This window comes from Ceratotherium simum, chromosome 39 (genome assembly GCF_057802395.1).
Source record: "Ceratotherium simum simum isolate JZ-2026a chromosome 39, ASM5780239v1, whole genome shotgun sequence".
NCBI classification, from domain to species: domain Eukaryota; kingdom Metazoa; phylum Chordata; class Mammalia; order Perissodactyla; family Rhinocerotidae; genus Ceratotherium; species Ceratotherium simum.
The window spans coordinates 4829337-4892429 of record NC_141938.1 but is presented as its reverse complement, the minus strand read 5'-3'; the positions used below and the strand labels follow the sequence as shown (position 1 = coordinate 4892429).

General features: G+C 41.3%; 1 protein-coding gene across 2 annotated transcripts; it reads right to left on the bottom strand.

The window, feature by feature from the left end:
• Nucleotides 1–25377: 25377 nt before the first annotated feature.
• On the bottom strand, nt 25378–61576 carry LOC101402583 (uncharacterized). Of its 2 annotated transcripts, none has more exons than XM_087425402.1 (5): nt 61453–61576; nt 31690–31920; nt 28516–28642; nt 28250–28310; nt 25378–27857 (listed from the first exon to the last, which is right to left on the bottom strand). In XM_087425402.1, exons 2-5 carry the CDS (start codon nt 31849–31851, stop codon nt 26249–26251), a joined length of 1959 nt encoding a protein of 652 aa, XP_087281528.1. In that variant the 5' UTR covers nt 31852–31920; nt 61453–61576; the 3' UTR covers nt 25378–26248. The 2 variants fall into 2 exon arrangements, with proteins under 2 accessions (XP_087281528.1, XP_087281529.1); XM_087425403.1 differs by lacking the exon at nt 61453–61576 and adding an exon at nt 30365–30497 and having other exon boundaries at nt 31690–31832.
• Between the last annotated feature and the right edge of the window lie 1517 nt (nt 61577–63093).

Below are 63093 nucleotides of genomic sequence, written 5' to 3'. Positions count from 1 at the left end.
CTAAACAATTGGCTCAATCGGTGAAGAGATGGCCCCGTGCCTCTGGGCAGTCGCAGCCACATGTGACATTCTTCAAGAGGCTGAGTTAACTCTAGGCCAACCCAGCATGGTATATGTACCCCACCACGTCCTCACATTACTGGAACAGAAAGGCGGATACTGGCTCCCCTCAGGAAGGATGGGTGGATACCATGTCATCCTTCTGGACAATCCACATGTCAGGTTACAAGTCACTTCAACTCTAAAACCGGTCACCTTGCTTCCCAATGAAGCCTCACAAGCTTTGGAGCATGACTGCTTACAGGTTATAGAAACGGTTTATTCCAGCCGGCCAGACCTGAAGGACCAGCCATTAGAAGATCCCGAACTGGAACGTTTCACACACGGTAGTAGCTTCATGGGCCAAGGTAAGAGGCATGCTGGGTATGCAGTTGTAACCTTACAGAAAGCCCTGGAAGCTAAGGCATTACCCCCAGGGACTTCATCCCAGAGGCTGAAATCATTGCCCTCTCCAGAGCACTACTTTTATCAAGAGGAAAAAGGGTGAATATCTATATGGATTCCCAATATGCATTTTCGGTACTCCAGGCCCATGGAGCAATCTGGAAAGAAAGGGGGCTTCTAGCCACCGACAAAAAAGAATTAAACACGTTCCTGAGACATTACAATTATTAGAGGCAATCTATGAACTTTCTCAGGTGGCTGTAATGCACTGCGCTGGCCACCAAAAGGATGAAGCCTCCACGGTGAAGGGAAATTGACTGGCTGACCAAGCAATGAAAAGGGCAGCAAAAACTGGAGCCCCAGATGTGATGGGCTCTTTGCTCCCTCAGGTAGATTTATCAGGGTATCAGCCAATGTACTCAGAGAAGGACCTGAGTCAGGCAAAAGAATGGGGCTTCATCTCTGAACATTCCACAGGCTGGAAGAGTAATGCCCATGGAATAATTTTAATTCCTGAGACCCTTCTGTACCCAATTTTAAAACATACATGAGAGCACTCATTATGGGAGAGACACTACCTTACAATGGGTCCAGAGGTGCATCATGGGACCTAATTTGCAGAAAACGGTACAAGTGACTAAAAATTGCATGACTTGTGCAAAAAGCAACCCTAAGGCAACTCCAGGAGCCCCTCACATGAGAACTCAACATAAAGGGGACTGGCCTACTGCAGGTTGGCAGGTAGACTTCACACAAATGCCGCGAATAGGCGGAAACTTCCGATACTTACTGGTGTTTGTGGACACCTTCTCTGGGTGGGTAGAGGCCTTTCCCACCAGGACTGAAAGAGCATCAGAGGTAGTCAGGATTTTCTCAAAAGAGATTATTCCTAGATTTGGCCTGTCTAAGACTCTACAAAGCAACAATGGACCTGCCTTTATTTCTCAAATCACACAACAGGTATCTAAGGTGCTGGGCATCAAATGGAAGCTGCATTCGACATGGAGACCCCAATCAACCAGAAAACCGGAGAAGATGAACCATACCTTAAAAAAGAACATTGCAACAATATGTCAAGAAACACAGTTAACCTGGGATAAGGCTTTACCCATTGCCCTCTGTTATGAGAGGTTCGGGGGATTCTACCAGAGACGTACGAGAAACTTTCCACTCCAAACAAATGGACCTAAGGTATATTTTATTATATAGAGGAGAGTAAAGGCAATAGTCTGCAAACAGATCCGAAGAGGTCAAATAATAAGAGGGAAAAACACCAGCTTGATCGGAAAGGGAAACACCAGATTGGCTGAGATAGCAGCAGATTCGAATATATCATATAATGAGAGGGAAAAACATCAGATCGACTGGAAAGGGAAAACATCCACATTGACTGAAGGGAAATGACACAAATCAACTGGAAAGAGAAACACCAAGTCGACAGAAAAGAGAACACATCAGATCGGTTACTCACAACATCCACGCCCCCCTGCCGGGAGAGTCCCCTCAATTGACACGGCTGGGTGGGAATCACACGTCCTGGGCAAGGTGTCCCTTCCACAGGTGGAACTCTCACCAGGCCTCAGTTTCCAGCAGTGTATATAAGCAGTTACAGAGTTTACAGAGCAAGCATTCAATGTTCCCATGCACAAATGGTTATCAGTGGCATAGGTGCACTGAGCCTCCTGGCTATCCTCCCAGCCCGGCAGTTGTGTACGTGCATTGTTTTCCCTGGTTATCATCCCAGCCCGGCACAGATGGCCAGTCTGCCCCGGGCCATGACGCCCAAAGGACCTTGAAATTTTTACAGATTGCAACTATCTCCGTGGGAGAAAGGCCAGTTCCTGGGAAAAAGGCCAGGTCCCACCACGCAGAAAGCAACTTTATATTTCTTTGTGTGCTGGTGGCTGTAGGTCAATGGAACGGCCAAACATGGCTGCACTCATGTCAAGACACCCTCTTACAGATTAGGGTGGCTCCCCAAAGAGGCTTAAGTTAAGTCCCTTTGAAATTTTATACAGCAGGCCATTTCAGGCTGTATATTTCACAGGGAAATCTCTTAAGACTCTAGAAGATATCACTATTACTACTTGTGTTAAATCCTTATGTTCTATGCTAACTTCTACTCATGAGTTTGCTTCCAGCAGGTCAGCCTACCCACCCGATGTGCCCTTGCACCCTTTCCATCCTGGTGACCAAGTTCTTCTAAAGACCTGAAGAGAACAAGGACCAGAAAATCAGATGACCACCAAGTGGACGGGTCCCTTTGATGTACTACTGACCACCCACTCGTCTGAAAAACTCATGGGAGTCAAGCCATGGATACATCATACCTGAATAATGCAAACCCCTCCAGCAGAAGCACCAAAGCCGCCTGAAACCTCTACATGGATGTGCAAGCCTATAAAGGATTTAAGATATGTATTTCATAAGTCTGTTTAATCTTCACATCTTTGTACCCATCACCAGGGGTAGGAAGATAACTCCTTGATACGAATTTCCCAAGCTATAGCTTCTTCCACCAAAGCAACTGACTGCTGGATTTGTCATCCAAAGCCCTACTCAGTAGGTGATCATGGTGACCCTGTGGTAACACCAGTAGTCAATTTTTCAGCTATCCCTGATTTTACTATGACGTATGATATAGCACCTATAGGGTCAGATGTCGACAGGGGATCTCCTATCCCCTGTTTCTTTATGACACCCCCACAAAACAGCCTCTAATGCCTTCTGGAAAAAGATGTAAAGATGAGCGGTCCTATAACCATAAAAACTTAACAGATGCTGATGGACAAACTGAACTTACCTGTTTAATTGATGGCATTGACCCCTCACTTCCTGTCTCTTACCCTCTGGTCAATGAAAGATATGCAAAAACGTCTTCAAAGGATAGATCCACCCAATAATGTCAAGATTTTAATGAAAAATATCGTGTACCTTCAAGGATCGCCTACTCCCCTGCCAACTTGCAGGGGAGTTGAATCTTTCCTCGGGGACACTGCCTCACTCTGACCCCTGGCTTGACCAGATCCTAGATAAAATTCCCAAAAACAAAGGCCTAAAGTTTGACAATATGACTGGCATTCTATGTGCCCCGTTAGGGTATGTCTTTGTCTGCGGATCCGATCATAAACCCTGGGCCTATATTTGCCTCAATAGCTGGTGTATAGGAGGTACTCGTCCATTAGGATGTTTAGTTTCTCCTTTCTCTGTACATAACTCAAACAAAACCAAACTTTGGACAAGTTCCCTTAAATTGTTTTTCCAGGTAAGCTGGGACCTTCCAGGAGGAATACCTGGTGGAGATGCCTATTTCTTTGGTTATAGCCTTCTCCCACGGTGGGGAGTGGCAGCCCATCAGCATGTATTATGAAATTTATCCCAGACTCATGATTTTAGCTAATGAGACCGCCAAACCCCTCACGAATTTACAGAGGTCCCTTGACTCCTTAGCTAAGATAGTGCTAGACAATGGAATTGCCCTAGATTATATACTAGCAGAGCAAGGGGGAGTCCGTGTAGCGGCCACTTCCTCCTGCTGTTCTTACATTAATACCTCTTCACAAATAGAAACTACTATTAGCAAAATCAGGTAACAGGCTACATGGCTCCAGCAAACCGTAGAACATTCTAGCTCCCCTTTCAGCCTGGACACGGATTGGTTTTCCGGTCTGTTTTCTTGGATACCCTCAGGCATCCGTTCTGTGCTGGGTGGCATTATTAATATGGGTTTAACCATACTCACACTCATCTTAGGGATTTATATAATTGTGAAACTAACTTTCTCTTGTATACACCAAAGGTGCTCGGGATTTAAAAGGGCAACAAAGAGACAGTTGCTGGTACTCAAACTTCCACTGCAAAAAGGCGCTAAGGGTTACTTTCATGATCAAGTCAAGCTATTCCATTCCATAACACCCCTCCGATGCCCCAATTCAGCAGGAAGTAGCCAGGTTTGAGATGATGCCCCTGATCCCACAAGACTGTGAATGGACATTTGATAGTGGGGAAGTGATAGCAGCTCAACACAAGCTTGGCTTAAGAGAAGCCATTTTTGTAGAAAGGGAGCCATATTGCAACTATAGATAAGCTCTAAGTAATTAACCCAGCTGGACATACTCTGGCTTACACACGGGCTAGATAATAAATAACTGAAATATAAAGAAAACTGCATGCATTATGACTTATGACCCCTGCTTAGCTTTATACCTCCCAGCTGTGATAAGATAGTAACTTTGTTCTTTTGAGTTCCTTAGAAATGCAGTGACCCCTAGTCTATGGTGCCAAATCGGCAACCTTCTTGACCCTCTCCTCCAATGGCCCCTAGAGAGATGCTATATTGGCAAACATCATCAATGACAGCTGAAAGGTCTGATGTGGTGTCCCCACAGTGTACAGCACAAGATGGTGTGGTGATCCTCAGTCTGCAGCACGAGATGGTCAACACTCTGGACCCCCTGCTCTATAGCCCACTAGCCCTATATAACTGCTTCAAGATTGTGTATTCCACTTAAGATGGTTCTTTAGGATGGTGGACTACCATCTTCTGATTTGCTAGCTCTTTGCTTAATGAAAGTTCCTTCTCTACCACCATCTTGCCTCTTGGTGGATTGGCTTTTGTATTGCCGTGAGCAGATTGTGCCCTTTCCACAGTAACAGCCCGACCACAAGTTAGAAACATTTGCTCAGGTGCTATGAGCTCTTCAAGAGACTGCTGGCCCCACCCCAAGGATGGATGCTGTCACCCATCAGAATGCCTCAGCCCTGACAGCAGGATCTAGGAACCCATATCCTGATCCCTGAGAGTGGCAGTCACCAAGGCCCCTGCCCTAGGATCCCAGCAGTTCCCCAGAGCTTGTCCCTCCCCTGGGGCACAGTTGCCCATATACTTCCCTAATTATCTATTGGGACACACATAATAGCATTTTACTGCTCTCATTGACCCTGGAGCCCCAGTTATAGTGCTTCCTGGGAACCCCTCCAAACATAAGTGGGGGGAACCCTTTAAATTACAAGATGTAACAGGTGGGATAGGAGAAGGTGTTCAACTTCCATTGGATGTTGCTCTTGGAACAATCTGTATTAAACATCTTTTCGTGGTGGGGACCCGTCTGGCCCAACCTTTCCTGTTATAGGCATGGATGCCTTGAGGCGCCACCACACCATCTGGAACAAACTCACATTCCTGGCCTTCCTGGTGGGAGCTGCACGCTGGGAGCCAGTAAAACTGCCACTCCTGATTAAGACAGTAAATACCCTCCAATATCGTTTGTAACAGGGGCCTGAGGAATTGCAGCCCATAATTTAAGATTTATTAAACATTTCTCCTTTCAAGTCTCCCATTTGGTGGGTACTGAAGCCCCATCTGCAGAGTGGCAACTCACAGTTGACTACCAAAATTTAAATACTCAGGAGTCCCCTATTAAAGCTCTTATTACCAACATTGTCCAATTAATTGAAGACATCCAAAGGGCACCAGGGGACTACTTTGCCTTGATCGATCTAGCTAATATGTTCTATTCAGTATCGATCACCAGCCAGATCATTTGCATATTCAAAAGCACCCAATATACCTTTACCTGGCTGCCTATGGGCTATCTTAACAGCCATTGCTCAGAATCTTTGCTGGCAAGACCTGGATGCCCTTATAGTGTCCCCTTGCACCATCTGATGCTGTATCGATGACATTCTAATTCAGGGCCCCTCAGAGGATGTGGTGTGTGAGGCCCTGACATGGCTGGTGACACACCTACAATAGAAGTTGGGCTATTGCTCCACGTAAAATTCAAAGACAAGCCACAACTGTTAAATTTCTGAGTATTAATTGGTCCTCTAAAGGCTGAGGATTCGATTTGCAATTAAAAATCAGCTGTTAACTATTCAGCCTCCCATCGAGCTATGACAAGCCCAACTCATCTTAGGTCTCTTCACATTTTGGAGGCAACACATACCACACTTATCCATCATTCTCAGAACGGATCCTCCACAATTCACTGGGGAGAAGCTCAACAGCAAGGCTTATAGCTGGCACAAAGGTCAATTCATCAAGCTGTCTCATTGCATCCTCCTGGCTCCTCCTTCAGGTTGAGGCACTGTCCACCTTGAACTATGCATCCTGGACCCTTGGATAAAACATGGCTCTTCCGGGTTGCCTATGGGCTTCTGGACCACACGGCTGCCCTCCACAGCTGCTTGCTATACCCGCTTAGATATCAAATTCTGGTTACTTTTAGGGCTGTGTTGGAAACAGAAGCCTTCACAGGAGAAGCCTGGTCTCCTGCAAGCCCACATTCCTGTTACATCATGGATAAGGGATGCCTCCCAACAGCGGCTCAGCATAGCCACAAATGCCTCTTTGCTAAAATGGAAATGGTACCTTCAGGAAAGACCTAAACCTGATGTGGCAAGTTTTTCTAAATTACAGGAGGATATGAGTTCCCTGGTCCTCAGGTCCCTGCCCATGGACCTTGAGGAACTGGTACCACCTTGCCTAAGACTCTGGTGACCTGGGGAAGCCCTGGGAAGAGCTGATGGAGTAACAAAGTGAGCCTGTGTACTTCACAGACAGCAATGCCACCACTGTACTTGGTGGAGCCTGATGGGAGTGTACTGTACCATCCCGCCAGTGATGCCACTCTTATCAAAGATGGCAAGTCAGGTTTGGCTCATCTTGCTGAAATGGTGGCAGTACAAATGGCTGTGCAGAGCGCCATTGCCCATGACAAGTCTCTTGTCCACATTTTTACTGACCCCTTGGCAGTTGCTAATAGTCTAGTGATTTCATCAGGCCAATGGCAGTGGGACAATTTTCACATTCAAGGCTGTCCCATTTAGAGTACCTCAATTTGTAGGGATATTCCCCAGGCACCCGTCACAATTAAGGTTACTCACATTTCAGAACATACAAATGCTACCACACCACAGGCTGTCTTTAACTGAATGGCAGGACTTGCCAGAATAAGTTACCACTTGTTTGGGGCTCTCAACCACTGACTCTTTACCAAAAAATGTGGACTCCACCCACCACCACAAAACTGCAGCTTCCCCCATCAATCTATCATCAGCTCCCCTATTCTGGCTTTTCTTAGTCACCACTCTGGCCCATTAGTCACCACTTCCATCCTCCTTATTCCCTCGCCGGATGGTCCTATATCTCTTTGGGTCATGGGGGAGCTGCTGCCACACTGGCCTGGGCCCGCAGCAGGAGTGTTTCCTTTCTGGCAGCCCTTGCAAAATGCATTGTTTTGAATTGCACACTATGCACCCAAACCAAACCAAACATGAGAAACTCCTTTCATGCTTCGATTCTGAGACAGCACTGTCATTTTAGCTGCTGGCAGGATGATTTTGTAAGGCCACTTCCTCCGTCTGTGGACACTACCTGCTTTGCCATTACAAATGTGGATACCTTTAGTGACCTACTGCTGGCTCCACCCACCAGGAACACCTCTGTGGAGCAGGTAATCTCTTTTTTTCTAAGTATATCCTGCCCCCATTCGGACCTCCTGACATCACTGACTCAGATCAAGGACGTCATTTTACTACCCACATAACCCAACAGTGGGCTCTCCAACAGGGCATCCAATGAAAACTTCATCTCCCATACCAGCCACAGGCTCTGGCATTACTGACCGCCACAACGGTCTTGTCAAATCCTGGCTCCTTAAGTTTCCAGAAGGTAAATGGATGCCGAGGTGGACTCCCTTGCTGCCAGGGGCACTTGCAACTTTAAACTCTAAGCCATATGGCCGTCATTCTCCTCACACCAACTGGGCTCCTCCAGCCATGCTTCAGATGATTATCATGGGGGAATCTGATGCCTTCATCTTATGGGACAGTATTATGTACATTTTCCCAAGAATTTTTAGTCTCCTCACATATTTAAAATGTGGATCATCTTGCCTTCCAATATTCATTGGTAACCTAATCAGGGGCAGGTGGTTAGCTATGAGCCCCTGGTCACATATAGTCCTGGCCCATTAGAAGAACACAGACCCACTAGGCTGCTGCTGGACCACTCTTCCCTACATGATATGCAAACACCAGCTGAAATTCCAGTGTATAGTGGCTTTAGTGGATGGCTCATTTCTCCTAACCATACCTCCCAACAGGAAGTGGAAATAATTGTACCCAGACCCACTGAAGGAACCATGTGGATCTTTAAAAGGGTGAAGAGGCACTCAGGTTGGTTGACACCAGCAACACTAGAAGATAACAGCATGGCAATATGGTCACAACACGTGGCCCTACCCCACTTTGGAGGAGGCCACCAAGGAGCTGCTGGCCTACAGCGGCCCCGTGACACATCTTCACATGGGGCAGTCAGTGGGCAGAGGCAAAACCATAAACTGTGGATGCTCGCTGCTGCTGGCCTTACTCTGTCTTTTGTGCCATCGGGTCATGGGGCCTCTTCTCAACCCCAGACAGGCGACACTGGAAAGTTGCTGGAACCACATAGCACTCACCCATAATTGCAATGCAAGCTGAGGGGATGGTGTGCGTTGGAAGTCAGCCCTAGAGGGGCTGGACCCAAAATGCCAGCAGGTGTGGACACTAACCCTCTATCAATTCAATTCAAGCCCTCTATCTTAAATAGGACCAATGACACAAGTGCTTAAAGGCTGTCAACACTGCCCTGTCACTGACAGCCTGACCTGGAGACACTGGCCATCGTACTGCCCTGATTACAACCCCAATTGGCTGACAGGCTTATACAGTTCAACCAGCATACACCATCTCTGGAAACAAAGTGAAACTTTAAACTGTCAGGAGCATATAACTAAAATGTCTTTATTTTTGTTTTTTTAAAACAAATTTTATTTTATTTTATTTTATTTGTGTGTGAGGAAGATCAGCCCTGAGCTAACATCCATGCCAATCCTCCTCTTTTTTCTGAGGAAGACTGGCCCTGGGCTAACATCCGTGCCCATCTTCCTCCACTTTATGTGGGACGCCGCCACAGCATGGCCTGACAAGCGGTGCATCGCTGCATGCCTGGGATCCGAACCCAGGCTGCCAACAGCGGAACATGCACACTTAACCACTACGTCACGGTGCCGGCCCCTAAAATGTCTTTAAACCAAGGCTACCTATGAGCCTCCAACCTTTACTCTTTATGGATGGAGACCTCCTATGCCTCAGAGGAGAGCACCACCTAGTGGTTTGCAACGTGTCCCCCCGAGGACCCCCAAAACTTGGAGATTTTTGATACCAGTAGATTCTTCCAATGGTGCAAACAAATCTTAATCAGGGCATCCCAAATTTATATGACCCTGTTAGGTCCCTTGGCCCCTCAGTTTCCTTCCTGGGTGGCTACCTAGAAAAGGTGCCCTACTATGGAATGGCTCCTTTCACTTGTGACAATACTGGAGATAATACTGCCCCAGCCCACAATTGCATGGGACATGATCCCAGAGATGACAACATCTATGACATGGAACATGAGGATTTGAAAGATGACAAGGCCCCAGCCCATGACGTTGTGGGACACAAATTCATCCCGAATGCTGCCTCTGCAACATTCCTCTATAGCAGAGATGACACAAGGAAGACATGGCGGCTGATGATGGCGAGCTCTCCCTGGGAAGCGCTTGCTGAACTGAATGCTTGTTTATCTAAATTAGCTACTGACAACCCCTTTGAGTGGCTTTTTGCAGAATTAACTGTATGTTTACCCCAGGCCCCCTTGCTTACTACAATGCTTGCTGCTCGAGGGTGAGGTGATACTCTACCTGCGAGACTGCCCTCCTCTGCACCTTTGAACTTGGGAAGGCCAAAGTATGTGTCTAGTCTCACAACCTTACAGGGGCCCCTTTTAACGCTTCACTCAGTTGCTTGCCTTCACCACACCCGTTAGATTGGTCCACATTATGAGTTCTACTGGGAGTTAGTGAACTTAATTTCTGTTGGGAGAACTCCTCCCCAGGTTCAGATGCTGCCACCACCACAGCATCCCCCCTACACCCTCCAGGACCAGAGTCGCAGAGTCACCTCCCTACACTACCCTGAAGGGACCCTTCCACAGGATCACCACTCAGGGCTCCACAGTCTTCTTGATCAACCCTTCCAATAGTCTTAATATTTTTTTACAGCGGACAGGAATTGGAGCTCCTTTTTGGTGCCACAAAAAGGTATGTTAACAGACTCAACAAAGTTTTTTTCCTGAGTTAGCGGCCTACCCAGCTAATTTACCCAGCCCTCTTTGACCAACAGAAGGCAACCCACACATCCCTGTGGCTTGCCCAGCTGCTTGACTCCTGCCAGGCAGGTCACTTTGCAATTCACTATGTGGCACCTGGCAGGAGCCCCCAACATGCCCTTCATAGTACCCCATTACTGCCCAGGACCAACATCACATGGATGAATATGACCTACACCTCATCCCAGGACCACAATCCCCACAGTCTTGGGCCTCGAGGCCCAGCTATCTGGGAGGGAACTCCAAGGTACTTTGGATTCCCCAATCAAGCAGTTGGTGTCCACTGTGGGTCCAGCACCCTGGGGCCATCACACATACGTGGTTCTCCATATGTGCACTTTTCCTTCCCTCAACATACAATGTGTTTGCATCCTTGCCAGCCCCTGGAGAGTCTTGTCTGTTCCTACCAATTTACTTTAGTCTCTCTGGGACTGCCCTGACAAATCACTGAACAGGACCTTCAATCCATTTCTCTTTGTGCCCCCTCACATCAAAAGCGTGCAGTATTTATCCCCATTATGTTGGGAGAAGGTCTGTTACTATCCCTCACCTGATGGGGCTAGGTGCAGCCACACTTGGCATGCAACAACACGTTATCAAGGCAAACACCAACCTGTTGGCCAATCTGGCTGAACGCATTGGGCTATTACACCAAAGCCAGGCTTTAATGCAATAGCAACAGGATTTTTTAGTGCAGATGGTTTTGCATAACCGTTTAGCTGTAGATTACTTATTGGCAAAGGAAGGAGGTGTGTGTGCTGTAAAGGCACCACCTGCTGCATGTATATTAATAATTCTGGACAAATTTAGACAAATTTACAAAAGACGGCCCAACAGGTACAAGGATTCCATAATCTCACCCAAATTTTTAATCAAATACTTACCTTAACCTTATCCAAGGGCTTTGATTTATTTTCTTGGCTGGACTCCAACAACTGGGGGGAGGGTTATAGACAGGATTTGAAACTAACATTCATCTAGTGATATCATTATTGGCATTTTTGCTTTGCTCAAATATTCCATGCAGTGGGAGACCAAAATGCTGCCCGTGGATTTTAATATCTCCACCGTCCAGACAGTGCCCATGATTTTCCCTAAAGACTAATGCCTAGCCATCATGGGGTTAACTTTGATGAGAGAAACAACTATTTTGAGTTGCTGCCTCAGCATGTTAGAGTTTGATAACCCTGCTCACACCCCGAGTGTGGACATTTAGAAAAGGACCTGAGCTTAGGATTCCTGCCATAAGTCCTCACTTTGCTTTTCTCAAGAGACCTTTTTTTTTTAAAGATTTTATTTATTTATTTTTCCCCCCAAAGCCCCAGTAGATAGTTGTATGTCATAGCTGCACATCCTTCTAGTTGCTGTATGTGGGACTCGGCCTCAGGATGGACGGAGAAGTGGTGCCTCGGTGCGCGCCCGGGATCCGAAGCCGGGCCACCAGCATCGGAGCGCGCGCACTTAACCACCAAGCCACGGGGCCGGCCTCAAGAGACCTTTTAAAATAACCACTTAGAGTTGAACCTGCAAAAAATTAGCGAACTTGGTCCCAACCCCCTTATAATTAACAGCTGCTTGCTCCTCTGCTCTATCTCCTGCTCACTCCTGACCTGGGACAGAGGAGTGACCTTCCCCTGATTTATTGCAACCCCACCTGTTTCTGGATCTATAAGTTATAAATCTTGTGATTCTACTTCCTTTGTGTGGGTGCACTGAAACTGTGCCATCAGTCATAATGACTCCAAGGGTTCATCTGCCCAAAGCGGGTGCTTGGATGCTGAGGGAGCTCCCTACCAACCCCACATGGGTGGCTCCCTCCCCCTTCAGCAGGTCATAATCTGCCTACATTGAATTTAATGCACCAGCTCTGGCTTCTCAACACCACATATTATACAGTGCACCCCGTTAAAGTGTACAATTCAATGGTTCAGTATATTCGAAGATATGTGCAATCATCCCCACAGTCAATTTTTGAACATTTTCATCACCTCAAAAAGAAACTCATCTATACTTCAGCTACCACTCCCAATATTCCCATCTTCCTCCTCCAATCCCCAGTCTTAGGAACCTCTAACTACTTTCTGTCGCTATAGATTTCCCTACTTGTGCTCTCAAATGAATGGAATTATATAATATATGATCTTTGTGATGACTTCATTCACTCAGCGTAAATTTCTCAAAGAACAACCATGTTGTAGCATGTTTCAATGCTTCATTCACTTTTATGGCCAAATAACACTCTGTTGTATGGATAAAACACATTGTGTTTATCTATTCATCCATTCATGGGCATTTGGTTTATTTCCACACTTTGGCTACTATAACATTGCTATAAAATTCATGTACAAATTTTTGTTTGAACATATGTTGTCAATTTCTTGGACATATACCTAGCAGAGGAACTGATGGGTCATATGATAATTCTAGGTTTAATAAATGAGGAACTGCCAGACAGTTTTCCAAAGTGGCTGCACCATTGTACATTTGTGCCACCAGCATAAGAGGACTCAAATTTCTCCACATATCTTTAAAAATTTGTTATTATTTCACTTTTTGATTCTAGAAGTCCTAGTGGTTGTGAAGTGGTATCTCACTGAACTTTTCATTTGCATTTTCTTAATAAGTAGTGATGTCCACCATCTTTTCATGTGTTCTTGGACATTCGCCGATCTTCCTTGGAAAACTGTGTATTGAGATCCTTTGCAATTTTTAAATTGGGTTGACTATTTATAATTAACTTTGAGGTCATTAGATATTTTCTATACAAGTCCCTTATCAAACATGATTTGCATAATTCTCTTCTATCTGTGGATTGTGTTTCCACTCTCTTGTTTAAAACAATTACTTTTAATTGTGGTAATGTACACATACAATAAATTGTACACTTTAGCCATTTTTAAGTGTATCATTCAGTAGTGTAAAGTACTTTCACATTGTGAAACCAATCTCCAGAATTATTTTCAACTTGCAAAACTGAAACTCAGTACTCATTGGACAACAACTCCTCATTCTCCCCTCACCAGATCTCCTGGCAAAAACCATTCTACTTTTTGTCTCTATGTATTTGACTACTCTAGGTCTCATACAAGTGGGATCACACAGTGTTTGACCTTTTTTGACAGGCAGATTTCACTATGCTTAGTGTCCTTAAGGTTCATCCATGTTGTACATTGTGTCAGAATGAAAAGCTGAAATACTCCATTTTATGTATGTACCAAATGTTTTTGATCTATTCATCCAGTGATGAGCACTTGGGTTACTTCCACCGTTTTTACCACTTCTTTGGTAAATAATGCTAATATGAACATGACTATACATACATCTGTTTGAGTCCCTGCTTTTAATCTTTTTGGGTACTTACCCAGAAGTAGAATTGCTAGATCAGACGGTAACTCCCGTCCTAAGTTTTTGAGGAACTCTCATGTTTTTTCCTACCTGCAACATGATTTTTTTTGTGTGTGTGTGAGGAAGATCAGCCCTGAGCTAACATCCATGCTAATCCTCCTCTTTTTGCTGAGGAAGACCGGCTCTTCAGCTAACATCTATTGCCAATCCTCCTCCTTTCCCCCCCCCCAAAGCCCCAGCAGATAGTTGTACGTCATAGCTGCACATCCTTCCAGTTGTTGTATGTGGGATGTGGCCTCAGCATGGCCGGAGAAGCGGTGCGTCAGTGTGCGCCAGGGATGCGAACCCAGGCCGCCAGTAGCGGAGTGCGAGTACCTAACTGCTAAGCCACGGGGCCGGCCCTGCAACATGATTTTATATCTCCAGCATAGTGCACAAGGTTTCCAAAGGGTGTTTTCACCTTCCTGATGGTATCCTTTGAAGCACAAAAGCCATTAATTTAATGAAGTCCAAATTATTTTTTTATACCATTTTTGTTCTTCATGTCATATCTAACATTTCTTTGCCAAACCTAAGGTTGAAAATTTTTGCCTATATTTTATCTAAGGGTGTTATAGTTTTACTCCTATGTTTAGGTCTTTTATTCTTCTTGGTAAATTACTGTATGTGGTGTGACATAAGTGTACAACCTCTTTCTTTTCATATGGCTATCCACTTGGCCCAGCATCAATTTATGAAAAGAATATACTTTCCTCATTCTTAGCACCTTTTAAAAAGTCAGTTGACCATAGATGTGTGGGTTTCTTTCTCAAATCTCAATCTATTCCACAGATCTGTATGTCTATGCTGGTGTCAGTACAGTACTATTTTAATAACCATTGGTTAGTACAAAGTTTTGAAATCAGGAAATGTTAGTCCAACTAATTTGTTTTTTTTTTCAAGTGTGGTTTGGCTATTCTGACTCTCTGCAATTCTATATAAATTTATGAACCAATTGGACAATTTCTATAAAAAATCAGCTGGGATTATGAGAAGTATTGTAGTGTCTCTTCAGACCATTTTGGGGAGCAATGCTATGTCAACAATTGTAAGTCCTCTGATCCATGAAATTGGGACATTTTCCAACTTACTGATACCTTTATTCATTTCTGTCAATGACGATTGTAGTTTTCATAGGATTTGTTTTGTACATTTTTGTTAAATTTATTCCTAAGTATCTTATTCCTTTTGGTGCTATTTTAAATGCATTTGTTTTTTTAACTTCCTTATCACATTGTTCATTGCAAGTGTATAGAAATACAATTGTTTTTTGTATTTTTATCTTGTGTCCTACAACTTTGCAGAACTCACTTAGCAGTTCCAGTAGTTTTTTTGTGGACTCTAGTGTTTTCTATATGCAAGCATAGGGATGAAAAAATTTTACATCTTCCCCTCTAGGTTCTTTGGCTAGTCTAATAATTAAACTGACATAAGACAGATTAATAGGAAAAAAAAAAAACAAATTTAATTTCCCACATATGGGCGACATAAAAAAATGAAACTCAAAGAAGTGATCAGAGCAGGAAGCTTTTATACCTTTTAGACATAAAAACAATATATCTGGGAAGAACTGACAAGGCAGAGAGGTTGTAGCTAGTTACAGTAAATGGTGAAGAAATAACAAGGTTTGTTTATACAGCCTTCTCAGCCCTAAATCCCCTGTCTCTGCTGATAAGGTTGCCTTCCACCCTCCTGGTTCAAAGAGGGTACCTTTCACATAGAAAATTCATCTGCTGCTTTCAGGGGGAACAAAGGAGGGTCAGAGTGTGTGTCTTGTGATGCCTGTGTCTCAAGTACCTTAAATTCAAAATAATCAATAGGCCAATGTGCCATACCTTGGGGTGACATATTCTGAACATCTGCACAAGACACCTCATCTGGAAGTAGAGAGAGTTTTACATCTTCCCAACCAATCTGCATGCATTTATTTCCTTTTATTGCCTAACGGTTCTGGATAAAATCTCCAGGTCATTCTAGAAGTGGCAAGAGCACACATCCTTCTTTGGTTCCTTATCTTCAGGGGAAAGCATCCAGTCTTTCACCATTAAATACAATATTAGCTGTGGGTTTTCCATAGATGCTCATTATGAAGTAAGGAAATTTCCTTCTGTTCCTGGTATGCTGAGTGTTTTAATCATGAAAGGGTACTGATTTTTTCAGTCATTTTTCCTGAGTCTATTGAAATGATCTTGCCATTTTGGCTTTTTACTCTATTGATCCTTTATTACATAATGGATTTTGAGATGTTAACCCAACCTTTCACTCCTGGAATAAACCCACTTGGTCTTGGTATATAATTCTTTTCTATATGTTGCTGGATTGGGCTTGTTAGTATTTGTTGAGGTTTTTTGCATCCATATTCACAAAAGAAATAAGGGTGTAGTTTTTTCTGCAATACACTTGTTGGTTTTGGTATCAGAGGAGTACTGGCTTCACAAAATGAGTGTGAAGTGTTGTCTCCATTCTATTTTTTAAGTTTGTAAAGAATCCATAATAAACCTTCTTTGAGTGTTTGGAGAATTCTGAGTTGAAGCCATCCGGGCCTAGGCTTACATAAAGAGTGATTTTTTTTGTTCGCTAATTCAACCACTTCACTTAGAGTTCTAGTCAGATTTCCATTTATTCTTGAGTTAGTTACAGTAGTTTTTGTCTTTCAAGGAATTTATCCATTTCATTAGTTGCCATAAAATTTTTCATTGAATTCCTTTAAAATCCTTTTTATTTCTTCAATGTCAGTAGTAATATCCCTTTTTCTTCCTGATTGTATTAATTTGAACCTTCCCCCCTTTCCTCTAAATCAGTCTAGCTCAAGATTTGTCAATTTGTTAATATTTTCATAGAATCTACTTTTGGTATCATTGATTTTCTCTGTGGCTTTTCTATTTCTCATTTCATTAATCTCTGCTCTAATTTTTATTATTTCCTTTTCTCCTTGCTTTGGGTTTGGTACTTTGTCTTTTCAAGTCTGCTTAGGTGAAAGCTTAGGTTATTGATTTGAGATCTCTCTTCTTTGCTAGTAGAGGCACTGATGGCTATAAGTCTTTTTCTAGGTTCTGTTTGAGATGCAGCCCATAAACTTTGACTTTCAGCATGATATAACGTCCCTCAATATCTCTGTGATGTCTTTTGTTTTCAAGTCTATTTGGCGGGATATTTGTATCATCTCTCCAACTATCTTGTGGGGGCTGTTTACAGATGTATCTTTTCTGTGCTTTTACTTTCAATCTATTTATATCTTTGACTCTAAACTGTGTTTTTTGTACATAGCGTCTGTTTAGATCACGATTTATGTTTTTAATCTGAGGTGACAATCTTTTCCTCCTGTTTTGATAATGTAATCCATTCACATCTAGTACTATTGACATAGTTACGATTACACCTGCCGTTTTACTTTTTATTTTCTACAATTCTCACATTATTTTTAGTTTCTCTATTCTTCCTTTATAGCTCTCTATTGCATTAACAGGGTATTTTCTAATGTAGCATTTTCATTTTTGATGACTTTTTCACTATTTTTTTTTTTTAGGGGTTGCTCTGTTTAACATCTACTTAATTTATAAGAATGAGCTTCATATTTGTACTAGCTCAATTCCAATCATACATGGAAACATTACTCATATATAGCTCTATTCTCTCTTGCCATTTTTGTGGTATTGTTATGCAGATTATATCTATTAATAATTTAACCAATAATATCTTGTTACACTAATTTCTTTACCATTTGTAGTCATTTCCTTAGCCCCATACAGCTTTGCTCCATGATTTTTGTTCCTTTAATGGCAAACACATTACACACATATTACATTTCTATATATTATAGTCCTAACAGCACTTTACAGACATGGTATTTTATACAATTCTTTTGATATCAGTTAAGAGAAGAAAGGAGAAAATGTGTATTATTTCTGTCTTTCATAATTACATAATTACACTGGTGTTTTGTTTCTTTATATTGATATGAGTTACCACTTGGGGTCACTTGCTTTCAGCCTGAAGATCTCCTCCAGCCATTCCTGCCTGCCAGTTGACTGTCAATATATGCTCTCAGTTTATCTGGGAAAGTCTTTATTTCACCTTCTAGTTTTACAACATAGTTTTGGTGAATATAGGATTGTTGGTTGAGAGTTTTTTTCTTTGTGCATTTTGAATATGTTATCCCTCTGCCTTCTGACCTTTCTTTTTCCTGCTGAGATGTCACCTGTTAATTTTACTGGGGTTTCCTGTAAGAGTTGGGTCATTTATTCAATTGCTGTTTTATCCCAGCATACGGTTCCTACTCTCCTGTATCTTTGCATGTCTCATCATTTTTTTCACAAACTGGACATTTTAGGTAATATATTGTAGTAACTTTCAGTATTGGTCCCCTTTCTTCAGGGGGTTTTATGTAATTTGTTATTTCTTTGTTCAGTGAATTCCTGGATTATTTTAGTGTGGTTTATTTCCCACATTCAGAGTGAAACCACTAATATAGCACCTAAGGTGGGGGCACCGTTTTAATTGGGGAAAAGGGGTCGGATTGGTCAAAGAATAGCATCTTTTGTCCAAAGGACCATTTAGAGTAAATATTTAATAAGTAAGCAATGATTGTTTATTAATAGAGATATATAAAATTAGGTTGAAACAGCTACAGTGAAAGAAAATCAGTAAAATATGAGAATACAAGAATGGGAAAATGAAAGTAACACCAAACCGGGTACTCACAACATCCATGCCTTTAGCCAGGGAAGTCCCAACAGCACGGCCAGGCAGGGAGTGCCGGTTGAGAGAAAGGATCCTGGGCAAGGCGTCCCCTCCGCAGGTGAGACTCCCGCCCAGGTAATGCTAAGTTAGGGTTTTTATTTAGGATTTCATCGAGGGCCCATATGGGAACATCTGGTGTTTCTTTTCTTTAGATGTTAGGTGTTATCTAGTGTGTATGTGCACTGTGACTCCTGGTAAGCGTCCGGAGGACACAGATGGCCAGTCTGTGACTGCTCCCGACGTTCCTAGAGTCTTGAGACATAAACAATTGCAGTTTGTATTGTGGGAGAAGGGCCAGTTCCCATCACAAGCAACTGCTTTGTATTTTTTCAGTGCAGATGGTTTCTGAGGGTCACGGAGCGGCCATCATGGCTTCACTTATGTCAATTCACCATGTGAAAAGCACAAGAAATTATAATTAGGATCTCAAAGCCTCCAAAAATATCTGAATTCAGTTATTCCAGGATTCAAGGTGTTGGACAGATCCAGGAAACCATCAGTATGGTTCCAGAACTCTGTTCAAATATTTAAGTAATGCAACTGTTTAATTTTTTGTGTTATTTCTTGTGTCATTGGTGTCACTTGGCCAGTGAAACTTGCCAACATGCAGCAAGCAGCCCTTTTAGGGAAACAGAGCTCTCTCTGGCTGGTTAATATAGTCTAAACCCAAGTACTCATCAGCTACCATGGCTGCCAGGGAGTTTTCCTTCATGGAAAACATCTCAAACATTAGCTGTCTGCTACAGGTATTTTGAGTGTTTTGGACATTTCTTGATTGGCATTAAGGATGTTCTTGTTGAATGACATCATGTGTGCCCAGGTCAGGACCAGTGACTCCCACAACAATGAGCACATGAGTGCAAATGATAGGAAAACAGCACATTTGTGTTGGATGGACTTGAGGGGGTCTGACGAGGGTGCTCAAAATGAAATATTGACATGCAGGGCATACAGACTACAGGTGATGTTAGAAGGAAGACCCAGGAGTGGGATATAAGAGTGGTGGCTAAAGGGCACTATTACAATAAACCAAAGACCTGTAGGATTGACTGTTCTGACAGAAAAGTGTAGTATAGAAAGGTTCTACTTATAAGGTGCCAGCAAGCCTGATGATCAGAACAAAATAGTAAGCCCCAAAGACCGGGGGAATGTAACTCAAACAGCAGGAACATCTATTTAGAAGAATGCGAGTTTTGTCTAAGTAAGCCATTAGGCCATCCTAAGAGGGTTGCAGCCTGGGTCATAAGAGAGGTACAAGATGCAGTGAATATCTTTTTCAAGAGCCCTATGTTTTATATTTTGAGACATTAGATGATAATATCAAAAATTTCTACAGTGTCTTGGTGAGTCCTTGATCCTGGCTTCAGGAGGATCATGTATTATAGGGTGAGTAATTTTTCTTTATTAGGTTCTACCATGGTCCGAGCACAGCATGTAGCCCAGCAGAGGGGGTGAAAAGCCCTAAAAAGTCTACCTGCCATCACCTGTAGGGACTCCTTCCTCCACCTGGACTTAACACACACGGATTATATTACCCGTGACATGATTTTTTCACATCAGGTGTGTTGGTCAGTCACTAAGTTATCCATGGTAGGGGAGGGAAGTCTCTTGAATTTTGCAAAGACCTTTAGGTTAGAGGCCTCTTAATAATTTTGTATTACAGAGGCACATGAGGCAAGATTAACATCATCTGGTCTGAGGAGTCAGTATGTGTCTCAGAAATTTGAGTCAATTTAATACGCTGAGCAATGAAATGAGCCTCTGCAGACTGAGGTTTAATATGTGTAGAGTAAGGAGTGACTTCAATTTGTAGTTGGGTATTGTGAGGGAAGGTATCTCAAGAGTTTTTATGTCAAAGGGGGCGACCTTGGATAAGGAGTTGTTGCTATTGTTGGGATGAGACAGCTAGGTCATTGGCAGTGGGCAAAGGATCTGTAAAAAATGTGCAGATGTGTTTGATCCTTGGCCTGGGAATTCTCTGTTGCTAGCAGCATTACCTGGAGTTGGACTAATCAATCTGATCCAACCTGTGCTCAGGGAAGGCCTGTTTGATCCAGGGAAAGAACACAGCTACTCTGCAGTGGACCCCATCAGGTGTGGTGGTGCACACTGTTCACAAAGTCTATGAGCGCCCTGGTCATTCATGTGCCCCCAAGTCACTCCTGAAGTGGCCAATGTGTCTTAAAAGGAAGTGACCTCCTCCCGAATGTATTACATCAATCAGAGAAGAGGGGAACACACTTCCTCCTGTAGGTGTGATATGCCAGAGGTGCCATTTTTGGCTCCATCCTGTAAGTACCCATATCTCTTCAATGAGGCCTTTGATTAGCAAACCTGAAGGGGTCCTGAATTCATGACCCAAAGCAAAATGTGAAGCTGGCTGTGGAGGACCGTCAACTCAGGCCCTGGGAGGGCCTCCATTTACAAAAAGACTGTCAGTTGCCATCAGTGGCTTCTCTAATTGTGTGCAGCACTAGATGAGGAGAATAATTTCAGTACAAGAATGCCTTGGGTAATTTGTCCACCACAGGAGGTTTGGAGACTTAGATACATAATAGGAGGCTGCTAAAGACGCCATGGAAAGAGGTTTGTGGAGGGAGACACTAATGGATTGACTTATTTTGACAAATTCTAGAGCCATTTATTTCCCTGCTCAAAGTCAATCAGTTGAAGCATTGTTGAATAAGTAGACAAGCAGATCTGATAAATATGCGATGTTTCTGGTCACTGTGGCTGACAGAATATGCCCATGACATGGGTTCTACCACTGCTTCTGTGACCCTTTCAGCTCACAGGCCCCTGGCATTGTCTGGTGGAAATTTTCCAAAGTAGGATCTGCATGGATTTCTAAAGATGTTTCCAAGTAAGCAGACATGAGTAGGCTTGAGCTGGGAAACCAAGAGCTGGAAATGCTCTATGGATAAAATAGATAAAGAAATGCTGCTGATGCACATGGATGAGGATGTCCCCAGACAGACCTCACTTAAGAGGCAACTTTTTGTTTCAGAACCACAGTATTTCTACAGATCTGTCCACAGAACCTGATTTAAACTCAAAGATTCTGAGAGCCCTTTCACTTCACTCCTAGTTAGGAGTATGAGATGAGGGCAGGGAGAACCCTAGAGGGTTTTTTTCAGTTAAGACAGATTTGCAAGAAAGGCCTATTGAGGGCTGAATTCTTCTTTTCAATACTTCTATTCTTCCTAAGAAGGATTCCAGAGTGCTAGAAAGAAGTGTTGAATGCATAAAAATCAAGAATCAGGAGAGCTCAACATTATCCTAACATGTGAAAGTGATTCTGCTATTCATTTTCTATAAATTATATAAATATACAATATTTATGTATACTTCTGAAACTTCACAAATGTATAGTAATCGTGCCATCAAAAAATGGGAAATGTGCCATCATCAAAAAGAACACTCTTGTGGTGCCCATTTGAACAACACTTCTCCACTGTATAAGTTAACATGAAAAAAACAGAAGAGTAATAATTTCTTTTGCTCTTTATTACACCTCATAGCTGTTACTGTTTTTTCTGACTTTTCCACAACATTGCAGGACATCTAAGCATATGGAAACGAAAACTGTGAACAGCAAAGTGGGCTATGGGACTTTGTGGATCATTGAAACTAAAGACTTCCAGCTACTCCTGCTAAAAAAGACAAGGATTTTTTCCCATTTCTCCTTTTATACCCAATTAGGATATTACTCAAAATGATACTTTCTCTCTGCAGCACATCTCAATTATTCCTTGGATGCTTGCCGCTAAACATCCATAGCTATTTTTGTTGTTTCCACTGCGAGATACAGTGGACTTGCATAGATATCACTGTACTCACAGAACACACTCTGGATGAGCTAGAACAGTGCAGAGGAATGCAACTGTTTCTCTAAGTGGGAGGAACATCACGGTTTATGGGGTATATATTGCATATTCAGTCTGTACAGCATCAAAATGAAAATGCTAAAGCCTATAACATTTTAAATATTTAAAGGTAAATAAAAATCCTCTCAAATGATATCAAAAACAAAAAGACACCACAAATAACTGTGGCTTAAATCAACAGGAAGTCTCAAGTCTCAGACAACAATAATAATGGCATCCTCCCTCACTCCTACCGGCACAGAAAAGAGATATACACACCTCAGCCTCCCTACTAGCTCAATGTTATTATTTTCACTTTTCTTCAAAGCCCTTATTTCCATCTTATAAGACAAGGGTTCCCCATTTTTTAATCATCTCTCTTTTCCCACAAACATATAAGCACCAGGACTTCAAGAACTTGTCTGCTTCATACTGCTATATCCAAATCCTACTGGGCCTTATTTCTGCCGAATTGGGTACACTGACTCTAAAGTGCATGGCATGTGAGGGATGTGGAAACATTAGCATCAAGAGCATAGTCTCTGAGAAAGAAAGGCTTGATTGGCACAGTGGTCCTGTCTCTCTCCCTTGCTAAGTGTCTATTGTCTCACAATTTACCTAAACTCAAAGGCCTTAGTTGAGTCATAAAGAAGATATTAAAAATATTATGTAGTATACTAAGAAGTGAATTTTTATACGTTAACTGACATACTTTATGATAAACAGTGTCTAATACACTGTAGGAAATACATCAGTGTTTTGATAATAAGTAGGAAAGACAAAAGCTGTCCCAGAGGACCAGTAGCTGCCTGCAGTCACTGCAAAGCTAAGTTTCATCTTGCTAAAGAGAAAAATGTCCTTCACCTCCCTCATCAACGTTACACAGACAACAAGACAAGACTAAGGGTATTTTGTAACCATAACAGTAAAAGTGGTAAAAGATAAAATCCCAAATCATAAAAATGAGTAATATTCCCTACTCCTTACTAAAATGACTGACTGGAACTACTTACGAATTAACTTTAGCTCCACTACATTGTTTTTGCCTTCTAGAAAACAATGATTAGGTTTACCAAAGATAAAATGTTTACCAAAGATAGAATTGAGTCTGCCTCCACACAGGATTCAATACAGAAAATGACTGATCATTGAATAGGAATCACATCATCTAACATACGGCAAAATCTTGCAAGAAGTCCTTCTGAACACCCTGTTACTGTTATACCTCACAGTCCTTTATGGTCTGTGGTCATTCTTACTAGAATTCATTATACCCCCTTCCTTGACTAGAGGTGCAATCCTGCAGGTCACTGGCAAGTGGGCACTGAAAAAACCATGATTGTAAAGTTTTGGGTTAAGAATGAATGAGAAATTACTTTCATGACAAAGATTGTAACTTTAAAAAACACAGTTTGCCTGAGGAAAAAGTACCTGAATTTGTATGCACATGATAAAATTGACTCATCATATATAATGATTAAATTAATAAAATTGCAAAGTATATCTGAAAATCCACAATTAAAATGGATTTTAATATATTCTCTCTCTGAGGAAATGAAAAGCACAGTAATATTTATTAACATACAGTGGCTCAGAAAACAGTTGAGAGAATATATCAATGAAACAACTGCAGGAGTGCTCACTTCACCAAGAAATGCACATAGTATTAATGACATACAAACAAACATTGAAAACACATTGAGGGAATATGTTCAGCTACAAGTAACAGGAAACACAGTCTTCCTGACATGAGAAAGGTGACTGTTCTCATGTGGAAGAACTGGGTCAAGGCAGCCACTGCACAATGCAGCAGAGAAACAAACTCCCATGTCCTTCTGTTTATGCCCCACTGTACATGTCATGGTGAATCAGGAAAACATGCTCACTAGCACTATTAACAGCATAAGATGTTTCCTATACTCATTAGACCTTATACAGATATCATATAGAGAAGAGGAGAATCAGAGAATACTCCCAACCACAAAAGTCTGAATTAGGTTCCCGGTAGACATAAGAGACCATACAGAAAATTCCTAACTCTAATAGATCTTTGATGTGAAGCATGTGAAAATATCAGTGGAAAATATATCTCTATGGAAATGGAAATCAAACAGTTGGTGGTGGTTTTCAAGATACAGTTGACTTCTAGAAGGGCAAAGAATCCAGAAAATAGGATGGAAGATGGCGTCCTCAAAGCTCCTATGTAACTGTCTCTCTCCCTGTATGGTGGTTCCAAAATCTGACCAATGCCTTGTTTGCTTCTGCCTTCCAAATCTCATGCAAGAGAGGCTACTGGTGAATTCCAACTTGGGAGTACAAAGGGGATGGATTCCTAAAGATCTACTTCTTAATATTACCCCCATTGACATAATACAATACAGGGTGATATGTCTCGCTCTAGATTTTGTTGCCCTATCACAGGCCTGTACTTAATGCAAAGTCTATTCACCAAATACCAGTCAGAAGGAAGGACAAAGAGCAAATGCCCTAATACGAAAATAAGAATTCACAAGAGGGCCGGCCCCGTGGCTTAGCGGTTAAGTGCGTGCGCTCTGCTGCCGGCGGCCCGGGTTCGGATCCCAGGTGCGCACCGAGGCACCACTCCTCCAGCCATGCTGAGGCCGCGTCCCACATACAGCAACTAGAAGGATGTGCAGCTATGACAGACAACTATGTACTGGGGCTTTGGGGGAAAAATAAATAAATAAAATCTTTAAAAAAAAAAAAAAAAAAGAATTCACAAGAAAGTATACTCTTTGATACACTTGCCATACATCAAAATTTATTCCAACTGTTTAATAGTATGGAAAACAAACAAAGGCTCCTATACCCACCACCCCAGAAAAGGAGCTGTCTCTAAGAAAGGCACAATATATACAATGGATTAGGCATATCTGGGAACTGCAATAAAAGGACAGTAAGAAAATCCCAACAAATACAAACTGTCATTTCCAATTGCCCCTAAATACAGAAAAATGAATACATTATTAAAAAATTCAAGAGAAAATATTATCAGTTGATTTAAGGGAAAACCACTACTTAGTAATCTTATGTACTATTGATGAAGGTTGACTTGCAGAATTATCTCACCTCAATCTTCATTTCTGAAAGTACTTAATAGAAATCTAGAATCCAATGTCACACTTTAAGAAAGATTCTTGGTAAACACAATATATTTACAAATTTCATAACAACTCTTTCATGTTACAAGTTTTCTAGAACAGCCTACACATTAATTTCCATCAAGCTTTCTCCTATGACTTATAATTATATATCTTTTTAGTGGGAATTTCACATACAATGGTGTAAGCCATGTGACGTCTTTTCCGTGTTGCTCACATCCAAGATGTTCGAATCAAGGGACTCTTTTTATGCCTTCATTAAGATCTGGGATGACAAAAGTCTTTCCATGTTCATTACATTTACTTGGTTTTTCCTCTAGTGTGCATTCTCCCATATCCTCAAAACTTTGGATGACAAATAAAGGCTTTCCCACTTTCCTGTTATTCACAGGGTTTCTCTCAGTATGAGTTCTTTCAAGTCTTGAGAGAGAACTGGGAAAACAAATGCTTTACTACATTTTGTACATTCATAGGGTTTCTATCCAGTATGATCTCTTTTATATATTTGGAAAATTTGATGACAACTGAAGACCTTCCCCATTTTCTTTACATTCATATGTTTTCACTCCAGCATGACTTCTTTCATGTCTTCGGAGTAATCTGGGATACATGAATGCTTTCTCACATTCCTTACATTTGTAAGGTCTATCACCAGTGTGAATCATCATGTGTGATCGAAGGCTTGAGGGATCTCTAAAGGCTTTCCCACATTCCTTACATTCACAGGGTTTCTCTCCAGTATGAATTCTTTCATGTACTCTAAGAGAACCGGAAGTAGTGAATGATTTACTGCATTTTTTACATTCATAGGGTTTCTCTCCTGTATGAATCCTTTCATGTACTCGAATATAACTGGAAGAAGTGAATGCTCTACTGCATTCTTTACATGCAAAAGGTTTCTCTCCTGTATGAATTCTTTCATGTACTCGAAGAGAACCAGAAGTAGTAAATGATTTACTGCATTTTTTACATTCATAGGGTTTCTCTCCAGTGTGACTCCTTTCATGTACTCGAAAGGCACTGGGAGAAATAAATGCTCTCTTACATTCCTTACATTTATAAGGTCCATCTCCAGTGTGAGTGATCATGTGCACTCGAAGGTTTGCACGAGTAACATAGTCTTTCCCACATTCCTTACATTCATAGGGTTTCTTTCCATTGTGACATCTTTCATGCATTTGAAGAGTTCTGGGATAAGTGAATGCTTTACTACAATTTTTACATTCATAGAGTTTCTCTCCAGTGTGACTCCTTTCATGTTTTTGAAATGCACTAGGAGAAACAAATACTTTCTCACATTCCTTACATTTATAAGGTCCATCTCCAGTGTGACAGACCATGTGTGCTCGAAGGCTTGAGGGACATATAAAGGCTTTCCCACATTCCTTACATTCATAGGGTTTCTCCCCAGTATGAGTTCTTTCGTGTACTTGAAGAGACTTGGAATAAATGAATGCTTTACTGCATTTTTTACATTTATGTGGTTTCTCTCCAGTATGAGTTCTTTCATGCATTTGAAGAGACCTGGAAGAAGTGAATGCTTTACTGCATTTTTTACATTTATATGGTTTCTCTCCAGTATGAGTTCTTTCATGCATTTGAAGAGACCTGGAAGAAGTGAATGCTTTACTGCATTTTTTACATTTATATGGTTTCTCTCCAGTATGAATTCTTTCATGTATTTTAAGAGACCTGGAAGAAGTGAATGCTTTAGTGCATTTTTTACATTTATATGGTTTCTCTCCAGTATGAATTCTTTCATGTATTTTAAGAGACCTGGAAGAAGTCAATGCTTTACTGCATTTTTTACATTTATATGGTTTCTCTCCAGTATGAGTTCTTTCATGTTTTTGAAGACCACTGGGAAAAATGAAGGCTTTCCCACATTCCTTACATTTATATGGCTTCTCTGCAAATTTTTCATAGTCATATGCTTTGTGTTCAGGGTGACATCTGATGTGCCTATTACGGGATGAATGATGCATGAAGACTTCTCCAAATGTACTATATTTACATGGTTTTGCTGCAACATTGGGAATAAGGCTGAGGTTTTCTCCACATTGACTACCCTCTTCACTTTCACAGAGTCTCAATACCATATGACTTCTGTAAAACATGAGAAGCACATTATTAATAGTTGCTTTATTAATGATTTTATATTTGTTATATTATCATTTATCGAAAACAATAAAGTTTTCCACCTTGTGTGAATTCTCCAAAATTGAATATATTGAATGCTTTATAAGAGGACTTCAGCCTTACTACTATCCAAACAGTGATATTCAAATAGAGGATTTATTAAAACTGTTGCCAAGTGAATTTATTTTGTAAAAGCTGAACCTGTACATCACGTTTCAAAAAGTATATTTGGTGAAAATTTTCTAAGAAGAGCCAAATTAGCAGCAAGGGTTATTCGTTTTGTTTGCATCTTTTTCAAATTTCATAACATACCAGGATTCTCACATGAGACATTACCTTCTATTCTGAGTGTGACTCACCTGTGTTTTCTCCCTTGGTTTTTGTACTGATCTTCAATATCATGACTTTCCCATGTTTTTCCTGAAATGCAGACCCAGAAAGATAATTCCAAAGTATTGGAAATTATAGAAAAAGTTTTAGATTCTAAGACCATGATGAGCTATGAGCACATCTAGTTTATTTACTAACATCCCCTCTTTTCACATTCTATATCTTGGCACAATGTTAATGGGCAAGAAACACTCGTTCTCCCTTTGGTGAAGGGAAGGAATGTCCTCATTCTTACCTATTGAGTCAAGGTTGCTGAAGGTTTCCCACATCACATCTCTATAGAGTTTCTTCTGTGAAGGATCCAGTAAAGCCCACTCCTCTGGGGTGAAGTTCACAGCCACATCCTCAATGGCAACTGAGTCCTAAAACATGACACATATGTGTAGAGTAGGATGCATAAGGATGACAACATGATGGATCTACACTCCATTTCTAGGAAAGTTACACATGATTCTGTCATGTCCAAACATATATTCTATGATGTGATCATGAAAACTCAGTCTTTTTCTGTACACACTCCTCATCAATTTAACAGCATCATGAACACATGGAAATTATTTACACCTTTTTACTGTGATCACATTTCATGATATTTCTGTAACGACATGTTCAAGAGCATGTTGGGAAATGACAGAAATGCCATACAATGAAACAAATATTATAATTATGAAACAAAAAAACCAAAAAAGACAGAGTACAATATACATGAAGCCTACGACATCCCTCTTTAACATAAGGTTTAAAATAGACATGTTGGGAATACCTGAAGGAAAAGAAAGATAGAAAGTAATAGAGGAAACAAGTGAAGTAATAATCACCAAAATATCCCGAAATTAATGATAGCCAGCAAACTGCACATCCAGGAAACTCAGAGAAAAATAAACATGGTAAACTCAAAAGTGCACACCCAAGAATATTATATTCATCTACAGAGAAATCAAAGACAGAGCACATTGAAAAATGACAAAGTAGAATACGCTTCTGAATACATTCTCTGTCAAGCAAAATTATCCATCAAAAAATAAAGGAAAAATTAGGACTTCCTGAGACAAAAATTGAGGAAATTTTTCGTGAGTGCACCTAGTTTGAATGAAATGTTCAAAAATTTATCAGAAAGAATGTAAATGAAAAAGGTAGAGGATTAGAAAAAGAAAAAATGAAGGTAAAATATCGTTTATATATTTATAATTAATATAACAGATGACACTTTGTTTAAAATAAAAATGTATTTGGTAATGAGAAGCTTAACACAAGTGAAATAAATGACCATAATATGACAAAGCACGGGGGGGAAATTGGGAATAGTGTGTTATGAAGTACTTGCACACAGTGAAGTGGTATAGGTTTATTTGACAGAAAATGTGGGTTAGTTATAAATGTGTACTGAAAACTCAACAGCAGCCACTAAAAGAGCTTAATAAAAAATGTGTAATTGATATGCTAAGAGAGGGGAAAGAAAAGAATCAGATAAAATGCTCTATTTCAGCCAGAGAACATGGAAAAATGGTGGAAGACAAAAAGAAACAAACAACAAGAGCAAGATAAAAAAAAGTGAAAGAGGTGCTAAATACTAATCCAGCTGTATCAAAAAACACTTTAATCAACAATGGTCTCAATATGGGCCGGCCCCGTGGCTTAGCGGTTAAGTGCGTGCGCTCCGCTGCTGGGGGCCCGGGTTCGGATCCCGGGTGTGCACCGAGGCACCGCTTCTCCGGCCATGCTGAGGCCAAATCCCACATACAGCAACTAGAAGATGTGCAGCTATGACATACAACTATCTACTGGGGCTTTGGGGGGAAAAAAATAAATAAATAAAATCTTAAAAAAAAAAAAAAAAAACAATGGTCTCAATAAAATTGAAGGATATAGATTCAATATCAGATTTTTCAAAAACAACTGAGTTATATACTGTCTACAAGAAACCCCTTCCAATATAAAGACACAGACTGATGCAGTGTACATGGATGGAGAAAAATATCCCATGCCAGCACAGATCAAAAGAAAGCTGGCATAGGTCTATGAATTATAGACACTGCAGATTTCAAGCCAAGGAAATTTCAGAGATAGAGAGGGACATTACATACTGATAAAGGTGTCTATTCTCCTAGAAGGCACAGCCATCCTTGATGTGTACATGCGTAACAACAGACCGGTAAAATATATAAGGCAAGGAGAAATAGATGAATCCAGTTCAATAGTTGGAGAATTCAACAACCTCTGGGAAAAAAAGGACAATCTTATCAAATTTGAAAGAACAGAAATCATACAAAATATATTCTCACACCACCTAGGCATTCACAGAGAGGTCAATAACAACAAAGCTGGAAAACCCCCAAATATGTGAACATTCAACAATACATTTCTAAATAATACTTAAGATCAAAGAAGTCTCAAAAGAAATGAAAATTTATTTTGAACTAAATGAAATGAAAATACAACGTACAAAAGATTCTTGTATGCAGCAAAAGCAGTGTCTAGAGGGAAATGTATGCCACTGAACAAACACAATGGAAAAAGCAAAGATCTATAATCATTAAAGTAAGCATCTACCTTAGGAAACAATAAAAGGAAGAGCCAAGTAAATCCAAAGTAAGCACAGTAAAAGAACTAGTAAAAATTAGAAAAGAAATCTATGTCATTGTGGGAAATCAATGGAGAAAATGAAAACAAAAAAAGCTGGTACTTAGACAAGACTAATAAAATTGATAAACAGTCAAGAAAACAAAGAAAACAGGGAAGACAGATATTACTAATATAAAAAAGGAAAGCAAGAGGAAATGAAATAAAAGAGGATTTGATAAAATCCAACATTCATTTATGATAAACTAGTAATAGAGGGGAACTTCCACTTTTTGAGATGGAAGATCTTCATGAATTCTGTAGCTAAATTCATAACATTTCTTCCATATGGCATGATTGTGAGACATCTGAAAGAATTCACAACAACAGAAATAACTCGTACAATTAATAAGAGAGGACAGCAAGGCTGAAGGAGATGTGAGTTAATTGCTTTCCTTATAGACCCACACAAATATACTCAAGCGATCTTTCACAAAGAAACAAAGGCAATGCAAATGAACAAGAAATTTTTTTTAAACCAATAGTGGTGGAAATAATGGATATCCACATGCAAATACACACACACACACATTGAATGTAGACACGGGCCATACACCTTTCACAAAAATTGAGTCAAAACACGTCACAGATCTCAATGTAATTAAATGCCAAAGGAATAAGCTCCTAGAAGATAAGAGAGAAAAATCTAGACGACTTTAGGTTTGGAGATGAATTTTTAGATAGAAAACCAAAAACCAAGGTCCATCAAAAAAAACACAAAAACTTTACTTCGGTAAAATGAAAAACTCCTGCTCTGAGAAAGTGTTAAGATAATAAAAACATAACTTACAGAATAAAAGAAAATCTTTGTAAAACGCTTGTCTGGTAAATAAGTGGTATTAGAAATATCCAGGGCCGGCCCCGTGGCTTGGCGGTTAAGTGCGCATGCTCCGCTGCTGGCGGCCCAGGTTCGGATCCCGGGGGCGCACCGACGCACCGCTTCTCCGGACATGCTGAGGCCGCGTCCCACATGCAGCGGCTGGAGGGATGTGCAGCTATGACATACAACTATCTACTGGGGCTGTGGGGGAAAATAAATAAATTTTAAAAATCTTAAAAAAAAAAAAAAGAAATATCCAAAGAACTCTTAAAACTCAACAGTCAGAAGACAAACAACCCAATTAGAAAATGGGCAAAAGATTTGAACAGACAGCTCAGTGATGAAGATATACAGATGTGAAATAAGCTACATGAACACATGCTCCACATCAAATATCATTAGAAAATTGCAAATAAAACAACAATGAGGGATCATTAAACACTTATTAAATGCCTAAAATACAAAACACTCAGAACACCAACTGTTGGTGAAGATGTGAAGCTACAGGTAATCCTCATTCATTGATGGTGGAAATAGAATTTGGTACACCTACAATGGAAGACAGGAAGTTTCTTTCTAAACAAAATACACTGTTGCTAAATAGAGTAAGATCCAGCATTAAGGCTCCCTGGTATTTTCCAAATCAGTTGAAACCTTATGCTCACACAAAACCTACACATGAATGTTTACAAGCACTTTATTCATAATTGGCATGACAGAGTTCTAAACACGATGTCCTTCAAGTGTTGAATAATCAACAATCAGTGGTGTATCCATACAATGAAACACTGTTCAGTGATAAAAAGAAATGAGGTATCAAGCCGTGAAAACACACAGACGCACCTTAAAAGGATATTGTTAAGGGAAAGAAGCCAATGTGACAAGGCTATGTAGTGTATGATTCCAAGTATATGACATCTTGGAAAAGACAAAAGCATGAGCCAGTAGGAAGATCTTTGGTTGTGAAGAACTTGGGGGCTGGAGGGAGGGATGAATCAATAGGTGGAGCACAGGGGATTTTTAGGGAAGTGAAACCACACTCTATGATACAGAAATGATGGATCCATGTTATTATACATTTCTCAAAACCCACACATTGTACAACACAGAGTCAATGCTAATGTACACTGAGCACTGTGATGCATCAATATGGGTTAGAAATTGTAAAAAAAATGTACCACAGTAATACAAAAAGTGAAAAATAGTGCAAACAGCAGATACAGAGAGAGAGGTTATATGGAAACTATGTGAATTTTGATCAATTCTTCTGTAAAACTGAAACCATTCTAAAAAAGCTGAGTCTTGCAAAAAATAGATGAAGACAGACTCATTAGAATTCACCCCTGATGACTGAAACAGGACATTTCTCATTCAACTGATTTCCATAAGCCAGTATGGTGCTCTATGAGGCTGAGACCCGTAAGGGAGGTGAAACTTGTTGGAGACCACAGCACAGTATACTCTGAGAGGTGCCAGGGTTACTATGAGCAGTGTCAGAACTCCAAGGTAGATAACGAGCATCCTGGTGAGTCTTTGTATTGTAGACCTAATAACGTACAGACAAGTGTTATGTTGGTTTCTATTCTTATAATCTCTGAGTCAAGAGATTCTCAGAGTTCTTTTACCACAAAGGGTCATCTCTTAGACAATCATCTAAGTCCTTGTGAAAATATGCAGATGAGCCCAATTTTTGGCCAGTAGTAAGATGACCGACTAATGTTTGGATAGCTCTAGTGACACTTGGGTTCGGTTCATCAGGGATGTCCCAATTAAAGGATGAAGAGCAGCAACTCTCCACTGAGCTCCGTCACGTACAAATGTGTATTGTCATTCAAGTCTGCACTCTTCAGAGCTGTGCATTCAGTTAATCCCAAGGAACTCCCCAGGAAACCAAGGTGTCTGGGAGAGGGGTGACTTCCTTCATCACCACAGCATCATTCAATGAAGCGAAGAAAGGTCACGCCCTTCCTGCAGGTGGCATAAGCTACAGGGCCAAGGTTAGGTTCCTTCATATCACTAGTGTCAGTAGGTAGGCTGAGCTGGCAGGGTGCTGTTTCCAGCACTAAGGCATAACAGGTGCCTTGGTAGAGCGTCACATGCTCAGTGTTTCTGAGACTCTATTTTCAAGAGATCTCAGTATGAGATGATAATAGCAGCTCTAACAGCATATAGTGTGGGGACCAGGGCAGGTTCTTGCATCAGAAGCCTATGAAGAACATAAGGCCCTCCTCCAGAGAGCCTCAAATCACTACCAGCAGGGTTAGAGGCCTCCTCCATGAAAAATGGTTGCTTTACAGAGTTTAAGGAACCCGGGCTTAAGTTGGGTTTGAACTAACCCCTTTGCTGGGCCAAACTCAGACTGTGTGTGCTGTCCGCTATAACCCAGAGGGTCAGGATCTTTGTTGCAATAGACACAGGGGCAGCAGCAGCAGTTACTCAGGGGTCCTGGAGAGCCCTCTGGAATCTCCACACCTACTGGCTGCATTTTCCTGTGTTTTTCTTTCTCCCTGAAATAACTGCTCTTCAAGGAGTGGCCATCTAATGGGTTTACCTCATTCACAGAGTATAATCATCCTCATAACCCCAGACATCCCCTAATGTCAAGGCGACCCCAGCCTCAGTCTCACCTTCGCTGTAAACACACAGATTCTGCCCAAGACATAGGCCACAAGACCACAATAAGGATGGCCCCATTCTCATACCCCTGCTTCCAAAGGACAGGTAATTAGCAAAACTGTGAACTTGGAGTCCTCTGTACACAGAGCCAGGCGTGGTGGGTGAACAGTGCACACAGGGCAGCACAGCTCACAGGAGGAGCTGCCCAGCAAGCAGCAGCTCACAGTGCAGGAGCCTCCAGGCTTTCTCATCAGCCCGTCCAGACAAGAAGGCCTAGGGGAAAGGGAGGGGTGAGGCTTAAGTGTTCAGAAGCCAAACACCAAATATGTGGACCCTGCACACTCACTACAAGAACAAACAGGGGTGAGAAAATAGGCATTCACACTGGCTTATTTTTACATAAACACTAACAGGATGATGAAGCAGTGATCAAAACTGGTCATTTGAGGGGGGCTGGAGTGAGAGCAGAGGAGTGGGGCAGGACGTGCAGGCAGGGAGTCTCCTTAAGTTAGTTTCCTTACATAGGAATTTTTTAAACCTTCTCATGCATTATTTATTTAAAATAAGGAGAGAAATTTATATACACTATTTTTTCTTATGCTTGGTCATTATTTTTATTTAACTTCGGCTTTATACAATTAATTTTAACATTTCTACATAGGAAACCACTCCAAGATATAATCCTTTAAACACTAATGGATACAAAACTGCAGACAATACAAAATGTATCAATCCCTTTCTAACAAAAAGGGCAAGGGGCATGATAGTTTGTCCCTCCAGTATATTGCACACTGGGGATATTTTCAGGAAGGAGTAAGGTATTATAAGACATTAGGGGTTTGCAATTAAGCCCTAAATAAACTAGGAATTCCAAAGATCTACATAAGCTTTGACCTGTTTCCTCAAATTCAAGTGCTTTTTCCTCACATCCATTGAAATAGGAATTCATCTGCCTTAGGAATAGTATAGACTTTTAAATGTCAAAGTTTTCTAGGGACACGGACAGAAAAACTGACCTAAAATTGGAAGATACAACTGTGAACTTAAATATACCCATCTCACACCTTAAGGTTCTCTTTAAAGGAACAAAAACTCCTATTTGGTTCAACAATTTTCTTATCTTACATCATATCTCTCAATCAACTTACATCTGAAAACCCCAAGTGCTAATGGAAACTAGAATCAAAGGGCTAGAATCTTTAATTGACAAAGGAATCCAAGGACAGAAACACAAAGATATGAATCAGCTCCGAGAAGCAGCCTGCTTGCCCAGAGTTCAGAAGGAAAACCCACACTCAGAAAGTTGACCATATTCCCAAAATTTAGGGTCTAAACACTGCCGGTTGAGATGTAACCTCTAGAGAGGGTCAGTCCCTGGTGGAGGGGGGTGGGGCACCTGAGCAGCCACAGGAGTGAACTCTGGGGGCTCCACACACCCTCCCCTCTCCTGTGAGCATGGAAGCACTGCCTCCCCCAGGCTTCTATTCTCACAAGTGAGGACACGCTCAGCCTGGTTCAGTTTAAGGTTCTAACCAAAATGAACCCCCAAATTCATAAACTCTTTGTCCAGGAGACAGAACATCTGATCTTCACAGACTTTCTCAATGTGCACAAATTGCACTCTCAGTGCACCTACAGTGTGGATGCAAAATTCAAACAATTTCTAAAATGTCCAGGCCTAAGGAACCACAACCACAACCTCAGAAAGGGCATCACTCCCCACCCCATGTGCACGTGCACCCCCAGCTTTCCAGGGCTCTGCAGCTCCTCTCAGTATAGAGGCTCCTTCCATGGTGGGTGTGAGCAGGCAGGACACCTGCAGGGGGAGGCTCCCCAGGAACAATGAACTGAGCCTTCAAGTCCTTCCCTCTGCAGGCCCAAGGGGGCCTTAGCTTGGGTCTCTGACTGTGGGCCTCTGCTCCCCACTGGAGATGCTTTGGAACATCATTGTTAAATGAGACAAACCTAGTGTTTGAATAATCCTGCAAAATCACTTAAACCCTGCCTTTCCATGGAAAATAGGGAAGAAAATTGTAAGGCACTTTTACTAGTTCAACTACAAAACCCCAAGTATCTGTCCCTTTCAGAAAAAAAAGTCAGTTAATCATTACTGTTACTGAGCAAGGACTCACCACCTGATGCACACAAAAGCTGATACCGTGGGACACTAGTCTTGGAAAGAAACAGTTTTTTGTACAATCAACTGGCAAGGAGACAGAAGGACAGGCGCTCAACTCTGTCTCCCCCATCCAAAGTATGGAGTGAGGTTTAAGGGAGCAGAGAGGGCCAGCTGGTATGCAGAGGCCCTAGAAGGATGAGTTTTGATTGGCAGATCAAAATGTTCTCTTCTGCATATGCTCCTGGTTGGCTCATCTCCCCTGAAAAATAGCTTTAACATCCAGTAGTTAAGCTGGGGTTAGTTATGGGAGGTTACCAGGAAAAGCACAGTAAACAAAGGTAAACTTGTAATACAGATTTAAGTTATTGCCTTCAACTGATAACAGTTTCTAGAGGCTTAGAGTCATCCTTGCTTCCTGGCACAGAGATGGAGGCACGACTACAAATGGACATTTCCTTTATAAATGTAAATTTCTCTTACAAAAGGGTAACTTCTTCTAGGTTTTCAGAGCTTTTCCTGTGTCTGCTGTTTTTTAAATAACCATCAGTTCAAAATCGCCTTTATGCCAAAGATGCATATTTTCGGCTTGCAAATTCTGTTCCTGGTCCTGGGTGACATTATTTCCATGGCAAGAAATCACACCTAAACACTTGTGGTCTGCATGTCTAAGCCCTGGAATTTCACTTGAAAACATCCAAAAGTAAAGAACAGACCTCAGAAACTTACTACACACATTCAGGGGAAGAAGGAGTGAAACAAGTATTCTTAACAAATGGAATGTAATACAGGAATATTATATTTTTTTCTGAAATTCACCTCTTTGTTGCCTGTTTGGAACTATTTTATATCGTCTTCCAAGCTCTATTGATTAAATACATTTACCCTTAAAGAAAAATGGAGACTTAACTAAGGGAATAAATTTTTTCTATGTCACAAAACTAGGGAGGGACAATATCAATGGGACAGATCACCCAAGAATGTTTTTCAAGAGGAACCTCCACCCAAGGACTCCCCAAAGGCTGTCTGTGCCCAGAAAGATCCTGGGGGGAGGGGCACAAGGATCTCATGCAGTGTAGTTCCAGGCGGTTATTTTCTGCTTTCTTCTCATGTAAAATATCCACAGACAAATATAATCTTTAAAAAAGATCCATCCGTGGCTCTGGGGAATAACGATAAACAGTTAAAATATTAGGTCTGTTTGAAATGCACCTCAGAGGACAAATAGTTGATGATGATGCTGTGAATCAGGAGGGGAAGTTGGCTTTGGGAATGTGGGGAGGGACCTGAAAATTTAGACTTACTGTCAGCCCTAGGAAGAGCTATGCTGGAGGGACAGGGCAGTGGATTTGAGACCCTGTTCCCCAAATATCTGGAAAATTGAGGAGAAAATGGGTGCCCCCTGGGGAGATAGGAGGGACTGAGGAGCCCACAGACCACAGCACTTCCTACACAAAAACCCCGGAGACCAAGTTATGATAGTCCCTGATGACCCTCCCCAAGGTCACCACACAATCTTGGGAGAGGCTGGGCTGCAGGTACAGAGCTGCCCAGAGAGGCTCTGGGGCTCATGTCACCACACACAGTGATGGACAGGACACCCAGAATCCTGGCTGCCAGCCCAGCCCCCATGCTAAGGGGACTAAGCCCCAGCAGCCCCACCTGTGGTCTTTGGTCCACAGCCTCCGGAGGTGACTGCGGTGAGACCACGTCTCCCCACAGCCTATTCCAACCAGCCCCTCCTCCCCGTCTCCTCACCCCCAGGGCCACACACTCACCATTTCTAGGTCCCCTGGGTCCCCTGAGTCCTTCCTATGACTCACACAGCCAGTGCAGATCACAGCGTGACAGCGGCTGTGGTAGAGACACCAGGGATTGTTAACGCAGGTGACAATCAATCTGGAACATGGCAGGAGCTATAAGGGAGGTGCTCGCAGGTGCGGTGCATTGCCCTATGCACCTGCCCCAGCGGCTTCTCTGACTGGACAGTCCAGAAGGCCCCGCCCCCTGTGCCTGAGTGACAGTGGGCAGGTGGCTGCAACCTGACTCACCTGGCACATCTGCATTTAGACAGAATTTTTTCCTGGCCTGGGGCTGCCTTCACCATTTTCACCCAATTCTTGGTGAACTTGTGGGCAACCAGTGTGCATTGGGAACTCCTGATTGAGTTTCAAATGGAGAAAGTACAGACCATTAGGGTGGCCCAGGCCAGGCCATGCTGAAACAAGAGGGTCTCATGGCCTCTAGGTGTCAAGGGCTTCTCGTAAGCCTGCCAGGCCAATCATGGAACTGTGACCCTTGTTTAGGAACACATTTGAATGTGACCTCACCATCTGTAATAAAGAGTCAGGCTCCATTTTAATCTGTGATCCTAGGGCCGGCCCCGTGGCTTGGCGGTTAAGTGCGTGCGCTCCGCTGCTGGCGGCCCGGGTTCGGATCCCGGGATCGCACCGACGCACCGCTTCTCCGGCCATGCTGAGGCCGCGTCCCACGTACAGCAACTGGAAGGATGTGCAGCTATGACAGACAACTACCTACTGGGGCGTTGGGGGAAAAATAAATAAATAAAAAATCTTTAATCTGTGATCCTAGCTAGCGATGAGCCTTCCACCCATCCCTTCCCCATCCCCCTCATTTAGTGCTTAAGATAGAGAATCCCAGAGCACCTGCCTCTGGTGGGAAGTTTGAATCCCAGAGCCCTAGCCTGAATGCAAGATCTCTCCTCAGTCTAACCACAGGGCGTGACATACAACTTATTCAAGTTTCAGGACTGAATCTTACACTGGAAGGAAATGTATTTTAGATTAGTTTTTGCCTGTGTCCCTAGAGACCTTTCAAATGTTAACTGCTATAATATATGAATCTAAGGCAATTGATTTCTATTTTCACTGATATAAGAAAAACAAATCGTTATACAAATGTGGCATGCACCTGGACACGCTTCCCCATCGCCCTAGCTTTATCCCTAGCTAATAAAATTGTATATATTTAAAGATGACAATGTGATGATTTGATAGGCATATACAATTCGTATAGTTGAAATTTGCTAAGACAGTGGATTAGCTGTTCTCACCACACACACACAAAAGCACCTAGGAGTGGAGTTGATGGGTCATATGGTAATTTTAGGTTTTATATTGGAGGAACTCCCAGACCTTTTCCCAGTGACTATACCATTTTATATTCCCAACACACATGTACAAATTTCTAAATATATCCTCATCAAAACTTATTACCTCAGGTCTTGATTGTAGCCATCACAGTGGTTGTGAAGCGCTATCTCACTGGGGTTTTGATTTGCATTTCCTTGATATCTAACAATGTTCAGTATCTTTTCATATCCTCATAACCATTTCTCTATCTTCCTTGAAAACAGTATATTCAGATCCTTTGACATATTTAAATAAAGTCATTTGACTTTTCATAATTAAGTTTTAAGAGGTCTTTAGATTTTTTTCTTTCTGATGAGGAAGTTTGGTCCTGAGCTAATATCTGTTGCCAATCTTCCTCTTTTTCCCTGAGGAAGATTGTTGCTGAGCTAACATCTGTGCCAGTCTCCCTCTAATTTGTACGTGAGATGCTGCCATAGCATGGACTGATGAGCAGTGCATAGGTCCGTGCCCTAGATCTGAACTCATGAACTCTGGGCCACCGAAGGAGGGCATGCAAACTTAACCACTACACCACTGGGCCAGCCTCGCTCTACATATTTTTGATATACCACTTTCTTATCAGATATATGACTTATAAAAATATTTTCCATTCTGTGGGTTGTTTTTACACTCTTGCCTTAAAAATTTTATTTTTAATTGTGGTAATATACACATACCATAAAATTTACATTTTCACCATTTTGTAAGTGTACAGTTCAGTTATAGCATGTCAGAATTAGCTTTCTTTTTAAAGTTGAGTAATACACCACTGTTAAGTATATGCCAAATTTTTTTGATCCGTTCATCTGCTGAAGGGCACTTGGGTAACTTCCGCCTTTTGGTTATTGTGACAAATAATGCTAATATAAACACGAGTAGACATATGTCTAAGTCCCTAATTTTTTTTTTTTTTTAAAGATTTTATTTATTTATTTATTTTTCCCCCCAAAGCCCCAGCAGATTGTTGTATGTCATAGCTGCACATCCTTCTAGTTGCTGTATGTGGGACGCGGCCTCAGCATGGCCGGAGAAGCGGTGCGTCCGTGTGCGCCTGGGATCCGAACCCAGGCCGCCAGCAGCGGAGCACGCGCACTTAACCGCTGAGCCACGGGGCCGGCCCTCTAAGTCCCTAATTTTAAATCTACTTCAATTTTGAAAAGTAGAATTGCTAGTTCAGATGGTAACTGCAATTTTTAGAAGAATTGCCATGTTGTATTTCATACTATCAACGTAATTTTATATTCCCAGTGATAGTGCACAAGCGATCCAAAGGGTGTTTTCACTCTCTTGATGGTGTCCTTGGAAACACAAAAGTCATTAACATGACGGAGTCCAAATTACCTTTTTTTTTTTTGTTTTCTGTTTTTGCTCTTGGCAACTTATCTATAATTCTTTGCCAAATCCAAGGTCAGGAATTTTTTTCCTATGTTTTATCTAAGTATGTTATTGTTTACTCTTCTGTTTGTCTTTATCCTTTCTGGTAAATTATTGTATGTGGTGTCATATAAGGATAAAACCTCTTTCTTTTCCATATGGCTATCCACTTGACATAACACCAACTTATGTAAAGAATATTCTTGGGCCCAGTCCTGTGGCCGAATGGTTCAAGCTCTGCATGCTCCACTTCAGCGACCCAGGTTCACGGGTCCAGATCCCAGGCACAGACCTACTCCACTCACCAGCCAGGCTGTGGAGGTGTCCCACAGACAAAAAAGTAGAGGAAGACTGGCACAGACGTTAGCTCAGGGATAATCTTCCTCAAGTGAAAAAGCAAAAAAAAAAGAGGAGGATTGGCAACAGATGTTAGCTCAGGGCAGATCTTCCTCAGCAAAAAAAAAAAAAATTCTTGCCGCATACTTGGCATTTTTTTCAAATATCAGTTGACTACAGATGTATGGGTTTATTTCTCAAATCTCAATCTATTCCACAAATCTGTATGTCTCTCCTTGTGTTGGTACCACACTCTCTTGATTACCATTGCATACGACAAAGTTTGAAATCACGAAATGTTAGTCCTACCACTTTGTTTTTCTTTTTCCAGATGGCTTTGGCTATTCAGGTTCCCTTGCAAGTCCACATAATTTTATGAAAGAGCTTGCTAATTTGTATACAGAAATAAGCTGAGATCATGACAGGTATGTGCTGAATCTGACATCATTTAGGGAACAGTGCCATTTCAACAATGTTAAGTCTTCTGATCCATGAAATTGGAATGTTTCCCTTTTTCTACACATTTTTAATGTCTTTTGACCATATTTTTCAGTTTTCTGAGTATTTATTTTGTACTTCTTTTACTAAATTTATTCCTAAGTATTTTATTCCTTTTGATTTTATCAATGCATTTCTTAATTTCATTATCAAATTGTTCATTGCAAGTGCACAGAAATACAATTGATTTTTATTTTTGATAAAATGATTTTGATCTTGTATTCTACCATTTTGCTGACCTTAATTATCAGTTCTAATAAATTTTTAGTGGACTCAGAGTTTTCTAAAAACAAGATATCTCAGCTGGAAGTAGTGATAGTTTTACTTCTTTCTAATCAATCTTTACATATTTTATTTCCTTTTCCTGCATAATGGCTCCAGCTAAAATTTCCAATATATTCTAGAACAGAAGTGGCAAGAGCAGACATCCATCTTTGGTTCCTTATCTTCAGGGGAAAGCATCCAGTCTTTCACCATTAAATATATTAGCTGTGGGTTTTCCATAGATGCTCATTATGTTAGGAAATTTCCTTCTGTTCCTGGTCATCTGAGTGCTTTAATCATGAAAGTGTACTGGATTTTGTCAATTACTTTCCCTGAGTCTACTGAAATGATCTGCCATTTTTGCTTATAATCTATTGATATCCTTTATTACATAAATTTTGAGATGTTACCCAAACTTTCATCCCTGGAATAAATCCCACCTGGTCATCATATATAATTTTTTATATATTGCTGGATTAGGTTTGCTGGCATTTGCTGTCCTGGCCTCACAATGTGAGTATGAAGTGTTCTTTCCATTTTAATTTTTTAAAGAGTTTGTGAAGAATCGGTATTAAATAAATTTTGAATGATTTGGAGAATTCTGTAATGAAGCAATCTTGGCCCAGCCTTATTTTGTGAGTAGTTCTTTGATTATTATTTCCATCCTTTCACTTATTATAGTTCTATTCAGATTTTCCATTTATTCTTTATTTGTGTGTGTGTGTGTGTGTGTGTGTGTGTGTGTGTGTGTGTGTGTGGAAGATCAGCCCTGAGCTAACATCCACGCTAATCCTCCTCTTTTTGCTGAGGAAGACCGGCTCTGAGCTAACATCTATTGCCAATCCTCCTCCTTTTGTTCCCCAAAGCCCCAGTAGATAGTTGTATGTCATAGTTGCACATCCTTCTAGTTGCTGTACGTGGGATGCGGCCTCAGCATGGCCGGAGAAGCGGTACCCGGGCTGCCAGTAGCGGAGCGCGCGCACTTAACCGCTAAGCCACGGGGCCGGCCCCCATTTATTCTTGATTTAGGTAGTTTATGTCTTTTGAGGAATTTGTCCATTTCATCTTAGTTATCCAATTTGTTGCCATACAATCATTCATTGAATTATTTTATGATCTTTTTTAGATCAGGAATGTCAGTAGTAATCTCACTCTTTCTTTCTGATTGTATGAATATGAATCTTCCCCCATTTTCTCTAGGTCAATCTAGCTAAAGATTTATCAATTTTGTTTATCTGTCCATAGAACTCACTTATCATTTCATTGATTTTCTCCATAGTTTTCCCATTCCTTGTTTCACAAATTTCTGGTCTAATTTTTATTATTTCCTTTTCCCCTTGCTTTGAGTTTGGTACCTCATTATTTAAATGTTAAGGTGAAAGGTTAGGTTATTGATTAGAGACCTCTCTTCTTCCTTAGTATAGGCATTAAAGGCTATAAATTTATTTTTCTACTACATTAGATGCAGACTAAACTTTGACATTTTAGTTATGATATAATGTTTTTCATTATCTCTAGTAATAGTCTTTGTTTTCAAGTCTATTTTGCTAGAAATTTGTATCACCTCTCCAGGTATCTTGTGTGTGCTGTTCACACATGTATCTTTCCAGAGTTTTACTTTCAATCTCTTTGTATCTTTGATTCTAAAGTGTGTTTCCTGGGCCGGCTCCGTGGCTTAGCGGTTAAGTGCGCGCGCTCTGATGCTGGCGGCCCGGGTTCGGATCCCGGGTGCGCCCCGAGGCACCGCTTCTCCGTCCAACGTGAGGCCGAGTCCCACGTACAGCAACTAGAAGGATATGAACCTATGACATACAACTATCTACTGGGGCTTTGGGGGGAAAAAACTGAATAAATAAAATCTTTAAAAAAAAAAAAAAAAAATAAAGTGTGTTTCCTGTACATAGCATATATTTAATTAGATCATGGTTTTATTTATTGTTTACATCTGAAGTGACAATCTCTTCCTCCTGTTTGGATAATATAATCCATTCACATTTAGTATTACTGACATAGTTGCAATTACACTTGCCATTTTACTTTTCATTTTCTACAATTCTCCTGTACTTTTTAGTTTCTCTTCTCCTTTTTGGCTTTCTACTGCCAAATTATGGCAGTAGAAATTAATTAAAATAAAGCTAATTAATTAATGTAGGTTCTAATGTAGCATTTAATTTTTAAATGATGGGCCGGCCCTGTGGCTTGGTGGTTAAGTGCGCGCGCTGCGATGCTGGTGGCCCGGGTTCGGATCCCGGGTGCGCATCGAGGCACCACTTCTCCGTTCATCCTGAGGCCGAGTCCCGCATACAGCAACTAGAAGGATGTGCAGCTACGACATACAACTATCCACTGGGGCTTTGGGGGGAAAAACAAAATAAATAAAATCTTTAAAAAAAAAAAAAAAAAAAAATTTTTTAAATGACTTAATTATAGATTGAAGTTCTTTTTTTTACAGGATGCTCCTTTATTTAACATACATCTTAATATATAAGAATAAGCTTTGAATTTATACTAGTTTAATTCCAATGATACATGGAATTTTTACTCATCTATAGCTCTATTCCCTTTTGCCATTTTTGTGGAATTATTGTTATGGAGATTATATCTATTAATGATATAACTCAATACCATATTGTTCCACTTATTTCTTTACCATCTGTACTCACTTCCTTAGCCCAACACATCTTTGCTACCACCCAGGACCTTTGTGCTTCTAATGAGAAACAAATTACACATATATTACATTTCTATATGGAATAAGCACAACAGGACATTGAACACAGTATTTTATACAATTCCTTTGATAACAGCTAAGAGAAGAATAATATAGGTATTTATTTTGTCTTTCATATTTACATAATTACTTATACTGGCATTTTTGTTTCTTTATGTCAATATTAATTACCATCCTGGGTCGCTTGCTTTCAACCTTAAGAATTCCTTCAGTAATCTCAGAAGGAAATTTCCTATTTATATATTTTCTCAGTTTTTATTAATCTGGGAAAGTCTTTATTCCATTTTTATATTTTACATGGTAGTTTTGGTGAATATAGGATTCTTGGTTGAAACATTTTTTCTTTGTCCACTTTTAAAATGTTATCTCTCTGCCTTCTGACCTCCACCTCCTCTGAAGAGACAGCAACTGTTAACTTTACTGGAGTTGCCTGTAACAGTTGGGTTATTTTTTCAATTTTTTCCCCCAGTGTATAGTTCCTACATTTCTGTATCTTTGGATGTCTCTTATTTTCGATGCAAACCAGACATTTTAGGCAACATGTTACAGAAACTCTGGGTCCTAGTCCCCTTCCTACAGGGACTTTTTATTGTTATTAGTTTATTTATTTGTTCATTAACTAGGTGGATTATTTTAGTTAAGTCTGCATCCTCCACACAGAGTGAAACCTCTGATATAGCTCCTAGAATCAGGCATGGTTTTGTTACCACTCAAGGGGGGTCGTCTGCCCACTGCAAGACATGCCAGAAGCCAAGAGGCAAGGTGATAGGAGAAAAAGGACTTTTTATTACAGCTTGCTAGCAAGGGGGAAGATGGCCAACTAATGTCCAAAAGAGCCATCTTTGGGGGCACAGAATCTTGAAGCAGTTATATAGGCTAGTGGGTTATAGGGGAGGGGGTTAGGAAATGTTCAACCCCTTGGTGTTGCAGACTGGGAGTTGTCACATCAGATCTTTCAGTTGTCATGGATATCAGCATAGAATCTCTGCCCAGAGGGCATCACATTCCTAGAGAACTCAAAAAAACAAAGTTTTATCATCTTATCACAGCTGGGAGGGCCATAAAATCTACAGAGCCTGCAAATCCCCCAGAGACAGACCCTTACTTATCTAGGCAAACTAAAGCAAAGATTCAAAGGGGCTGGTGAGTCAGGGTTATTCATAGGTCCAACATGGCTTTCTTCTATAAGATGGCTTCCCTTACGCTAACTTTGTGTTGAGCCGGTATCAGTTTCAGGTATGTCTACCGTCATAAGACAGTGGTACTGGTAGGGCTCTCTTCCTCCTTCATGGACACAATACATGGTTAAACTAGATGAATTGCTGGCTGATTGCTCTACTCTTTTCACCAATGTCCTGGGGGTTGGGGGGGGGGGGCATGACTTGCTCTGCCCAACAGTCCAGTGAAATTCTGGCTGCATTACTTTCTGAAGTCACAGCTTGATACTTGTTCTGACCCTCAGAAGGGACATCCTAGCAGTCTAATTTTCTGGTTCTTTCCAGAAAACTAGTCAGCCTATAGACTAAGCCGTATGTTCATTAAATACACAAATATACTAATTGCCTTTCACCTCATTCTCCGCTTTCTATAGAATGTCCTTTGACTTGAACTTTTCATGATCTTTTGCTGGCCTTCCCAAAGGAATGAAGAGTTTTTTCTCTTATGGCTGGCTTCTCTCCCGTATTCAGGCAAAATCTCTGTGCCACAACTCTGGAGCTGTGGTGGAGAAAATGGGAAGCCTCTCTGGGTGACAATCCCATATTAGAGGCTGAGTGATCAGCGGAGATCAGTGGAGAGACAGCAGCCAGAGGTCTTCTTGATGGTCTCGTTACAGCCAACTCATGAGCTGGGGAAAGAGTGGTCAGTGCTCAGTATTCTCAGCAAAGCATGAGCACAGCAGAGCCTCTGTACCATGAGAAGGGGCTGGGTGCAAGAAGCGTGTCCCCACTGTTCATGTGAACCAATGAAGGACTTAAATTCAGTAAAAGGTAGCTGAGGGCAAGATGGGTAATGTTGAAGTCTTGCTCATCCTAGGAGAAAATTCTTGTTCTGGAAGCTTAGGGAGAGAAAAACTTGTACTCTTGTTCAGGGTGCAGCACTCTGGAGAGGAGTGTTCACTTGCTGAGCTGAGAGTGAGCGTTGTTCAAATCCCACACACTCTCCCCTTTCTCACAAAATTTCCATTGATTTTCTTGAAAAGCTATTCCTGATTTGCTGCTTCCCCTTAGGACCGTTTTCAGAGTCTTTAAATGATTATTTTAAAGTAATTTTCACCAGTTTCACTGGGGAGTGGATCAGCGGAGCTCCTCATATTTTTAAACCAACCTAGTCCATTTCCTACACTGTCATACTGGAAAACCCTCTCCAGATTGATATACAATGGCACTACAGGCTATAATATGACTTGTCATTTTATAGAGAAACAGAATTGAGAAAATTAATTTTGTATGGTTTATAAAAATGTATTGCATACTTCAAAAAATTATTGGTTAGAAAATTAACACATATAGCTGTGGCTTCCCATTAAAAATACTTTAGTGATTTGATTATAAACTATTATTAAAAAGAAAACCACAGACCCAAAATAGAGTTCATTTTGCTAGGCCCACATCACTAAACCAGGGCTTAATACCTAACCTGACTGCAGCTTCAACCTTCCCCAGGAATGTCATCTTAACGGGTCATTCTGGGATTTTCTGGTCAGCACCAATGAGGTAACCTGCCACGTGGGCCATCTGTATCCCCCAAAGGAAGATGAGGTAATCCATCTAATAAGACAGTTTTGTTCCCAAAGGGAGATAACCTTGTCTGAAATAATTTTTTTTTTCTGTTTACGACTTCCTTGTCCTGCCTTTAAAATCATTTCCCTTTCTGTAGCCCTTTGGAGCTCCCCTTGACCTGCTAGCTAGGAGCACGTAGATGGGATGCTGCCTGATTCCTGAATTACTTAATAAAGCCCACTAGATCTTTACAGTTTACTCACTTGAATTTTTGTTATTTAACAGGTTTGATGGCAGCAACAGGATCCAAAGCAAACCTCTGACAGCATATGGGATGATGATAATCATAGGAGTGGTACCCATAAACCCCTTTTGAGTCCTCTTTCTCACCACTTCTGAGGGCCGTGGATAAGTTCTCTTTTGTTTCTGAGCTCCACTGTCTTGCCTAAAGCTCCCAATCTATTTGGCCTTCCAGTCAGTTCCCCATTTTTCTGGAATCACTAGTGCCCCATTGGGAACTGATGATAGTTCAGACCACAATTCCCTATTTCATCGGAAGCCTCAGCTCTTGGTTTTCTCCCTAGATTCCATGTTGGGAACTGCTGGCACTTTACTCTGAAATTCCCATTTGTTTGGAATCCCTCCCCAAATTCCATGTTGGGAGTTGCCAGTGGCAGCTGTACTTTCCCATCTGTTTGGCATCCCTCCACAGTCTCTATTTGTTGAGGTCCATCGGTTCAATCCATTCCCTAGTCCCAGGATTCACGTTGGAAATTGATGGTACACATTGGGCCTTTTTTTTGGCCAGTCTACAGCAATGTCTTTTGGTTACTGCTGATGTATTAAGGTACACGTTTGTTTTTCATATTTTATGTAAATAAAAGCTAATGTTAAAGAGGATCTCAGAGACCAAAAAGCCACAAAAATTGGTAGGCATGGGTGGGGCATTTAAAGGCTGTTTAGAGTGCTGGCCACAAAACTCAAAGGCTCTCATGTCAGGATAAGCTGGTCATGGAATGGGTTCAATTGACACTAGGTCACCCAAAACCTCAAGGAATTTTCCATGCAATGAGGCACACTGTGAAACATCACACAATCTCCAACCCAGTGGCACATCCCTTTTGAGTATTAGTTTGTCTCTGAGAGGCCCAAAGGCTTAGCTAAAAGAAAAACTAAAACTAAAGAGCTAAGTGTGCCATCTTTGGGCTCACCTGTTTAGTTTATATCTGAGAACTATGGTCCAGAAGCTATAAATCTCCACAAAAATGGCAAAATCATAATGAGATATTTTGTGTCTTGAGAGCTTGGTTTGGTAACCATTAGATTGGGGGCCCCAAAACAAGGAGGGATAGAAGAGTGAGTTGCACCCCATTTGTAGCTGGATAAGGCTGGACAGAAATGTGGGTGATGTTCCATGTGCAGCTAAAGGTCCTACCAAACTGCTGTCTAACCTCAGGGAAATAACAATGGTTATTATAAGGAATGTTCCAATTAGATAAGATTATTTAAGAAATGCACTTAAAAACAAAGCTTCAAAGTTCCAAAAATAGATTATTGAACGTTTCATTTCAAAACTTTAATGAAAAATTAAAGATATAAAACATATCTAAAACAAGACTGTATGACCATAAACAAAAGTTCAACAAGTTAATGGCCTTACAGACACCCCCATGTCTACCTTCAAAGAAAGGCCCCCACATAGGCCCTTCCCAAAGTTGACAGGACTCTGAGGGATTTTCTGGTAAATTACTACGGTATTTGCTTAAACAGCCAATAGAAACTACAATTAGGGCCGGCCCTGTGGCTTGGTGGTTAAGTGCGCGCGCTGCGATGCTGGCGGCCCGGGTTCGGATCCCAGGTGCGCATCGAGGCACCACTTCTCCGTTCATCCTGAGGCCGAGTCCCACATACAGCAACTGGAAGGATGTGCAGCTACGACACACAACTATCCACTGGGGCTTTGGGGGGAAAAAATAAAATAAATAAAATCTTTAAAAAAAAAAAAAAAAAAAGAAACTACAATTAAAGTTAGTGAAAAATTTTGCCAAATTCTGGTAAATACCAGAGCTAATCCTCTACTTTAAACCCTACTTGGAGCCCCTGGATGGAATCCTGGGACAACTGGCAAAAGCTGCTTTGGGTGAGAATTCTTACCAGAGCTTCCTCTCCTGGATCACTGTCTGTAGTGCCCAGTCAAGGAAGGGAAATAAAATTTCACACTGTCTCTTCCTTTCTAAATCCAAGCCAATTGGTAATCGATCCCTTCTCTCCCAAAGACAGCTACCCTTCTTGCTTCTCTTGTTTTATGTCCTAAAAACGTGGCTTGGCTTTCTGCTTGCTGGAGAGATGCAAGTTGTTGGTTTTCTTTTGTTTCTATCTTTGGGAGCGACTCTAGATCTTGTGAAGATAATATCTTTTGCACTCTTCTTGGGGACACATCTTGAGTCCAAAAAGTTGTTCAATATCGCCAGAAGTATTCACTGCTTGACCCTGCTTGTCTTGACTGAAACCCGACAAAATATTCCAAAGGATCTAATAACTCTATAACCAGAAATTTGGCCAAATTGCAAGCTGACATTCAGAGCCTGATAGAAAGAAATTTTTGCCTTCTCCTCTAAGCTAAATGTATCCAGAGAGAAAGAAAAACATTCCAACATAGGTGGATGGGTGTCAGTTTAGCAACTAGGCTACAACCCAATTCTTTGAGAAATTGAGTTCAACTGTCCTTATCTCACAAATCCTTGCAAAACTAGAAATGCGGCTCTCTAGGCAGGTAAAATTTCTTTTACCGATCCCCAAACCTTCCCTATTCGTCTCCAAAGGCTTAAATTCAACTCCTTCTTGGACAAATCTGCATTCCTTCCTTGTGTTTCTGAGATGTAAATGTTCAAGTGCGAACTTCAGGGAGGTAATTCTTATCAGAAGAAAAATGAAAGGGGGAGAGGTCATTTGAAACTTTGGCAAATAAAAATCTTTTTAGTGTTTCTCCACAGATATTAGTGAAGGGCTTTAGCCATCTGAGCAGGTAATCTGAACTTTCTCCATCTACCAGAAAAACAACTTAGATCCAACTTCTTAATAACTAGTGAGTTTTACATTATCATACCTCTCTCACGCCTAAAATTTTTAAATGAAAATTATAAGGTCTCTGTTTGCATTTGTCTGTATGTTTTGTAGATATGTGGTATTTTTCCACCTGTGGACTGTATTACTGAAATTAATTTGTAAATAGTTCTATTTAATTGGCTTAAACAAACAAGTTCTTAATATTCATAAAATTCTCAAAAATATAATATAAACTAACCTAAATGCCTTTCAGGTTCACATGATCTGGGAACACATTCAGTATTAAAGCTAGTTTTAAGTTAGTTGATTTAATGAAAATAGACAAGTCCTTAGAGTTATCAACAATGCAGACATACAACTATTCTTCCACTTGGGGTTATTAATCAAATGAATCCATGTTATCTCTTACAATATTTGTCAGCAAGAAGAATTAGTTTTGGATAATGACTGACTTTTTCTAATGTCTAATGAAGGTTTGTGAGTCATCTAAACATAGTTCTTAAGAAGAAGCAAATTAAATAGATGTAAGTGAGATAAAATGTTCCAAGTGTTTTTGGCAGCCTATTACCTTAAAGTTTTGCTGAGTTAAGTTAAATGATGAGTTCAGTTAAATTTATTGAATATCCAGATCATTTCCAAATAAGAAAAAATATTGAAACGTTAATTACTGAACATAAGCTTATCTACTTTTTGCTTCCTTCTACAGAGGAATTAAAGATATTTGGGTCTGTAGTAAACATGTCTTGTGCCATGCTGTAAAATTTACTATGAGGAACCACATGTTTCTAGCTATCATAAAAAGTATTTATAAGTCTGTGAATCCACAGAATGCTAATGTAAAAGACAGTTCATAATCGCTTGCTTCTCAGTTTTCACTAGAAATTAAAAATTTCTAAGGGTTAAAATTTCTAATACATGTAATTAAAACTACTAAAAATAATAAGGAAAAGGAATTTTATGTATGGTAAGGGCTGGCTGATTGTAATAAATTTAATTAAGTAAATGAGTTTTAATATCAAAAGCTGTTGCAAAATTCATATTTGGATTTTTCTCTGTTAAAAGTATAATATTTTTCTTGAACTGTTGGTCTCCTCCTCATAATCAGAAATTATAAAAGTTAGTTTCCTTTCCTTACTAAGTAACCTGCCTAGAAGAAAAAAAACCTTGTGTCTTGTCAAAATAATCACCTATGTTCCATGTTGTCTTCACCGGGTCTTAGATTACTTAAACCCAGTACTCTCAGTATTGAAAGAGCTAAATTTTGCTCACAACTACGTAAACTTCTGTATTTGCCTTTGAAATCTTATGTCACTTTGGTCAAATAGATAATTAATATTGTTTCATAATGATCTGTGATCCTAATTAGGCAAGTATCTAAAACCTTTGGATATTTTTAATAAACTTCCCAAAAATCCAACTCTAAATGAAGTCTTTTTGACTTTGAACTAATTTTAAGTTTTTCCAGAAGGCCCCTGGAACATCTCAAAGTATCTGTTCTCTCTTCTTATAGAAAGGGAGATGTTAAACTAATTAGACTTATTTCATATGCCAAGTTACATGGGAAACATTGTCAAATAAGAGGTAATGCTAGGTAATGCCACCCTGGTGGCACAGTAGTTAAGTTCACATGCTCTGCTTCAGCAGCCCGGGGTTCACAGGTTCAGATCCCAGGCGTGGACCTACATGCCACTCATCAAGCCATGCTGTGGCAGTGTCCCACATACAAAATAGAGGAAGGTGGGCAGAGATGCTAGCTCAGGGCCAATCTTCCTCAGCAAAAAGAGGAAGACTGGCAACAGATGTTAGCTCATGGCCAATCTTCCTAACCAACAAAAAAAAACAGAGGTAATGCTAAGCCTTCTTTATGTTGTGTCTGTACAGGTATGTGTTCTAAGTGTTCCAGAAATTGCAGGAAATTCCTGGAAATCTGATATGTCCTGGTACAATGTAATCAGAATATCCCAGTTATTATCTTAAAATGTTGTATGTGACAAATATAACCAACTTTCTTTGTTAATTCCATTATAATGAATTCTCACCAGATCTTTATCCATGGGCATTTTTAAGTCTTTTGTCACTTAGAGAGAGCTATTGTTTTACTCTGATGCTTTTACAAGTGTTCCTGCAAAAGTGCTTCATCTTCAAGGAGATTCGAAGAAAGAACTTTTCGACAAGTATAACTTTCTGATAACTTTAACATTGTAAAAATGAACTTGTAAAAATAAAGACTGCTCTTAAGTCTCCTTGGAAGACACTATACCAGGTCCTCCTCACTACCCAGATGACAGCAAAACTTCAGAGGCTTGAACCTTGAATACACACCTCACAGTCTTAGGGAGATCATTTGGGAGGGAGGAAGGCTCCGCCTGATATCTGGTCCTGTATACATGCTGGAGACCTCCAATCAAACTGACAAGGAAGAGAAGCAGCTGACAGAGGTAGACTGCTTCCTCCTAAGATTTCCGGTCAAGATTTCCTACTTTAGCTAAACATAAAACCCTTACTTTTTCTCTCCCTTTCCTTTAGTCTGGCATGGGCCAGGAAAGATAACACCATCATTCATATGTCCGAGGCCATTGCTAAGAAGGGTAACCTCTGGAATTTAGACCAATATTTTATTTCAGGCTAGGAGAAAATTTGACAGCTGGTTTGAATGGGCTAATGCAACAATTCCCGTAAATGAGTCCATCAACAATGCTACTTTAGTGAGAGTGGTACCTGTCCTTATAGAATTTATCTTTGTAGTGGTTACCATTCTCCTTAGGCCTATGAATGCCTGGATGGCTGGTGCTTAACTGGGCAATACCTCTTACATTATCTAACTGAGCCCTAACTTTTCACAAGTGAACTAAGACATCTCACTAATTGTCTCCCCTAAATTTACACTGTTTTGTTAGAAAGGACCTACCAGGAGGCATTCAGGACTCAGGATTCACTTCCTTTGACAGGGCCATACTTCCCTGGTTAGGAGTAAATGTAAATGAGAATATAATCAAAAAACCTCTCCTTAATTCTTGAAGATATTGCAAAATCCATTGCTAAGACAAGAGCTGGCCAACAAAGATCCTTCGACTCTCTGGCCAAAGTTCTTCTTTTTTTTTTTTTTAAAGATTTTATTTATTTTTATTTTTTCCCCCCAAAGCCCCAGTGGATAGTTGTATGTCATAGCTGCACATCCTTCTAGTTGCTGTATGCGGGACTCGGCCTCAGGATGAACGGAGAAGTGGTGCCTCGATGCGCACCCGGGATCCGAACCCGGGCCACCAGCATCGCAGCGCGCGCACTTAACCACCAAGCCACAGGGCCGGCCCTGGCCAAAGTTCTTCTTGGTAACAGGATAGCCCTTGATTATCTCTTAGCTGAACACCACCAGCTGCACCTCAATTAACTCTTCTGGGAAAGCTGAAACTCAATTACATAAGATCACAGAGCAAGCTATTTGTCTTTTATTAAAAGGTGACTCCTTCAATGGGGTCTTTCTTTTACTAATTTGATCTTGATTGGTTTTGGTCTTAGGGACCATCTCTCTAAAGTGCAGTCCAGATATTGAGAACTACCCTGCTTATTATAATCATAACAAACTCCCTGGTGCATTGTACTCTCTGAAAAGCTTTAAATGCATATTTGCAGCCACTAACCACCAAGCAAATGATCTCCCTAAGACTGGAACATCAGAAAAGGAATGAAGAGATGACGGACCTAGGACCTCAAGATTGTAAACCTGAAGCCTTGACCTATGAACGTCACAGGGGTTAAGGAAAAACATCACGACCTCTGGATACCACCCAAAGGAACAACAAAATCAGAGAATGTCACTGCAGAATCTGAAAGTGGTGCTAATGCCTTCAATGTTGATCACATCTCTCAGTTAAGCTGAGAGTCTGATCAAAAAAGGGGGAAATTGTGAAAAAGAAAACCAGAGGTCCCAAACTGAATCACTTTTACTAGGCCCATGTCACCAAACAAAGGCTTAACACCTAACCTAAGTGCACCTTCAAGCTTCCCCAGGAGTGTAGTCTAATCAGTCAGTCTAGGATTTTCTGATCAGCACCAATAAGGTAATCTGCCACATGGGCCCTCTCCATCCCCCAAAGGAAGATGATGTAATCCACCTAATAAGACCCTTTTGTCCCCAAAGGGAGCTAACCTTGCATAAAATAACCCTTCTTTCTGTTTATTAATTCCTTGTCCAGCCTTTAAAACCTTTCCCTTTCTGTAGGCCTTTGGAGCTTCTCTCTACTTGCTAGATGGGATGTATTGCTACATTGATGAATTGCCCAATAAAGGCAATTGAGGAATTGCTCAATAAAGGCAATTAGATCTTTAAAACTTAGTTGAACTTTTGTTATTTAACACTATTAAAGATAAAATATGGTTCATACCTTTAATCATGAATTGTTTATTGTGAACATCAATTTTCAAAAACTGAGCCTATGATTTAAAAGTGTGTCTGAAGGCTGCTCCTAGCATGAATTCTAGCATTGGCAACTAGATTCCCCATGCTCCTGTAGATAACAACGTAATTCATTTCTTGTCCGTCTTTTCAGCATTTATGTACAAAGAAGCAATTTAAAGTACATATTTTTTCTTCCCTTTGATATGCAAAGGTCAAGTGGTTTACTTTGTGAAATAAGCTTTGCTTTCTTGTTCATGTTTAAATAAATCCTGCATCTACTTTCATATCAACGGTGGTGTGTCACCAGCACATGTGATGGAGAACACTGGACAGCTGCTGCTACTGTCCCTCACCAGGCCGTCCCTGGTCAAAGACAGGACCCAGTGGTCAGCAAGATTAGTGAAACTCTAGAAAATCATGCTAGAAGATGCCCTGACCAACAGCTGACCTCATCTTCACATTTTTACAGACTTTTAGCTTACTACCAATGGTCTAGTGGCCTGGCAACAAGAACAACATAAGCTACTTATCCAAGATTACCCATTTGAGAGGAAGCACTCTGGGATAATCTTGCTCATAATTACTCAAATACATAAGAAGATCACACATGTCTCTGCATGTACTAAAAATCAAAACCCAAAGTCTCACTTCAACCCTCAGGCTGAAAAATTAGTTAAAATTTCTGAAACATACTGACACCTCAGTTTTATTCAGAAGCAGAGAAAACAAACAGTGGGTGTGGGAGGCAGGCTTTGGAGTATCAAGACAGTGAGGGGCCCCTCTGTTCCCATGGGAGGATGTGAACGGCTTATTTGAATAATTCTGTGGACATGGTAATGATACCCACTAGGTTACAGACTAAGACTATAATACTATTCTGTAAAAGTAAAATACTATATTACACACTATAAAACTAATTATACATCTTAATTGTATATAATATATTCTACTTGTATATAATATATACTAATTATGTATAATCCTATACTATAATCTACCCATACTATATACAGGTAATATACTACATACACCATATATATTTAAACATATATCCACTGTATTCAACATTCTCTCTCAACATATATACACAGATACACACAGATACACATTTTATACAGCAGTAGATAATTTTATACTATACACTATATTATAATACAGTACCCAACTACTTTTAGCATAGATGAAGAAAGCCTCCATAAAATACCTGTACAGTGAATCCAGCAATATATAAAATGACCTAAACACCATGACCACGTGGGATTTAATCTAGGAAAGAAATGTTGGTTTTCCATCTGAAAATGAATAAATATAAGGAACCATTAATAGAATAAATGGCAAAAACTGCAGGATCATCTCCATAGATACAAACAAGCATTACACCACGTTCAACACCCCTTCACAAGGAAAACACTCAATAAACTGTGATAAACTCCCTCAGTAAACTACCTCAACCTGCAATAAACAATGAATGAACAACACACAACTGCCATCATTCTTGATGGTGAACAACTGGAGGCTTTCTCTCTAAGATCGGAGAGAAGACAGAGACGTCTGCTCTCACCAGTTCTACCCAACACGGTAGGAAAGGTGCTACCAGGGCCATTAGGCAAGAACATGGAAAAAACAACTATCCCAGATTTCAAAGGACACAAACACATAGCTCCACAGAGAAATATATAAAATCACAGACTGTGAAATGGCACATATAAGACACAAGCAGACACAGACACCAACTCTGAGAATTAGAGACACACAGATGTTCTCATTAACACACACAAAGCTCACGCCCTCTGCACTCTGCCCATTTTTCTTTACTCTTTATGGCTTAACCGCTAAGCCATGGGGCCGGCCCTTAATTTTAATTGTTGATCATTGGATCAGAACTTCCCAACTCACTATGGGATATGGTAGGAAAAGGGGTGTTATGACCTCAGACAATTTAGGCAAGACCATCATTCTGATGGCTAAAGAAAGATGAAGCATTTGTTCTATTCATCCTCTACATTATATTCATTAATACCCTGAAGATCATCAGGGGCACCTTCCTTAAATGTAGTGGGATCCCAGGTATAACTGTAATTTGACACCTAGTGTTGATTAACTGCTTGAAAGTTTCTGATTAGCGCATTACATCAGATAGCAAAATTAATTCAGAACATGTGTTGCGGAGGCCCAAAGCCAAGGAGTGTGACTTTATCTGTTATGTAAATTCTTTCAGTACATTCTAGATTTCCAATTGGGTCATATTATGGACCCTTGTTTTAGTAATTTATCTATTGTTTCCTTCCTCCTGATCTTTCATGTTTCATTTTCTTCCTCATGGGATACACTTCAGGCGAGGAGATTCTTCTCTACCCTGGTATTTAAAATTTTTTTCCACCCAAGAGCCTCAAAACAGTGCCATCAACGTTAGGAGCCTACCCCTGACACTGTTTGCTCTATACGGTTTAAACCCTGGGCTTAAGTCACATTTGAATTAATACATTGTGCCACAGGGGTGCCTTGAGCGTTGTCCCCTACAACTCAGAAGGTTAGGATCTTCATGGCAATAGAGGCAGGGGCAGCAGCAGCAGAGGTACTTAAGGGTCTCGGCAAGCCCTCTGCTATTAGGAGTGTGGACTCAGCCCACCACCTACAGCTTGTCTTTCCCTCCCTATTATCTTTCTTTTAAAATAACTGCTCTTTCAGCAGTGACTGTCTGATGAACCCACGTCTTGCAAAGTGTACCGTCCTTGTCTACCAACCTCATCCCTTGAGTATGTCAGGCCAACACAGCTTCTGTCACAGCTTTACTCTAACAAACAGAAAAATCCCACCGAAGACATTGACCCAGGATTCACTTAAGGAGGCCCCAATCCCAAAGTCCTGCTCCCAAATGCCTACAAATTCATCAAACTGCCAACTCTGGTCAGCTGAGCCAAGAACTGAGGCTTGGTGGGTCAACAATGCAACACGGGGCAGCACAGCTCACAGCACAGGCTCCCCAGCAAGCAGCAGCCCACAGTGCAGGCCACCACCAGGCAGCAGAGCAGGTGAGCAAGTCAGAGCAGGAGATGACAGACCCATGGGGGATGCTCTGGACATGCTCCTTCAGGGCATTAAATGTTACGGTCACCTGCATAGTTGAGACTGATGCCATGGTGGCGCGGGCACGCACGGGCACACACACACACAGTAGGAAAAGGCTTAGGGCTCATATCTCACACACACACACACACACACACACACACACACGGTAGGAAAAGGCTTAGGACTCACATAACAGAGGTCTGAGGGGGAGGGCAGGGCCGGCCTCTCAAGCAGCTCTGGAAGGGCTCAGAAAGCAAGGAATGGAGCCTGGCCTGGGTGTGCACTGGGCTTGGGGGTGGGGCCGGGCCAAGAGTTCTGCACACAGGCAGGGGCTTGTGTGGTGGAATCTCCTGCCTGCTCCAGAGGAGAGAACACCCAGGCTTTCTCATCAGCTTGTCCAGGTGGGGGCACAAGGGGAAGAGGGAGGAGAGAGGCTTAAGCTGTGAGCACTCATCCAAAAATGTGGAGTCTGACTGTTCATTACAAGCACAAAATGGAACAAAAAAAATGCATTCTTGATTGCTTTATATAAAGAAACACTAACAGCGGCTCAAAAATGATCAAAACTGTGTATCTGGGTGTTACTTGAGTACCAGTGCAGGGGGGGACCAGGATATGTTGGCAGTGAGTCTTCTGAAGTTAGACTTTGTTGTCTTACAGATTTATTTTAAAAAACAGAGAAATTTATATTCTTTAATTTTAACTCTTGTACATAGGAAACCATTCTAGGATTTAATTCCTTTAAACACTAACAGTTACAAAAGCATAAGATTTGAAAATAAAATTTTCAAATCTCTAACTAAAAGGACATGCGCATCCTGGTTTGTGCTTTCCCTCTATCTCACACCAGTGGTGTTTTCAAAAATAAGTGGCATTATTACAATGCAATCAGGGTTCGAGTTTAAATCCTTAACTGTATTGGATTTTCAAAGATATAAAAAGTTTTCCTCACATCAATTAATACAGAATTTAATTGCACTAGCCTTTTAAACTAATATGTTCTCTAGAGATATGTACAAAAGAAAACTGATCAAAAAATGAAAACAATTTCTCATCCTATCTCTCAATCAACTTACAGTGTCAGGGCCCAAGCGCTAAGGGAAACTAGAGCCAAAGGGCTCCACTATTCAATCAATAAAGGAATCCAAAGGCAAGAAACACAAATACTGGAATCAGCACAGATCAGCAGCCTGCTTCCCACAGGACAGAAGGAAAGCCACACTCAGAAGCTTCCATATTCCTGACTCTCCTGGTTGAGACAGAACCCCTGGAGTGGGTCAGTCCCTGGTGGAGGAGGGTGGGGCACCTGAGCAGCCACAGGAGTGAACTCTGGGAGCTCCACACACCCTCCCCTCCCCAGGGAATAATGCAAATGCTCCCTCTCTCAGGCTTCCCTTCTCACAATGAGGAAAACTCAGCTCGATTCAGTTGAAGGTTCTGACCCAAATGAACTCTCAAATTAATGGGCCCTAATCCAGGACACAGAACTCCTGACTTTCACAGACTTTCTCAATGTAAACAAATTACTCTGAGTGCATCTACTCTGTGGATGCAAAACTCCCAACTTATTTCTAGAAAGAGGCCCAAGGAACTCAGTTACAAGCTCAGAAAGGGCATCACCTCCCCACCGCCATGTGCACGTGCACCCCCAGCTTTCCAGGGCTCTGCAGCTCCTCTCAGTATAGAGGCTCCTTCCATGGGGGGTGTGAGCAGCAGGACACCTGCAGGGGGAGGCTCCCCAGGAAGAACTGGGCCTTCAAGTTCTTCCCTTTGCAGGCCCAAGGGGGCCTTAGCTTAGACCCACTGCCCTCAGGCCTCTGCCCCCACTGGAGTTTTTTTGGACCACACTGATATTTTATGACACAAACCCAGTGTTTTAACAATCCAGCTAGAACACTCAAACCAGTCTTTATGTGAAAATGAGAAAAAATTATATGGCAATTTGTTGGATCAAGAAACCCCACAATAATGTATTGCATTTTTGGGGGAAAAATGGTGTTAATATAGTATTATTTCTATGACAAGTAATGTTTTTATAAACTATTAATCACACTTGAACGCTTCAGGTCTGCCAGTCTAAGACCTGGAAATCCATTTGAACTCACCCAAAATGAAAGAACAGACCTCAGAATATTAGTACCCACGATGGGAGAGGAAAAAAGGGAAAGAAGACTCGAGTACACGCAATGTAAAACTCGACTATTTTATTTTTTTCCTGAAATTCACCTCTTTCTTGTCTCTTTGGAAATATTTTATATTGTCTCTCAAGTCATATTGAATAAATTTTAAAAAATTTTTATTCGTTGCAAAACGGAGACTAAAATAAAGTGATTAAATCTTTTAAAGGTGACTAACTCAAGTAGGGACAGGGCTGAAACCACAGATCATCCTGGAAAGTTTCTCAAAAGAAACCTCCACCCAAAGAACTTCCCATAGGCTGTCTGTGCCCAGAAAGATCCTGGGGGGAGGGGCACAAGGATTTCATACCACGTAGCTCCAGGTGGTTATAGGCTGCTTTTCACTCATGTGAAATATCCATACACAAAACAAATATTTTAAACACAGCCATCCATTTACTGTGAGAGAATGATAATTAAAATACTGGATCTGTTTCAAATCCATCAAGAACAAACAGTTGATAATAATGCCGTGAATTGGAGGCAGGAACTTGCCATTTGGGAATGAGGGGGAGATTGGAAATTTAGGCCTTTGTTGCCAGCCCTACGAAGACCTAGACTGAGGGGACAGCGTCGTGGACTTGAGACTCTGCTCCTCGAATATATGAAAAATTCAGAAGAAAACAGGTGCTTCCAAGGAGAAAGGAGGGACTGGGGACCCCACAGCCCACAGCTCCTCCCACGCAGGAGCCCCGGAGACCGAGTCACGACTGTCCCCGATGACCCTCCCCGTGGTCACCGCACCATCTGGGGACACGCGGGGCTGCGGGCGCAGAGCTGCCCAGAGAGGCTCCGGGGCCGAAGTCTCCGCGCGCAGTGACCACAGGACGCCCGGGGTCCCGGCTGCCGGCCCCGCCCCCACGCTGCGGCCGGAGGGGACTGAGGTCCGAGCGGCGCCACCGCGGACTCGGGTCCGCAGACTCCGGAGGCGACCGCGGGGAGGCCGGGTCCCACTATGGGCACTTGTGACCAGCCCCTCCTCCCATTAGCCTCACCCTGGGGACACAAAGTCACCATTTCTAGTCTCCTGGGTCCCACTGAGTCCTTCCTGTGACTCCCACAGCCAGTGCAGATCAGTGCGACAGAGGCTGCGGCAGAGCCACCAGGGACCGTTAACGGCAGGTGACTACCGACCCCGAGCACGGCAGGAGCGACATGGGAAGTCCCCGTTGGGCCAGACACTCCTTCCCCAAATCCTGACTCCCGCCAAACTCTCACCATTTCTAGGTTTCCTGGGTCCCCTAAGGTCCTTCCTATGACTCCCGAAGTCGGTACAAGTCACAACTCGACAGAATAGGCGGCAAAACCACGTACAGCCTTTAACGGCGGAGAGACGCGAAACCCGCGAGGCTAGAGCTAGCAACAACTTCCGGGGTGGCTGGGAGCTTCGCCCCACCCACCTGCCCCGTTGCCGCCTATGATTGGACAGTTCAAAAGACTCGCCCCACCCCCGTCTCTGAGTGACAGCACCCTGAGTTTAGGTGTCTGAGCAGAATGCCAGACAGAGCTCTTTTTCTGCGGGGATATTAACATTGAAAGGTAATGTTGCGAGGGGACTCCTGGAATTGTGATCCTTGTTTACAAACACACACAATTGAAAGTCACCTCACCATGTGCAATAATTAGCCTCTCTCCATTTTGATCTTTGTTGACAAGTGGAGTCTTACAGTTTTGCCAATTAGGTACACAGGCACAGACACTGTGACCAGGGAGCTAGGAAAAGAAGGAGGTACCGAGAAACCGATAAAAACGAACATTATCTGTGAGTGTTGGCAGTTGTAAGTTACAAGAAGAGCCTAACCACAGAAGGTTCCCTCAAGCAACCTAGCTGCAGCCAGTTCTAGCCACCTCAAACCGTTCTTAAGTGAACTGAAATGAACTGTACCCCTTAATATCTCATTAATATTTTAAATTATCCTCCCCTAGAAGGGACCAAGCAGCCATTTCTAGATCATGCGATATATATAGTAGTATGTGTACATCTACCCATGAGCCTTAAAGGAACATGACTGTTAGGCAAGAAACCGTTATCTCCCACCTTTTCCTGAACTGAATACTCATGAACTGTACTATGATCCGACAATTAAAGGACCACCCAAAACCTTGTCTGGGGAGACACTGCTTTGGGAGACATCCTGGTGTTCTATATTACTTGTGCAAGTAATAAACCTTTCTTTACCTACTTCTGCCTTGTTTGTGCCTTTTGGCTCCACAATCACCAAGAGGTAAAACCACTGTGTTCAGTTACAACACCAGGGATGTATTAGGTGGGCATCCTTCCAACACTTCAGTCAGATTCAGAATAAGAGTATTGGGAGCCTAAAGAAGCCATCATTTGAGAAGAAAGGTGACTTCTGCGTGTTCAGAAGGGTTAACTCTAGAAAATGTTTCTGACATGAAAATATTTGTATCCCGTGGAAAATATAAGCAGAGACTCTTTCTCACTGGTGGTGAAATCACTCTCTGTGGTCATGACCCACCCCTTACTTGTGGTTACACAAGTAAATCCATCTATAATGAGAATTATCAGAAAACTGAGTTTCATCTAAATAACCATCTCACTGACTGGTGTATCTATACTAGAGAGTAACGTTCATTCTGACAATGTTGGAATCACTCCGTGACAGGCATCCTCTCCATATAGTCTGCACAGATATCACTTCTGACAACTTCCTCTTCTAATTCCCTAAGGAAATGCTCAACTTTGATACCATTTGAGTCAAAATACCCCACCCAAGTCCACCTGAACTTCAGCAACAACTCCACCAATCCCATGGACAGAACATCCCTGAAGGCCATCTGACATGTGGAAACTGAGCGGCAGAGCCAAAGAATCATAAGTCATCTCAATGAAAACAG

Excerpts from the sequence above, each read along its gene's own strand:
- LOC101402583 (XM_087425402.1), bottom strand. The coding sequence starts at position 31,851 with ATGTCCGGAGAAGCGGTGCGTCGGTGCGCCCCCGGGATCCGAACCTGG. Across the intron at positions 28,643-31,689 it reads CAAAGATTTTCTTTTATTCT|GACTCAGTTGCCATTGAGGA; the intron begins GTAAGTTATGTT and ends GTCATGTTTTAG. Across the intron at positions 28,311-28,515 it reads CAGCAACCTTGACTCAATAG|GAAAAACATGGGAAAGTCAT; the intron begins GTAAGAATGAGG and ends TCTGCATTTCAG.